Source organism: Scyliorhinus canicula, chromosome 20 (assembly GCF_902713615.1).
Source record: "Scyliorhinus canicula chromosome 20, sScyCan1.1, whole genome shotgun sequence".
Classification (NCBI taxonomy): domain Eukaryota; kingdom Metazoa; phylum Chordata; class Chondrichthyes; order Carcharhiniformes; family Scyliorhinidae; genus Scyliorhinus; species Scyliorhinus canicula.
The window spans coordinates 93,287,861-93,359,105 of record NC_052165.1 but is presented as its reverse complement, the minus strand read 5'-3'; the positions used below and the strand labels follow the sequence as shown (position 1 = coordinate 93,359,105).

At 54.4% G+C, this 71,245-nt stretch overlaps 1 protein-coding gene across 1 annotated transcript; it reads right to left on the bottom strand.

Moving 5' to 3' along the window:
- Positions 1 to 14,560: 14,560 nt before the first annotated feature.
- LOC119954935 (sulfotransferase 1C2-like) lies at positions 14,561 to 50,007 on the bottom strand. Its single transcript, XM_038780669.1, has 8 exons — positions 49,809 to 50,007; positions 37,270 to 37,454; positions 31,306 to 31,431; positions 27,260 to 27,357; positions 20,763 to 20,889; positions 19,586 to 19,680; positions 17,295 to 17,475; positions 14,561 to 14,718 (listed from the first exon to the last, which is right to left on the bottom strand). The coding sequence occupies exons 2-8, from the start codon at positions 37,436 to 37,438 to the stop codon at positions 14,606 to 14,608; spliced, it is 909 nt and encodes a 302-aa protein (XP_038636597.1). The 5' UTR covers positions 37,439 to 37,454; positions 49,809 to 50,007; the 3' UTR covers positions 14,561 to 14,605.
- Between the last annotated feature and the right edge of the window lie 21,238 nt (positions 50,008 to 71,245).

Below are 71,245 nucleotides of genomic sequence, written 5' to 3'. Positions count from 1 at the left end.
TTCATTAAACGTTCATGATGGTGAAATTTGGAGAGAAGTTCAAACTTGTAAACCAGTTGCACCACAATCACTGATGCCCCTTTTTAGCTCAACAAATTCATTCATGGGGCCACATATCGCCTCAACAAATGATGTTGGATTCACGCATCGCGCGTGGAGCGGGCGTACAAGTAGAATGTTTGCCGCAATTTTAATTTTCAGTTATTTGATTGGCTTTGTAAACGTTGCACCAGGACTGAATGAGAACACATTCTTTACACATCTAAGATATATGCCGAAAACTTTAATATTTCCAATTGTTGGGTATGCATTGCAAACCTTACTAACTCAGGAGAGGGTATTCCCTTTCTAACTATCCCCTTCAATGCTGCAGAAACAGAAGAATGGTACACCGATCAAAGTGTCCCTCGCTCTGTGGTGGTTCGTTCTGGAGCATATTCATGTGGAAAAGGAAGATTCACATCCAAAAATGTATTAACTTATGGAAATCTGCAAGCTATCCATTAAACACCTTTTCAGAATGGCACCAACGTAAATATAACCCTGACCAAAAACCTCAACATCTTTTTTTAAATTTTTAAACCATTTTTATTCAAATTTTTCAACAAGTTTTCTCCCAACAGTAAAGTAAACAAGGTGTAGAAATAAACAGAAAGAGAAATCCCCTCCCCCAATACAAAGCAATAAATTAATAACTTAATAACAATACAAAAAAGAAGAAAATAGCAATCACACCGCCGCAAAAACAAACCCCCTTAACAGACCCCCCCCCCCTCCCTCCCGGGTTGCCGCTGAGACTGACCCCCCCGGGTTGCTGCTGAGACTGACCCCCCCCCCCCCCCCCCCACCCCCGGGTTGCTGCTGAGACTGACCACCCTCTAACCCTCCACCAGGAAATCGAGAAAGGGCTGCCACTGCCGTTAGAACCCTTGTACCGACCCCCTCAGGGCAAACTTAACCTTCTCCAGCCTGATGAACCCGGCCATGTCATTGATCCAGGCCTCCAGGCTCGGGGGCTTCGCGTCCCTCCACTGTAAGAGAATCCTACGCCGGGCTACTAGAGACACAAAGGCCAGGGTACCGGCCTCTCTCGCTTCCTGCACTCCCGGCTCCGATGCCACCCCAAAGATCGCGAGCCCCCAGCCCGGCTCCACCCTGGGACCGACCACCTTGGACAAAGTCCCCGCCACCCCCTTCCAAAACCCCTCCAACGCCGGACATGCCCAGAACATGTGGGTGTGGTTCGCCGGGTCTCCCGAACACCTCCCACATCTGTCCTCTCCCCCCAAAGAACCGGCTCAGCCTGGCCCCAGTCATGTGCGCCCTGTGCAGCACCTTCAGCTGAATTAAGCTGAGCCGTGCGCAAGAAGAGGACGAGTTCACCCTCCCCAGGGCATCCGCCCACGTCCCATCGTCGATCTCCTCCCCAGCTCCTCCTCCCACTTCGCTTTCAGATCTTCCACCGAGGCCTCCTCCTCTTCCTGCATCACCTGATAAATTGCCGAGATCCTCCCCTCACCGACCCACATCCCCGAGAGCACCCTATCCTGCTCCCCGCTAGGCGGCAGCAACGGGAACTCCGCCACCTGCTGCCTAACAAACGCCCTAATCTGCATATACCTGAAAGCATTCCCGGGGGGGAGGCCCCACATCCCCTCCAACTCCTCTAAAGTCGCAAACTTCCCATCGAGGAAAAGGTCCCCCATCCGCCTGTTGCCTGCCCTGTGCCAACTCAAAAACCCACCATCTATTCTCCCTGGTGCAAACCGGTGATTGCCCCGTATCGGGTCCCACACTGTGGGATGCCACCACTACCGGACTCGTAGAGTATCTTGCCGGGGGGAGTGGGAGCGGGGCCATCACCAGCACCTCTAACCTCTTCCATACGGCACCCTCCCCCTCCATCACCCACCTACGAATCATTGCCACGTTCGCAGCCCAGTAATACCCACACAAGTTGGGCAACGCCAAGCCGCCTACCTCCCTCCCTCGCTCCAGGAATACCCTCCTCACTCTCGGGGTCTTCTGCACCCACACGAACCCCAGAATACTCTTATTAACCCTCTTAAAAAAAGCCTTCGGAATCAATATGGGGAGGCACTGGAAAAGAAACAAAAACCTCGGGAGCACCGACATCTTAACTGACTGGACCCTGCCCGCCAAAGAGAGTGGCAGCGCGTCCCACCTCCTGAACTCCTCCTCCATCTGCCCCACCAGCCTCGAAAAGTTTAGCCTGTGCAGGGCCCCCCAGCTCCTAGCTATCTGGACCCCAAGATACCTAAAGCTCCTCTCCGCCCTCTTCAACGGGAACTCTCCTATCTCCCTCTCCTGGTCCCCCAGGTGCAGCACAAACAGCTCACTCTTCCCCACGTTAAGCGTATAGCCCGAAAAATCCCCAAACTCCCCAAGTATCTTCAACACCTCTGGCATCCCCCCCCCCCCCCCCCCCCCCGCCCCCCCCCCCCCGCCCGCCGGATCCGCGATGTACAACAGTTAATTATCTGCGTACAACGACAACCGGTGCTCCTCCCCCCCCCCCCCACCTCCCCCCCCCCCCCCCCCCCCCCGCCGCACAACCCCCCTCCAGTTCTTCGAATCCCTCAGCGCCATGGCCAGGGGCTCAATCGCTAACGCAAAGAGCAGGGGAGACAAGGGGCACCCCTGCCTCATCCCCCGGGACAGCCGAAAGTCCTCCGACCTCCTCCCATTCGTCACCACACTCGCCACCGGGGAGCTGTACAGCAACCTCACCCAGCTGATGAACCCCTCACCAAACCCAAACCTCCTCAGCACTTCCCACAGGTAGCTCCACTCCACCCTGTCAAAAGCTTTCTCCGCATCCATCGATGCTACTATTTCCGCCTCCCCACCACCGACACCATCATCATAACATTAATAAGCCGCCGTACATTGACATTCAGCTGCCTCCCCTTCACAAACCCCGTTTGGTCCTCGTGTATAACCATCGGAACCACATCTTCCACCCTCCTGGACAGTACCTTAGCCAACAACTTTGCGTCCACGTTGAGGAGCGAAATCAGATTGTAAGACCCACACTGGAGGGGGTCCTTATCCCGCTTCAGGATCAGTGAGGTTATTGCTCTGGACATTGCTCTGGGCAGCACGGTAGCATGGTGGTTAGCATAAATGCTTCACAGCTCCAGGTTCCCAGGTTCGATTCCCGGCTGGGTCACTGTCTGTGTGGAGTCTGCACGTCCTCCCCGTGTGTGCGTGGGTTTCCTCCGGGTGCTCCGGTTTCCTCCCACAGTCCAAAGATGTGCGGGTTAGGTGGATTGGCCATGCTAAATTGCCCATAGTGTCCTAATAGTAAGGTTAAGGGGGGGGAGTTGTTGGGTTACGGGTATAGGGTGGATACGTGGGTTTGAGTGGGGTGATCATTGCTCGGCACAACATTGAGGGCCGAAGGGCCTGTTCTGTGCTGTACTGTTCTATGTTCTATGTTCTACATCGTCGGGGGCAGGGCCCCCCCTCCCTGGCCTCATTCAGGGTCCTCACAAGCAGCGGGCCCAGCAGATCTGAAAACTTCTTATAGAACTCCACTGGGAACCTGTCAGGTCCCGGTGCTTTCCCTGTCTGCATGCTCCCCAGCGCCTCCATTAGCTCCTCCAACTCGATTGGGGCCCCCAGACCCTCCATCCGCTCATCCTCTACTCTTGGGAACTCCAGCCTATCCAGAAAGCGGTCCATCCCGCCCACCTCCCTAGGGGGCACCGCCCGGTACAGCCCCTCGTAAAAGGATCTGAACACCCCATTAATGTCCCTGCCACTCCGCACCAGGTTCCCTCCTGCGTCTGTGACTCCCCCTATCTCTCTCACTGCCTCCCGCTTCCGGAGCTGGTGGGCCAGCATCCGACTTGCCTTCTCCCGTACTCATATACCGCCCCCTGCGCCCTCCTCCACTGCGCCTCCGCCTTCCGGGTGGTCAGTATATCGAACTCCGCTTGGAGACTGTGACGCTTCCTCAAAAGCTCCTCCTCCGGAACATCCACATACCTCCTGTCCACCCTTACCATTTCTTCCACCAACCTCTCCCTCTCAACCCTCTCCCCCCCTCTCCCTGTGCGCCCGAATGGATATCAGCTCCCCTCTAACCACTGCCTTCAGCGCTTCCCAAACCACCCCAACTTGCACCTCCCCATTATCGTTGGCTTCCAAATATCCCTCTATACCCCTACGGACCCGCCCACATACTTCCTCCTCTGCCAGCAGCCCCACATCCAACCTCCATAGCGGGCGCTGATCCTTCCCCTCCCCCAGCTCCAGGTCCATCGAATGCGGAGCATGGTCAGATATGGCTATCGCCGAATACTCCGCCCCCACCACTCTCGGGATTAGTGCCCTGCTGAGAACAAAAAAGTCAATCCGGGAATAAGCCTTGTGGACATGGGAGAAAAAGGAGAACTCCCTACCCCCCGGCTTCAAAAACCTCCAAGGCTCTACCCCTCCCATCTGATCCATGAACCCCTTCAGCACCGAGGCCGCCACCGGCCTCCTGCCCGTCCTAGACTTCGAACGATCCAGAGCCGGATCCAGCACCGTATTAAATTCCCCTCCCAGGATCAAACCCCCCCCGTCTCCAGGTCCGGGATCCGGCTCAGCATTCGCCGCATGAAGCTCGCATCGTCCCAGTTGGGGGGCGTACACATTGACCAGAACCACCCGCTCCCCCTGGAGTCTCCCACTCACCATTCCGTACCTACCTGCGCTGTCCGCCACCACACTCGACCCAACAAACAACAAGCTCTTGCCAACTAAGATCGCCAACCCTCGATTCTTCGCATCTAGCCCCGAGTGAAACACCTGCCCCACCCAGCCTCTTCTCAGCCTCACCTGATCCGGCACCTTAAGGTGCGTCTCCTGGAGCATATCCACGTCCGCTCCCAGCCCCTTCAGGTGCGCCAAGACCCGGGACTGCTTCACCGGTCCATTCGGCCCCCTCAAGTTCCATGTGACCAGCCAAATCTGGGGGGTCTTCCCCCTCCCTCTGCGCCGGTCAGCCATAGCTCTCCCTCGACTCACCACGTGCCCGGAGAACCCCCCAGGCGCGTTCCCCACGGTGGCACCCCCCCCCCCCCCAACCTCCCTCTTCACCAGCCGTTTCCCTACGGCCCCTGCAGCAGCAACCCAGTACCCCCCCCACTTCCCCCCCCGAACCCCCCCCCCCCCCCCAAGCTAGGGCCCCCCCTAGCTGCGTAACCCCTTCCATTGTACTTCCGTAAGTCAGCTGACACCTGCTGACCCAGGCTGCTCCTGCCATCCTGACAACCCCCCCCCCCCCCCCCCCCCCCCGATGCAACACAACCACCATCCCCCCACCCAGTGCCGGCCCCGCCCACTGCTCCTCCAGTGCGGGAAGAAAGCCCGCGCTTCCATCCCAAACCCCGCCCCCCCCGACCCAACACGCGGGAAGAAGACGGTCACCTGACCCAGCGGGACCGCGAACAGCTCCCCAACCCTCCACCAGTGAAAAAACTAAAAGCACCCAAATAAATAAATAACAGGCCCAAAAAGCGAAAAAGCAGAACAGCAGAAAGGCAACATCAAACACAGCCAATAAAAACGAAAGGATACCAAGGAGGACAGAGCCTCCGGACTATGTACATCATTCCCCAGCCCCCCAGTCCTCAGTTCGAGTCCAGCTTCTCTGCCTGGACAAAGGCCCAGGCCTCCACCGGAGAATCAAAGTAGAGCTGGCGGTCCTTGTAAGTGACCCAGAGGCGAGCCGGCTGTAACAGGCCAAACTTCACCCCCTTCCTGTGAAGCACTCCCTTCGCCCGATTGAAACCAGCCCTTCTCTTCGCCACCTCCGTGCTCCAGTCCTGATAGATCCTGATCTCTGCGTTCTCCCACCTGCTGCTCCTTTCCTTCTTCGCCCATCTCAGCACGCACTCACGGTCAACGAAGCGGTGAAAACGGACCAGCACCGCCCAAGGCGGCTCGTTCGGCCTGGGCTTCCTCAACAGCACTCGATGGGCCCCCTCCAGCTCCAAGGGTCCTTGGAACGACCCCGCGCCCATTAACGAGTTCAGCATCACAACCACATAGGCCCCTAAATCCAAACCTTCCAGTCCCTCCGGGAGGCCCAGAATCCGCAGATTCTTCCGACGGGAGTGGTTCTCCATCTCCTCCATCCTAGCTAGCCATTTCTTGTGAAGCACCTCGTGCGACTCCACCTTCACTGCCAGGCCCAGTTCGACCCCCAGCAGGGTCGGAGAATCGCCTGGGGCCGCCGAAAATCCCGCCCCCGCCATGGCAGAAATTCTCCGCCACCCGGGAAGTGGTGGCGGGAATCACGGCACTCCGATCGGCGAGGCCCCTGCAGTGATTCTCCGGCCCGGATGGGCCGAAGTCCCGCCGCTGGGAGGCCTCTCCCGCCGCCGAGGTTTGAACCACCTCTGGTGGCAGCGGGATCAGCGGCGCGAGCGGTCCCCCGGGGTCCTGGGGGGGGGCGCGGGGCGATCGAACTCCGGGGGGGGGGTTGCGCCCACGGTTGCCTGGCCCGCGATCGGGGCCCCCGCTCAGACTCCGGGCCAGTGCCCTGGGTGCACTCTTTCTCCTCCGCGGCCGCCACGGCCTCCGGCATGCGCTGGTGGTGACGTCACTGCTGCGCCGACCGGCGAAAGCCTTTCGGCCAGCCCCGCTGCCGCTGGCGCTGGTTTTTTGCGCCAGTCTTCTGGTGCCAACCGCTCCGGGGCGGGGCTAGCACCCCAGAGTGGTTGGCACCATTCCCCTACGCCGGGACCCTCCGTCACGCCGGGTAGGGGAGAATCCCGCCCAGTGTTTGTACTAATTATTTAGATGTTAACACAGCTTATAAATGTGCAAACGATCGCTTACAAAGAGTTAAACGGTGCTCAAGGATAACAGGCATACCTAACCTCAAAAATAATAAAACATTCGAAGACCAATGGTTCTTAGAATATATATACTTATATTCTGCTTATAATGGAACTTATTTTATTTGTGATGATAGAGCATATCCCTGGCTCCCAAGATCCTGGTCAGAATCTTGTTATTTAGGATACAACCATTCGTCATGCGCCTAATCTCCCTCATGTTTCAGAAGCGGCTGCTTGAAGAAATAAATGTTGCATTACCTTATGCTAGAATCATTCCTTTCTATTGGGAAATAAGGATGGAGAATGAGTTAAATGAAACAACACCCATCATATAAAATGTAGCTGATTACACCGCCGCTGCCCTAGATAAAATCTCTGACGAAGAGCGAGCAATTCGAACCGTGGTATTACAAAATTGAATGACGCTTGACTATGTGCTAGCCGAAAAATGTGGCACCTACTCCCTGATTGGTGCAGAGTGTTGCAATTTCATTCCCGATAACTCAAAAGAAGTTAAAGATTTGGCATTACATATCCAAAAAGCAATCAAGAAACTTGATCCACCCCAAGTTATCTCTCTCTGGGATAAAATTTGCGGGTGGCTGGGACACACTGGAATGTCCACAATAAGAATAATCCTATTCTCCTGTGTAGCTGTATTCATCATTTACATAACATACCAATGCGCTAAGTGCATCAAAGAACTATTCGCTAAACGGAGGGGATCTAATATCAGAATAATTCAAAGGAACCCACCATTGGATGAGTTTGAAATGAAATATTATTGTTCAAATGTTACTGATCAATCAATTATTTGACTATTATTAATGTATTAATACTGAATCAGTAGCATCAAATGTGGTTAATTAATCATTGCGATGCTTACCCACTCTATGCAATGACAATATGAATGAGTTACTCTTTGCGCTTTGGCTTATCCTATCGCATCAATGATATCTTTTATCTTATTGGGGCAGCACGGTAGCATGGTGGTTAGCATAAATGTTTCACAGCTCCAGGGTCCCAGGTTCGATTCCCAGCTGGGTCACTGTCCGTGCGGAGTCTGCACGTCTGCCCCGTGTGTGCGTGGGTTTCCTCCGGGTGCTCCGGTTTCCTCCCACAGTCCAAAGATGTGCGGGTTAGGTGGATTGGCCATGCTAAATTGCCCGTAATGTCCTAAAAAGTAAGGTTAAAGGGAGGGGGGGGGGTTGTTGGGTTATGGGTAGAGGGTGGATACTTGGGGTTTGAGTAGGGTGATCATTGCTCGGCACAACATCGAGGGCCGAAGGGCCTGTACTGTTCTATGTTCTATGTTCTATGCAATAATATCTCACTTATTCTTTTGATTGATCAAAAGGGCCGAGAGTGGAAGCCCGTTGTTTCCTAATGCATCTAATAGGTAAAAGTGATAGTTCGGAGGAGAGCTATTTAGTATTGAGCCCCTGGTCTATTGAATCACTCACAACATCAGGTCATTTAAAAACACAAAGTCAGCATTTCAAAAATAAACAGAGCAGTGAACAGAAATTCCTACTCAGCGAAAAAATACATTTGCAAGATAAAGTGACCAAGGACAGGGCAGTCTCCATGGCAACACCACAGGAGCTGAAAGGCGCTATTGCATTCAGTAACAAACCAGTTCTATGACAGCATTCCGTAACTCATACAGGAATTCATTTCACGTTCATGATGCATATTAAAGATGGACGGCTTGCCGTCAAATCAGATGTGTTTGAGTCAAACCCAAACCAATGAGCATTATATTGGGGTGTGATCAGATGGTTAAAGACAGATATGCTACAGTATAACTGTGAACTTGTGCTTGGCCATTTTGAGCTGGATTTCTCTTCTTCCTGAATCAACCTATACTTTGAACTATTCGCTGTCTCCCTCTCTTCATATTTCATTTTTCAGACTTTGACTTTGAAAGTTATTGCGAGCTGTTTGCCTGAGCAAGAAAATAATTTCTGTGATTCTTCTAAAGTTTTCAATTGTCTACGAAGTGCCTTTTAAATGACTTTCAATTGTAATCAATAGAAGACAAATTAAACACTTATTTGCACCTGAGAAGTTTTAACAAATTTCTACTGAGATTTAGCCATTCGCAAAGTGCAGCACTGAATCCGGATCTATCACCCAGTCAGTCGGTTCGGTTACCTTGGAAATTATGCCCTGTTGCTGCAGATCCTTGAGCTGTGCCTTCAGGCGCTCCCTCAGCGGTCCCGGGACCCATCGTGGTGCGTGGACCATTGGCTTGGCATCAGGTCGTAGCAGAATCTTGTATCGATATGGCAGCGTGCCCATCCCGTCAAACACATCCGGATACTGAGCGAGGATGTCGTCAAGCCGGCCTGAAGACCTACTTTGGAGGATGTCGTTGTGTAAACTCGCTGTACAAGGTTTAGCTGGTTGAATAAACCCGCTGTGCCAGGTTTAGCTGGTTGAATAAACCCGCTGTGCCAGGTTTAGCTGGTTGAATAAACCCGCTGTGCCAGGTTTAGCTGGTTGAATAAACCCGCTGTGCCAGGTTTAGCTGGTTGAATAAACCCGCTGTGCCAGGTTTAGCTGGTTGAATAAACCCGCTGTGCCAGGTTTAGCTGGTTGAATAAACCCGCTGTGCCAGGTTTAGCTGGTTGCAGGCCTGCGTGCCCAGTAGGGATGCCCTGTCTGGCTTGACAATTTCAAAACATTCCCGTGCATGGTTGGAGACGGGTAGATGGCAGGATCCCAGTGCCGTGATGGTATATCCGTTGTAGTCCAGGAGCCTGCAGGCTGCTGGAAGGACCTTGGGGGGGGGGGGGGGGGGGGGGCTTCTTGATGCGTTTGAAATCTGCCTGTGAGAGGAGGTTGGCAGAAGCACCTGTGTCCTGCTTAAACTGGATGGAGCAGTGTTTGACCTGCATCACCGCATGCTACTCGTCCGCAGAATCCACAGCGAGGATGGATTGAATTTGGGATGAGTTGGATGTGACATATTCACATTTGGGAATGATGCCCACACAGTGGGTGGAGTCCAGGCAGTCTACTTCTGGAGCTATTGTGCTGCCAGGATCAGAATCCTGTAATCGTTGTTGCACACTCTGAACCCGCCATCGTCGGGATTGGGAGCACTGGCCCCTGACTGGTGGTGCAGATCTGCACAAGGCTGGATAGTGGCCGGGATTCCCGCAGTTTGAACATCGCCTGCCTCTTGCACGGCAGTGTTTCTTTAAGTGGGCGTTGCCCAGGGTGATCTCGGGGGTATGCGTTGGAGAGGGCAAGGTCTCGGCGATTTACCAAGAGCTGCAAGAGGAGGAAGAGGCCTCGGTGGAGGAGCTGAAGGGCAAGTGGGAGGAGGAGCTTGGGGAGGAGATCGATGTGGGTCTGTGGGCGGATGCCCAAAGTAGGGTTAATTCCTTCTCCTCTTGCGCCAGGCTCAGTCTGATACAGTTCAAAGTTGTTCACAGGGCGCATATGACAGGGGCGGGGTTGAGTAGGTTCTTTGGGGTGGAGGACAGGTGTGTGAGGTGCTCAGGGAGCCCAGCAAATCACGGCCATATGTTCTGGACGTGCCCGGCACTGGAGGGGTTCTGGAGGGGCTTTGTGACGACTATGTCCAAAGTGGTGAACATCCGGGTCAAGCCGAGCTGGGGGATAGCATTATTCGTGGTATCGGACGAGCCGGGAGTGCAGGAGGCAAAAGAGGCCGATATTCTGGCCTTTGCGTCCTCTTGGGGTGGCATTGGGGTTAGGGTGAGGTGGGTGTTTCCCGATCTGTGTCCTTATTGTTATATGGGGGCTATTGTATTTTGGGAAATCCTATGTATAATTGTTGTGCGTTGTGTAATTGTTTCTTTTTTCTGTAAGTTTGTTAAAAAAATCTGTTGAAAACTTGATTAAATATATTTTTTTTTAAAAGTGGGCGTTGCTGCAGTTCGGGCACGTCATGACACTGCCGTCCTGACGCTCCGCGCGTCGTTGCGCATGCGCAGTGCGGTCAGCAGACATCTGCACCTGCGCAGTGTAGGTGTCGGCCGCTTTGTTATCCCGTTCGCATCGCGCATGCGTGGGGCTCCGGGAAAAGCACGCAAAATGGCCGCTTTCATCAATGCTGAGGCGCTGCATCCGGGAGGTGGCCTGCACACTCTCTGCCTCGTGGGAGACAGGTTTCTCATTTTCAGCCGATTTGTGCTGGGCATAGCGATTTTTGGCGTGCACATGCACTGTGCATGTTTCCATCGCGACTGACCTGGTCATATGCTTGGTTTTCAGTAGCTGCTCTCTCAGAGGATCAGAGTGAACTCCAAACACGATTTGGTCTCTGATCATGGAGTCAGCAATATCACCAAAGTAGCAGGACTGCGCGAGCAGGCGGAGGTTAGTTAAGGAGGAGTTGAAAGATTCATCTTTACCTTGTAGACGCTCTTTGAATACATAGAGCTTTCATTGGTGTCCACTTCACAGTGACTATCAAACGTGTCCAGGATGGTCTGAAACTTTGTCTTGACCTGGCCTTCGGTGAAGTTAAATGAGTTGAAGAGTTCGATGGCTTGATCACCCGCAGTTGAGAGGAGAAGCGCGATCTTCCTCGCACCAGACGCACCCTCGAGGTCTGAGGCTTCGATGTACAGCAGAAACTTTTGCTTGAATGTCCGCCAGTTGGCACTGAGATTGCCGGAGGTCCGGAGCTGGTGAGGAGCCTGGATCTTCTCCATGGTGCCGGGATACACTCGCTGGTCGCCACGGAACTGACTGAGATAAACCACCTAGATTCAGCAGTCTCCTGGTAGCATCTTGTGTTATCTACTCTGGGATAACACAGGCTGCAACTGGATGCAGCTATAACCAAAAGATACTCCAGACCTTGAAGTTAGTTCAATCTGATTTATTGAACCTGTCACACAGTTAGCACAGTTCTCTGTGAGTTCGACTCTCTGCTAACCTAAGTGTGGTTACTCTGTCTGACTGAACCAGACTAGCTCTTAGCCACGTGCTGGAGGTGTGATAGCGTACATGCACCCCGACTCACTCTGTAGATGTTCATCAGTGGAAAAAGTCGGAGTGTGAGTCCCTCATTCCTTTTATAGTGGGAACCACCTCTGAGTGTCCTGCCTGCTCATTGGTCATGTCCTGTTCTCTGTGTTCATTAGCTGCCTGTCTGTGCCTGTCTGCATATCATGACAATGTCCACAACATGCACGTGTGATTGTCCGCCATTTATCCTCCACCTCTGGGAAGAACCTGCTCATTGGGATTCTGATTCGGTGGGCTCTGTGCAATACTTTCAGCTGCATTAGACAGGCTTGTGCACATGGAGGTGGAGGTGACCCTGCTCAGTGCTTCACTCCAGAGTCCCCACTCTCTTTCTGACCATCGGTCCTCCTCCCATTTTTCCCGTGTCTCATCCAATGGCCTGGAAGGGTTCTGTCTGAGGAACCTTGGTGAGTTACTGCAGTGTATCTTGCAGCCGGTACACACGGCTGCCGCTGTGCGTCGGTGGGGGAGGGAGCGGATGTGGAAGGTGGGGGTTAGCGTGTCGATCGAGCGGGAGCTGCTTTGTCCTGGATGGTGTGGAGCTTCTCGAGTGTTGTTGGGAGCCGCACCCATCCAGGCAAGTGGAGAGGGTCCCATCACACTCCTGACTTGTGTCCTTGTAGATGGTGGACAGGCTTTGGGGGGGAGTCAGGAGGTGAGTTACTCTCCGCAGGATTCCCAGCCTCTGACCTGCTCTGGGAGCCGCAGTGTTTATATGGCTGGGTCCAGTTCAGTTTCTGATCAATGGGAACCCCCAGGATGTTGAGTGTGGGGGATTCAGCGATGGGAATGCCATTGAATGTCAAAGGGCGATGGTTAGATTCTCTCTTGTAGGAGATGGCCATTCCCTGGGGCTTGTGTGGTGTGAATGTAACTTGCCACTTGTCAGCCCCAAGCCTGGATATTGTCCAGGTTTTGCTGCATTCGGACACGGACGGCTTCATTATCTGAGGAGTTGTGAATGGGGCTGAACATTGTGCAGTCAGCAGCGAACATCCCCACTTCGGACCTTACGATGGAGGGAAGGTCATTGATGAAGCAGCTGAAGATGGTTGGACCTCGGACTCTACCCTGAGGAACTGCAGTGATGGTGTCACTCAGTCCCCTCTCTCTCTCTCTCAGGGTGATATCTGTACACTGACTGGTGTCTCTCAGTCCCCCCTCTCTCTCTCAGGGAGATATCTGTACACTGACTGGTGTCTCTCAGTCCTCCCTCTCTCTCAGGGAGATATCTGTACACTGACTGGTGTCTCTCAGTCCCCTCTCTCTCAGGGAGATATCTGTACACTGACTGGTGTCTCTCAGTCTCTCTCTCTCAGGGAGATATCTGTACACTGACTGGTGTCTCTCAGTCTCTCTCTCTCAGGGAGATATCTGTACACTGACTGGTGTCTCTCAGTCTCTCTCTCTCAGGGAGATATCTGTACACTGACTGGTGTCTCTCAGTCCTCTCTCTCTCTCAGGGAGATATCTGTACACTGACTGGTGTCTCTCAGTCCCCTCTCTCTCAGGGAGATATCTGTACACTGACTGGTGTCTCTCAGTCCTCTCTCTCTCTCAGGGAGATATCTGTACACTGACTGGTGTCTCTCAGTCCCCTCTCTCTCAGGGAGATATCTGTACACTGACTGGTGTCTCTCAGTCCCCCCTCTCTCTCAGGGAGATATCTGTACACTGACTGGTGTCTCTCAGTCTCTCTCTCTCAGGGAGATATCTGTACACTGACTGGTGTCTCTCAGTCCCCTCTCTCTCTCAGGGAGATATCTGTACACTGACTGGTGTCTCTCAGTCCCCTCACTCTCTCAGGGAGATATCTGTACACTGACTGGTGTCTCTCAGTCCCCTCTCTCTCTCAGGGAGATATCTGTACACTGACTGGTGTCTCTCAGTCCCTCTCTCTCAGGGTGATATCTGTACACTGACTGGTGTCTCTCAGTCCCCTCTCTCTCTCAGGGAGGTATCTGTACACTGACTGGTGTCTCTCAGTCCCTCTCTCTCAGGGTGATATCTGTACACTGACTGGTGTCTCTCAGTCCCCTCTCTCTCTCAGGGAGATATCTGTACACTGACTGGTGTCTCTCAGGGAGATATCTGTACACTGACTGGTGTCATTCAGTCCCCTCTCTCTCTCAGGGAGATATCTGTACACTGACTGGTGTCTCTCAGTCCTCCCTCTCTCTCAGGGAGATATCTGTGCACTGGCTCGTGTCTCTCAGTCCCCTCTCTCTCTCAGGGAGATATCTGTACACTGACTGGTGTCTCTCAGTCCCCCCTCTCTCTCAGGGATATATCTGTACACTGACTGGTGTCTCTCAGTCCCCTCTCTCTCTCAGGGAGATATCTGTGCACTGGCTCGTGTCTCTCAGTCCCCTCTCTCGCAGGGAGATATCTGTACAGTGACTGGTGTCTCTCAGTCCCCTCTCTCTCAGGGAGATATCTGTACACTGACTGGTGTCTCTCAGTCCCCTCTTTCCCAGGGAGATATCTGTACAGTGACTGGTGTCTCTCTGTCCCCTCTCTCTCTCAGAGTGATATCTGTACACTGACTGGTGTCTCTCAGTCCCCTCTTTCCCAGGGAGATATCTGTACAGTGACTGGTGGCTCTCAGACCCCCCTCTCTCTCAGGGAGATATCTGTAATCTGTTCAATGATGGATCAGAGTAAATGTGAAATAATCCGAGTTTGTGTTTTTGGTGATTGGAGAAGTTTATTTGCTTTACCGCTCAGAGTGGTTACAGGACGTTGCGGAACTTCAATGAGCTGTGACCCATCTGTCTCTCATAGTGTTCATCAAAATCTTCATTCTGAGACACTGTGAAGTGATTCTTCCAGTCCCCAACCTCACCTGTCAGAGAGAGAGAGAGAGTGAGAGTGAGTGAGAGAGAGAGTAGAGAGAGATAGGAAGGTGGCATGGTGTTGCAGTGGGTTAGCAGTGCTTCCTGCAGCACTGAGGATCCAGGTTCGATCCCGGCTCTGGGTCACTGTCCGTGTGGAGTTTGCACATTCTCCCCGTGTCTGCGTGGGTTTCACCCCCACAACCCAAAGATGTCCTGGTTTGACGGATTGGTGACGCTAAATTGCCCCCTACATGGAAAAAAATAATTCGGTACTCTAAATTTTTCTTTCAGAAAAGAGAGCGAAAGAGGGATAGAGAGCGAGTGAGAGAAAGGGATAGAGAGAGTGAGAGTGAAAGAGAGATGGAGAGAGAGAGAGTGAGAGAGCGAGATTGTGAGGGACAGAGAGAGAGAAAGAGACAGAGACAGAGAAAGTGAGTGAGAGAGGGAGAGAGAAAGAGAGAGGATGTGAGTCGGAGAGCGAAAAAGTGTGAGTGTCAGTGTGGTGAATCACAATCTTGTAATTCACACTGTGTTATATTGTATGTGTTGTGTCTTTGTAAGCTCGGTATACGAGCAGTTGCGCGGCTCTGCCCATAGGGGGAGATGAGGAGTTTGTACTGGGCTCCATCCTTGGCTCCTCCCACGGTTTCGCCCATGGCTCCTCCCACTAACCGGAAGTATAAAGCTTTGCAGTCGTGAGCCTGCCTGCCAGTTCATCTCGTCGCAGGCAGGCTCTGTTGTAAGACTATTAAAACCACTTTTCACTTCTGCCCACGTGTCGTGTGGATTGATGGTCACATCAGTGAGCGAGAGAGAGAGAGAGACAGAGAGAAAGAGGCAGAGATCGCGTGACAGAGAGGGTGAGACAGAGAGAGAGAATCAGAGAGAAAGGAGAGACCGAGGGAAGGAGGCAGTGACAGAGACAGAGATTAAGTCAGAGGGAGTGTGAGAGATTGAGCCAGAGGGAGTGTGAGAGATTGAGCCAGAGGGAGTGTGAGAGATTGAGCCAGAGGGAGTGTGAGAGATTGAGCCAGAGGGAGTGTGAGAGATTGAGCCAGACGGAGTGTGAGAGATTGAGCCAGAGGGAGTGTGAGAGATTGAGCCAGAGGGAGTGTGAGAGATTGAGCCAGAGGGAGTGTGAGAGATTGAGCCAGAGGGAGTGTGAGAGATTGAGCCAGAGGAAGTGTGAGAGATTGAGCCAGAGGGTGAGAAATTGAGCCAGAGGGAGTATGAGAGATTGCCAGAGACGAAACAGGAAACCCAAATTCAGAGTGTCAGCGAGCGGAGAGAGGAGGAGGGGAATGAAGAGGGATGGCAGAGAAACAGAAAGGTTGAAAGTGGGCGAGAGAGGGAAAGTGTGGGTGTGAGACAGGGAAAGAGAAAAAGTGAGGCGGCGAGAGAGTGTGTTGAAATACAATATTGGGGTAATTCCCATGTTTTTTTTTAAATTTAGTGTACCCAATTAATTTTTTTTTCCAATTAAGGGGCCATTTATCGTGTTCAATCCACCTACCCTGAACATCTTTGGGTTGTGGGGGCGAAACCTACGCAGACACGGGGAGAATGTGCAAACTCCACACGGACAGTGACCCAGAGCCGGGATCGAACCTGGGACCTCGGCGCCGTGAGGCAGCAGTGCTAACCACTGCGCCACCGTGCTGCCCATGGGTAATTCCCATGTTAATGATGTTATTTAGCCCTTTTCCTTCAAACCCCTTCCGAGTAAACCTATCTCCTCGCCCTGTGTCGAAGGAGCCTCGGCGAGTGGCTGCCGTGCATCTTGTAGACGGGACACACGGCTGCCGCTGTGCGTCGGTGGGGGAGGGAGCGGATGTGGTAGGTGGGGGTTAGCGCGTCGATCGAGCGGGAGCTGCTTTGTCCTGGATGGTGTGGAGCTTCTCGAGTGTTGTTGGGAGCCGCACCCATCCAGGCAAGTGGAGAGGGTCCCATCACACTCTTGACTTGTGTCCTTGTAGATGGTGGACAGGCTTTGGGGGGGAGTCAGGAGGTGAGTTTCTCTCCGCAGGATTCCCAGCCTCTGACCTGCTCTGGGAGCCGCAGTATTTATATGGCTGGGTCCAGTTCAGTTTCTGATCAATGGTAACCCCCAGGATGTCGATAGTGGGGCCGAATCAGCAATGGGAATACCATTGAATGTCAAGGAGAGATTCTCTCTTATTAGTGTTGCCACTGTCCAGTTCTTCCCCTTCCTTGGGGGGGGTGGGGAGGCTTGAGGAAAATGTGACCCCCCCCTTCCACAGCCACACCCCCAACCGCCCACAAACCCTCATCTCCATGGGAATGGCTGAATGAGGAACATGCTGAGATTGCAGCTTGAGTCTGTCCTGGTCTGTGTGTGCGAGGTTGGGGAGAATGAGGTTCAGTAACCCCCCCCGCCCTCAAAACTACCTGCACCACATTGACCCTTTTTAATCGCTGGATTACTCTGCGGTTTGGCAATGGTGCCATTTAGGGGTCCGGTTCAGCACAGACCAGATTCAGGGCACAGGGGAGGTCAAGGCACAGGTCCCAGATGGTAACATTTCACCCCCAAGCTCTCCCCAACTTGACCCCTGGAACCTACCCTTGCGCATGAACCGGGAGATGTTCTGATCCATGAAGGTCATTGGGATGGTGGTGTAATTGACCATCGGATTGCCCTTCATGACCTCGAAGGAGGAATGGTGAACAATCTTCTCAATGGCGTCCTCTTCCAGAACCTTCTCCATGAACTCGGCCACCTTCAGGATCTCCCGTCTGGGATTCTATAGGGTGGGAATGGGCCGGAGTTAGAGACCTCATGGGTCAGTGAGATAGCGGGGACTGAGAAACCAGAACCGGGGTCAGGGGTCAGAGAGACAGGAGGACCGAGAAACCAGAACCAGGGTCAGGGGTCAGTGAGACAGGGGGACTGAGAAACCAGAACCGGGGTCAGGGGTCAGTGGGACAGAGGGACCGAGCAACCAGAACTGGGGTCAGGGGTAAGTTAAAGAGGAACTGACCAACTGGTCAATGAATTAGGGACTCACCACCTGGACCAGGATTGAGATCAATGAGAGAGCAACTGGCCATCCAGACCCGGGGTCAAGGATCAGTGAGAGAGCGACTGACCATTCAAATTCAGGGACAAGGATCAGTGAGAGAGGGACTGACCATTCATATGCAGGGTCAAGGATCAGTGAGAGAGCAACTGGCCATCCTGATCCAGGGTCAAGGATCAGTGAGAGAGCGACTGGCCATCCAGACTCGGGGTCAAGGGTCAGTGAGAGAGCGACTGGCCATCCAGACTCGGGGTCAAGGGTCAGTGAGAGTACGACTGGCCATCCAGACCCAGGGTCAAGTGTCAGTGAGAGAGTGACTGGCTATCCAGACCCGGGATCAAGGGTACATGAGAGGGCGACTGGCCATCCAGACCCGGGGACAAGGGTAAGTGAGAGGGCGACGGGCCATCCAGACCCAGGTCAAAGGTCAGTGAGAGAGGGACTGGCCATCCAGACCCAGGGTCAAGGGTCAGTGAGAGAATGACTGGCCATCCAGACCCGGGGTCAAGGGTACGTGAGAGGGCGACTGGCCATCCAGACCTGGGGTCAAGGGTCAGTGAGAGAGTGACTGGCCATCCAGACCCGGGGTCAAGGGTACATGAGAGGGCGACTGGCCACCCAGACCCGGGGACAAGGGTACGTGAGAGGGCGACTGGCCATCCAGACCCAGGTCAAAGGTCAGTGAGAGAGGGACTGGCCATCCAGACCCAGGGTCAAGGGTCAGTGAGAGAGCGACTGGCCATCCAGACTAGGGGTCAAGGATCAGTGAGAGAGCGACTGGCCATCCAGACCCGGGGTCAAGGGTCAGTAAGAGAGCGACTGGCCATCCAGACTAGGGGTCAAGGATCAGTGAGAGAGCGACTGGCCATCCAGACCCGGGGTCAAGGGGAGGTGAGAGGGCGACTGACCATCCAGACGTGGGGTCAAGGATCAGTGAGAGAGTATTTGGCCATCCAGACTAGGGGTCAGGAGTCCCAACAAGAACAGATTGCTGTCCCACTCTCTGTCTCTCTCTCTCTGTCTCTCCTCTGTCTGTCTCTCTCTCTGTCTCTCCCTCGCTCTGTCTCTCCCTCGCTCTGTCTCTCCCTCGCTCTGTCTCTCCCTCTCTGTGTCTCTCCCTGTCTCTCTCTCTGACTCTCTGTCTGTCTCTCGCTGTCTCCCTCTCTCTCACTCTGCCCCTCTCTCTCTGTCTATCTCTCTCTGTCTCTCTCGCTCTCTCTTTCTCTCTCTGTCTCTCTGTCTCTCTCTCTGTCTCTGACTCTCTCTCTCCCTCTCCCTCTCTCTCTCTCTGTCTCTCTCTCTCCCTCACTCTCTCCCTCTGTCTCTCTCTCTTTCTCTCTGTCTCTGTCTCTCTGTCTCCCCTCTGTCTCTTTCTCTCTCTCTCTCTCACTCTGCCTCTCTCCCTGTCTCTCTCTCCCTCTCTCTCTCTCTCTCTCTCTTTCTCTCTCTGTCTGTCTCTCTCTCTCTGTCTCTGACTCTCTCTCCCTCTCCCTCTCTCTCTCTCTGTCTCTCTCTCCCTCACTCTGTCTCTCTTTCTCTCTGTCTCTGTCTCTCTCTCTGTCTCCCTGTCTCTGTCTCTCTCTCTCTCTCACTCTGCCTCTCTCTCCCTGTCTCTCTCTCTCCCTGTCTCTCTCTCTCTCTCCCTGTCTCTCTCTCTCTCCCTCTCTCTCTCTGTCTGCCTCTCTCTCCCTGTCTCTCTCCCTGTCTCTCCCTCGTTCTGTCTCTCGCTCTCTCCGTCTCTCCCTCTCTCCGTCTCTCCCTCTCTCTCTCAAACTCTATCCCATACCCCGGACACTCATCCTCCTCCACACTCGGTCCCTCCCACTGCCGTTACCTCCTTTACATCCTCATAGAAGAGGAAAAGAATCCGATGTTTGTTCTTCGCTTCCCACCATCCCTTCACATGGTCGTACCAGGAACCCCAGCTCACTGAAATAGAGCAAGAACAGGCACAGTAAGATCCCAATGAGTTTCTCTCTGTTCCCAAACACAACACCAGGGACAGTGTAGAGGGAGCTTTACTCTGTATCTAACCCCGTGCTGTACTAGTCCTGGGAGTGTTTGATGAGGACAGTGTAGAGGGAGCTTTACTCTGTATCTAACCCCGTGCTGTACTAGTCCTGGGAGTGTTTGATGAGGACAGTGTAGAGGGAGCTTTACTCTGTATCTAACCCCGTGCTGTACCTGTCCTGGGAGTGTTTGATGGGAACAATGTAGAGGGAGCTTTACTCTGTATCTAACCCCGCGCTGTACCTGTCCTGGGAGTGTTTGATGGGGACAGTGTAGAGGGAGCTTTACTCGGTATCTAACCCTGTGCTGTACCTGTCCTGGGAGTGCTTGATGGGGACAGTGTAGAGGGAGCTTTACTCTGTGTCTAACCCCGTGCTGTACCTGTCCTTGGAGTGTTTGATGGGGACAGTGTAGAGGGAGCTTTACTCTGTATCTAACCCCGTGCTGTACCTGTCCTGGGAGTGTTTGATGGGGACAGTGTAGAGGGAGCTTTACTCTGTATCTAACACCATGCTGTACCTGTCCTGGGAGTGTTTGATGGGGACAGTGTAGAGGGAGCTTTACTCTGTATCTAACCCCGTGCTGTACCTGTCCTGGGAGTGTTTGATGGGGACAGTGTAGAGGGAGCTTTACTCTGTATCTAACCCCGTGCTGTACCTGTCCTGGGAGTGTTTGATGGGAACAATGTAGAGGGAGCTTTACTCTGTATCTAACCCCGTGCTATACCTGTCCTGGGAGTGTTTGATGGGGACAGTGTAGAGGGAGCTTTACTCTGTATCTAACCCCGTGCTGTACCTGTCCTGGGAGTGTTTGATGGGGACAGTGTAGAGGGAGCTTTACTCTGTATCTAACCCCCTGCTGTACCTGTCCGGAGTGTTTGATGGGGACAGTGTAGAGGGAGCTTTTCTCTATATCTAACCCCGTGCTGTACCTGTCCTAGGGGTGCTCATTGAGGGTTGGGTGGCTCCTTTAAGGGTGAGTGACGTGCGGATAAATCTCACCTCGTCCTTCCATGAATTTCTGGATGAATTCCGACCAGGTTCCTGGCTCTGGCATTGATTCAGTCATCCGATTGAAATGGAAATATGACACAAGACAATCTTTGGCGTTCCGAGCGACTAGTATTATCTGTCAGGTGTAAATATAAACCCATTAGGGAATCCTCACACTGCCCTGTAACCTGTCTGTGCGGGCGAGGGGAGGGTGGCTGTGAGGGAGTCCTGCGTTTTGGAGACTGAGTGAGGGGAGAATGAGGGATGTGGTATTATCATTACTATCAGCATTGCAAGGGTTAATGTAGTTTCATGAGCAGCCACAAGAGGGAGATGCAGACACAACTATATCAGGCAGTGATGCTGATTTATGGTGAGGAATGAATGCAAGAGATAGCTAGAGAAGGCCATAAAGGCAGATAGTATAAGTAAGGTTAGATTGTAGTTTATACCAGTTGTGAGATCAGCAGTAGATGAGTGTAGCTTGCTGTTCTTGGTCATTTGTGTATTTTTAAGGACTAAGTGTCGAATCCCAGGCCAGCAGTGTAAATAAAACCATAGCTTTATTTAAGTTAAAAGCTACAGTGTGGTCTTTGTCAGCACTTCACCAACCATCCTGAAATGAGCAACACAAAGAACACCACATGGTACCAGGACTGCAAATCCTTAAATAGTAAAGGTCCCAAATGGTACCAGGAGTGTATTTCTTATAAGAAAGAACAATTAAATTAGGTTAGAACTGCATTGGAGATTGAAGAAGTAATCCAATCAGAAGCCACAACTCGGAAGAAAATCTACAGTAAAGATTGATCAGAAGGTGGAAGAGTCAAGAAGCCGGACCATTTCAAGACAGACGGTAAACTGTTCCAGAACTGATCTTTCTACAAGCAACAGTTTGAAGATTTTATTTCTGTCTCCACGCTTGAAAAGGTCTCAGACCAACGGAAGATAGCTCTCCTACTAAATTTGCCTGGACCGCAAGTATTAGAACACAGCATGGTGTTCCAAAACTTCGCTAGACACTGTAAGGAACAGGTGAATGAGACCGATGAGCGATGTGTGTTACGGAAAAGGCTGCAGCTTCGTGGGGGGAGTCAGTGAATTCCTTTGGCATAGCTCTCAAGCTCCGAGCGCAGTCCTGGAATTTAGCCTCAGCCCGTCCGGATCTATGCTGCGGGATCAAGTTGTGTTCGGGATAAAGGATGTGCGGTTACGCGAGAAAATCTTCTAAAGACCGGTTTTATCGATTGAAGACGTTATAAATATGTGCAAGGGCAGCGAACAGGCATCGAGCGAATATGCCGAATTCATGGCAAAGGAAAAGAGCGTGAAATCGGGAAACGTGGCTGATGCCATCAATGCTGTGTCACAGCAAAGAAAACTGCGTACAACGGCTGTCGGCCATTTTGAGTGCGATGCGATGGGCGTAATGATGTGCAAGCACTGTGGACACGCCCACAGTAAATAACATTGTCCGGCGAGAGGGAAATATTGTTCCAATTAGTACAGAAGTGGGCCATTCGGCCCTTTGAGTCTGCACCGACCCACTCAAGCCCTCACTTCCACCTTATCCCCATAGCTCAATAATCCCTCCTGACTCTTTTTTGGACACGAAGGGCAATTTATCATGGCCAATCCACCTGACCTGCACGTCTTTGGACTATGGGAGGAAACCGGAGCACTCGGAGGAAACCCACGCAGATTGCAACCCAGCAACAATACGAAACCACACCACATAATGTTGGTAAGCAAGTCAGAGGGATTGGCTCATGTTGGGGCAGAAGATCCCTTTCATCCAGAAAGTTGTGGATTCAAGCGCCTTGATTGCTTCGCTTACTGGCCTTTCAATTAATCACAGACAGTGGCCCAGCGGGGAATCGAACCTGGGACCTTGGTGCTGTGAAGCCACAGTGCTAGCCACTTGTGCTACCGTGCTATTCAATTGTGGTAGACTGAACCATTGCGCAGCACAGTGTCGTTTATCAGCAACTGTTCCAGGAACCAAATTTCAAAAGTCCTGTTGCGATTTCAGACGGATCCAAAATGTGCAGAGAAAAAAATACAACAACATAGCGAATAGTGAGGATTGCTCACCATATTCACTTTCGGATACCTTGATGTTTGAAGCTGTCACGAGGATTGACCTACTGGATCAGAAGGAAAGACCAGTAAACACACTCTCAAAGATAATTCAGGCGTGGACTGTCTCACTGGAAATAAATGGAGAATTGATCCCATTTAAGATTGACACAGGACCGCATGCAAATATTATCATGTACCGATCTTTAACGCAAGCAATTGCAAAGCGACCATGAGATTCTGGATCAATAACGGCACTTTCCAAATTGAGTAACGGCTCCATGGGCCTGAGTTGGAGAGTCAGCATTCATTCCCCGAACTAGCATGGTAGCATGGTGGTTAGCATAAATGCTTCACAGCTCCAGGGTCCCAGGTTCGATTCCCGGCTGGGTCACTGTCTGTGTGGAGTCTGCACGTCCTCCCCGTGTGTGCGTGGGTTTCCTCCGGGTGCTCCGGTTTCCTCCCACAGTCCAAAGATGTGCGGGTTAGGTGGATTGGCCATGCTAAATTGCCCGTAGTGTCCTAAAAAGTAAGGTTAAGGGGGGGGTTGTTGGGTTACGGGTATAGGGTGGATACGTGGGTTTGAGTAGGGTGATCATTGCTCGGCACAACATCGAGGGCCGAAGGGCCTGTTCTGTGCTGTACTGTTCTATGTCTATGTCTAATGGAAGCTCAATTTCATTTAACGTCCGAGATACTGCCAGTATCTGACCACAAACTACAGACCATTGTGGTGATATCCATCACAGTAAATACATAAGGGGTTAATGTAAATACACTACGACTAAGTGAACACTAGAGGGAGCACCAGAGACGTCATGACATGCAGACATACAGCTAATGAACACATAGAGTAGGACACGGCCAATGGGCCATCAAGACACCCAGAGGTGACACTACCACAAGGGGGCATTACACAACCCATATATAAGGACAGGGCACACATGCTCTGTCTCTTTCCACAGGTGACACTGAGAGAGTAGGACAGGGGCAGATCAGAAGCATCACACCCACCACGTGGCTTAGAGCAGACTGGTTAGTTCGACTGAGTTACTATGGCAAGATTAGCAGGAGAGTCAAACTCATAGAGAACTGTGCTAATGGTTCAATAAATCACTTGAACTTACTGCAAAGTCTGGAGTATCTTTTGGTCAAAGCTGCATCGAGTTGCAGCCTGTGTTATCCCGGAGTACATAACACAACAACCATAAAAGCCGAAATCGAAAAGGACCTGATGCTTCAGACGATGTAACAATATCTTGGGGAAGGATGGTCTGCTGGATGCAAATCAGCCTTAGAGACATAAGAGATGATCGGACTACAATTGATAGTGTCCTGCTCAAGGGAGACAGGATAGTGATTGCTGCCAGTTCATGTTTCGGGATTCTGCACCAGATTCGTGAGGGTCATCGAGGCATCGAAAAGGCATCGGAGGAGAGCCAGCCGGTTGGTGCATTGGCCGGGAATAAACAGAGATATCAACATCAATATGTTCATGGGCAATTTGTCAGATGCATCAACCTCCACGGAGCAAAGAAACGGTGTAACAGATGGAAATTGTTACTCGTTCATGGAACAAAGTGGTCATGGATCTATTCTAGCTCCAGGATCATGAATACTTGTTGTCACAGACTTTCAACTTTCCAGAGGTGATGATGCTGAAAGATTTACTCCAACTTTCCAGAGGTGATGATGCTGAAAGATTCGACTGCCAGATCATTGATCAAGGCAACAAAATAAATTTTTGCACACCATGGGATACCTCTTAACGTCTCTGACAATGTGTTTCTCGAGTTGGGAGTGGACACAGTTTGCAGAGCAATATAATTTCTGCTTTTTAAATGTTAGAGTATCTGTGGTGAATGTGATTCACACCTGATTATAATCTGTATATACATGTGTCTATATTGTAAGTGCAGTTGCACTACCTGACCACCAGGGGAGTAACTCTGGGAATGCTCGAGAATTGTACTGGGCTTCGCCCTTGGCTCTGCCCAGGACTCCTCCCCCTGGAGCTGCTGGATAAAGATCAGTGCCACATGGTCAGCCGGCCAGTTCACCGAAAGTTCAATGGCTAACAGGCTGGCTCTGTTGTGAGTATATTAAAACCGCTATTCTAATCCTACAAGCACGTGTCCGTAGAATTGTTGGTTCCAACAGTATCCAATTCTTTTTTTTTTCCAATTAAGGGGCAATTTTGCATGGCCAATCCACCCACTCTGCACAACTTTGGGTTGTGGGGGGCGAAACCCACGCAAACACGGGGAGAATGTGCAAACTCCATATGGACAGTGACCCAGAGCCGGGATCGAACCTGGGACCTCGGTGCGGTGAGGCAGCAGTGCTAACCACTACGCCACTGTGCTGCCCGAGAGCAATATAATTTCAACCATGTCTAGCCTGTGTTGTCCACAGTTTAATGGGGAAGCTGAGCGATGAGTTGGGATAATTAAGAAGTTATTGCACAAAGTGAGTGAAGATGGTCAAGACGTATGGTCAGTGCTGTTTGCATATCGAGCAACACCGTTATCGCCGGGTCTCTCACCTGCTCAAATGAAATGAAAATCGCTTATTGTCACGAGTAGGCTTCAATGAAGTTACTGTGAAAAGCCCCTAGTCGCCACATTCCGGCGCCTGTCCGGGGAGGCTGGGACGGGAATCGAACCGTGCTGCTGGCCTGCTTGGTCGGCTTTAAAAGCCAGCGATTTAGCTCAGTGAGCTAAACCAGCCCCTGGTTTATGGGTTGATGGGTCGACAACGGAGAACCACTTACCCAGAGATCACCAGTCAAGAAACTGATAATAAAGAGATACGTGAAAGGGTCACGACCGCCAGAAAGAAGCAATCGATATACCAAACCTCTGACTGAACTCCAGGAAGGTGGCTTTGTGAGAATTCAGAATCCAGAAGGTGGGCTGGCAAACGTTCTGAAACAGGGCGCACCGAGGCCCGAATTAGTACAAAGAGAACAGGGATCGCTGTTGAGGAGAAACAGACGGACATTGCTGCGTGTCAAGCAAAAGGTGCAACCTCACCGTGCGAATGTTGTACCGCGTGATGACATATTCAGGGACATTGCCCCCCGAGATCCTGACTCAACACAGACACAGCGAGAGGATGTGACAGAGCAACCCAACACCTTGAACATTCCACGGAGACAATCGACGAGATGAAGACGACCGCCAGAGAGATTTTATTTATGATTGTATACCGAACCTAGAATCATCCAAGTGATTTAGCAGTTATTATGAATTACTGTATTGTATGATAACGGGTTAGTGATAGTTACGAGCTATTCGTCAGAATTATACCTGTAAGGTCGGGGTTAAAGAAGATATCACAACCAATGTTGTAATAATTTTCTTTTACAAAAACGTGGGGGGGGGGGGGTGTGTTGTATTATAACTATCGGCATTGCGAGGGTCAATGTAGTGTTGAGAGTGGCCACTAGAGGGATCTACAGATACAACTATATAAGGCAGTGGTACTAAACCTTGGGAGAGGAGTGTATGCAGGAGATAGCTAGTGAAGGTTACAAGAGCAGTTAATGTGGGAAGGTTAGATTATAGTTTATACCAATGGTGAGGTTAGCAGTAGATGAGTGTAGTTAGATGTTATTGATCAGTTGTCCATTCTTAAGGACTAAGTATTGAATCATATTTCAGTAGTGAAAATAAAATCATAGCTTTGTTTAAGTTAAAGCTGTTTTGTGGTCTTTGTGGATACGACGCGAACCATCCTGAAATAAGGAGCACAAAGACAGCCACAAGAGGTTGCCATAGTTTGGAGACTGAGGGAGGGGGGAGTGAGGGAGTCCCACAGTTTGGAGGCTGAGGGAGGGGGGAGTGAGGGAGTCCCACAGTTTGGAGACTGAGGGAGGGGGGAGTGAGGGAGTCCCACAGTTTGGAGACTGAGGGGGAGTGAGGGAGTCCCACAGTTTGGAGACTGAGGGAGTGGGGGGAGAGGGAGTCCCACTGTTTGGAGACTGAGGGAGGGGGGAGTGAGGGAGACCCACAGTTTGGAGACTTAGGGAGGGGGGAGTGAGGGAGTCCCACAGTTTGGAGACTGAGGGAGGGGGGAGTGAGGGAGTCCCACAGTTTGGAGGCTGAGGGAGGGGGGAGTGAGGGAGTCCCACAGTTTGGGGACTGAGGGAGGGGGGAGTGAGGGAGTCCCACAGTTTGGAGACTGAGGGAGGGGGGTGTGAGGGAGTCCCACAGTTTGGAGACTGAGGGAGGGGGGAGTGAGGGAGTCCCACAGTTTGGAGACTGAGGGAGGGGGGAGTGAGGGAGTCCCACAGTTTGGAGACTGAGGGAGGGGGGAGGGAGTGGTGAACAGGGTGAGGGATGAAGGGCTTACAGGGACAATGTGGGTAATTGGGTGGGGTGGAGGGGGAGGGAGGGGTGAGCTGTTTGTCCCGCGTCCCCTACCTTACAGTCCTGCTCCCAGAAGGATTTGGGAACCAGTTGGATCGGGAGGTGAGTTTTCATCACCCTCGGAGACGCCATTTTCTCAATCAGTTCAATACCTGCAAAATGGAGATGTTACAGCCTTCTGATAAAACTCTAACAGGACTGGACAGGGTAGATGCAGGAAGGATGTTCCCGATGGTGGGGGGTGTCCAGAACCAGGGGTCACAGTCTGAGGATACGGGGTAGACCATTTTGGACAGAGATGACGACAAATGCCTTCACCCAGAGAGAGGTCGGCCTGTGGAATCCATGACCACAGGAAGTAGTTGAGGCCAAAACGTTGTGGGTGGGATTCTCCGTTCCGGAGACTAAGTGTTGACGCTGGGACAGGATTCGCGGAGTTCCACAACAGCAAAACCGGCGCCGCGCCTGGACCAATCCAGCGACTGCGGAGGGTCTAGCACTGACGCCACGAGGAACACGATCGATTCCAATGGGAAACGGTGCCGGATTGACACTCGGGAGGCTGACAAGCTGCAGCCTCAGAAACACGCTCCACCCCATCCCCCTCCCGCCACACACCATCCCAGACAACGGGCACTGGTTGTTTGAGCACTCATACAGCTGATGGGTCGGCTGGGGTCAGAGGGCACCCAGGTGGGTGCCCTGGGGGGGAGACCCATACGACCCATGGCCCGATGTTCACAGTGGGTTGTTAGCGCCATGCGCAGCTGCATGGCTGCCTTGCCGGCTGGGGTAATGGAGTTCCGTATCTGTCTACCCCAACCCCACAGCCCACCTCCTGTCCACCCCCCAATTGTCAGCACACTGTGGCCATGTTGGACACCTTCCGTACCCCCCCCCCTCCCTCGGCAGCCCCCACTCCAGTTTCACGATGTTTAAACGCACAGGTGAACCGCGCCATCGGGAACTCGGCCTATCGGAGGCGGAGCATCGCGAAGGTTCAGGAGAAAGCCGGGTCGGGCCCACTAATGATATGCAAACGGCGTTTACTGTCCGTGTGTTCTGGTACGCACCGACACCGCTGTACAGGTGACGGAGAACTGCCATTTGATGTCAAATTGACCCCAGCCATGATTTCGGCATCAAAACAGATTCCCTGTCCCATCGTCTTTCCCGATTTTGGCTGATGGAAAATTGCGCTCTGAATGTTTTCAAGGAGCAGTTTGATATGGCATTTAGGGCAAAGTGGATCAAGGGATATGTCGGGGGGGGGAGGGCGGGGTCAGTCTATTGTGTTGGATGACCAACCCATGATCATAATGAATGGTGGGGCAGGCTGGAAGGGCCAATGGCCTCCTTCTCCTTGTTGCTAAGACTGTCCCCAGGGTAGGGCTCCCACATGGGCACCGACTTTCTCTGGGTTACAGGACCCCCAAAGGGCATCAGGTCTCCCCAGGGTACGGGTGCCGCCCCACGGGCACCGATTTGCCCCGGTTTCCCCCTCAGGCGCCGACTCTCCCCAGGGTAGGGGTCAACCCCACAAGGGCACCGATTCTCCCTGGGGAAGAGGTTCCCCCACAGGCACCAACTCTCCCCAGTGTACGGAACCCGGCCCCAATCGCACTGACTCTCCCCTGAGGTAACTTCATACTTGTGACAATAAAAGGTTATTATTATTATTATTATTATTATTACTGGTCCCGGCCATAATGGCCCCAAGTCTCCCCGGGGTACGGTACCCCCCCCCCCCCAATAGGCATCAACCCTCCCTTGGGTAGGGTCCCAGCTCCAGTAGCACTTAATCTTTCTAAGGTAAAGTCCCTCCCGTGGGCACTGACTCTCCCGGGTACGGGTCCCGCTCCCACGGGTCGACTCTCCCTGGGTTACTGGTCCCCTCACGGGCACTGACTCTCCCCGGGGTTTGGGTACAGTCGGTGCCTGAGGGGAGGAAGTGTACCCCGGGGAGTGTCAGTGCCATGGGGGGGTCCCATATCCCGGGCAGAGCCCCCCCCCTCCACCCCCCCACGGGCACAGACTCTCCCCGGGGTATGGGGAGAGCCCCCCCCCTCCACCCAGGAAAATCTGCCCCAGAACATTTCAAACTAGCTATTGTAACCCTCACGCAGGTCAGAGGGTGAGGACTATGATGTTCCCCGTGACCTCGGTGGAATACAAACTTCCCCATTAAGGGGGTGGGGCTTCCCCTTAATAAGAAAAGCCAGGTGGATGTGAGAACCCCGACCCGGATGTGGGTTGGGGCAGGAGTAGTCTTGGGGGAGTGGAATTTGTATCACTTCCTGGTGGTCGCTCCGTCTGCATCCAACACCAGGATTCTTCAAAAACGTGACCGCGGCAGTCACACACACACCCACTAACCCAGGTTTGTAACCCTTATTTCCCCAAATATCTATCATATAAAATATCTGAAATACCGGCAGTCATCATAGCGGCTTCCTGGGCGGATGCTCAATGCTGCAAGAGTGGCAGAATGGACGAGCCCGGTGTCTGGAGAATGAAGATGCTCCTGAGGAGTAATGGGGTGGTGGGTCTGGGCCCAAGGGCGACATTGAGCACCTGGTGAAACAATGATCGGCCTGGCCAGGAGAGCCTCGAGCTCCCAGGGCCGGCCTCCCTGCACCCCGGGGAACGGTCCCGAGGAGGGTGTGGGGGTGGGAGGCCGAGCTGTTCTCCCATGGCCGACGTTCCGGTTCCTCACGGACGCCCTTTCCAAGTGGTTGGGAATGTCCCAGGCGGCCTTGGTCAGCTCCAGGAGCCACCATGGAAAACCCTGCGCCGGACGTCCAATAACCCGCAGGACAACGGACCCCCATCTACCGGTGAGGGGCTCCAGCCATTCCTGCCAACCTTGGGGCGAAACATACCCAGCCCGGCCCCTCCAAAGCCTCCGACCTCAAACGCTGAGTCGCAGCTTCAGGAAGCAGGACAGAGGCGCCCTCGAGGGGAAGGCAGTGAGTGGGTATCATCGCTGCCTCACGGTGCCAGGGACCCAGGTTCAAACCGGCCTCTGGTGACTGACTGTGTGGAATCTGCACGTTCTCCCCGTGTCTGCGTGGGTTTCCTCCGGGTGCTCCGGTTTCCTCCCACAGTCCAAAGATGTGCAGGTTCGGTGGATTGGCTACGATCAATTGTCCCTTAGTGTCCAGGGATGGACAGGTTAGATGGATTGGCCATGGTCAATTGTCCCTTAGTGTCCAGGGATGTACAGGTTAGATGGATTGGCCATGATCAATTGTCCCTTAGTGTCCAGGGATGTACAGGTTAGGTGGATTGGCCATGGTCAATTGTTCCTTAGTGTCCAGGGTTGTACAGGTTAGATAGATAGATAGAAATACAGCACAGAACAGGCCCTTCGGCCCACGATGTTGTGCCGAACTTTTGTCCTAGGTTAATCATAGAATTTTGGACACTAAGGGCAATTTATCATGGCCAATCCACCCAACCTGCACTTCTTTGGACTGTGGGAGGAAACCGGAGTACCCGGAGGAAACCCACGCAGTCACGGGGAAGATGTGCAGACTCCACACAGACAGTGACCCAAGTCGAAATCGAACCTGGGATCCTGGAGCTGTGAAGCAATTGTGCTATCCACAATGCTACCGTGCTGCCCTTAAATGGACGAGGTTAGATGGGGTTACAGGGATCGGGCATGGAGGATCGGGCCTAGGTGGGATGCTCTTTCGGGGTCAGTACAGACTCAGTGGGCCCAATGGCCTCCTTGTGCACTGTGGCGATTCTCGGGTTCTACGGAAGCTGGCACCATTCTTGTTCAGCTGCTGGATCCCAGGGGTCGCAGTGGAGAGGAAACAGCTCCGGCCTGGTAAAAGGTCAAGCCCAGGGTAAAGAAACCCTCTGGAAACACGCGGACCACCTCCCGCAAGGGCGGGAAGGCGAGGAAACTTCCAGGGGACATCTCTGCCCGAGACAAGGTCCTCAGAGCCGGCCTGCGTGGGAGTGGCCTTCACCTTTAATGAGCCCGAAACAGTACGCAGTACTCTAGCTGCGGAAACACTAACACCCAGTACAGTTGTAGTTCCCGACTTTTACACGCCATCCCCCACCCTCTCGATAAAGGGTCTCACCCGTTGGAAAAGGAGACATAAAGAATTCGAGGAAGGGGATTCGTTCGTAGACGGCAGCTCGTTTACACATCTTCACATCACCGTTCTGATTAATCAGGTCCACAATTTCCTGGATCCACGTTGTCCCTGTGGAGAGAGAGAGAGACAGAGAGACAGAGAGAAAGAGAGTGAGACAGACAGAGGGACAGAGAGAGAGAAAGAAACAGAGATAGAGAGATGAAGACAGAGAGAGAGAGACAGAGAGACAGAGGGAGAGAGACAGACAGTGAGAGAGTTGAGACAGACAGAGAGACAGAGAGAGAGAGAGAGAAACAGAGAGACGGAGAGAGAGTGAGACAGAGAGAGAGACAGACAGAGAGAGAGACAAGAGTCAGACAGAGAGAGACAGAGAGAGAGATAGAGAGAGAGAGAGATAGAAATAGAGAGAGAGAGAAAGAAACAGAGATAGAGAGACGAAGAGAGAGAGAGAGAGAGACATAGAGAGGGAGAGAGACAAACAGAGAGAGAGAGAGTGAGACAGACAGAGACAGAGTGAAAGAGAGAGAAATAGAGAGATAGAGAGCCAAAGAGAAACAGAGAGAAAGAGAGCGAGAGAGACAGAGAGAAAGAGAGAGAATGAGAAAGAGAGAGAGAGGGAGAGAGTGAGACAGAGACAGAGAGAGAGAGAGAGAGAGAGAGAGAGTTATATATAGAGAAAGACAGACAGAGAGAGAGACCGTGGAGAGAGTCGCAGAGGGAAAGAGAGAATGAGAATGAGTGAGGGAAATAGATGGAGAGAGAGCAAGAGATCCGTTAGGTTTAAAACACCTGAAGGCCATGAAAAAAACTGACCAATGCCCCCACCCCACCGTGATACCTGGGCCCTCCCTCCACCGTGAGGCCTGGACCCCTCGCCCCGCACCGTGAAGCCTGGGCCCTACCTCCACCGTGTGGCCTGGGTCCCTCGCGCCGCACCGTGAAGCCTGGGCCCTCCACCGTGAGGCCTGGGCCCCTCGCCCCGCACCGTGAAGCCTGGGCCCTCCACCGTGAGGCCTGGGCCCCTCGCCCCGCACCGTGAAGCCTGGGCCCTCCACCGTGAGGCCAGGGCCTCTCCCCTCCACCGTGAGGCCTGGGCCAACCACATCCACCGTGAGGCCTGGGCCCCTCCCCTCCACCATGAGGCCTGTGTGGTGAATGTGTAACCATTATAATTCACATTGTACATTACTGTGTCCCTGTGGGCTCCATCTGTGAGCCGTTGCGCGGCTCTGCCCACGGGGAGATGAGGAGCATGTACAGGGCTCCACCCTCGGCTCCACACCCTTCAGGAAGTATAAGTGCTGCGGTCCTGCGATTCCACCTTCAGTTCAGCATAGTCGCAGGCAGGCTTAGTTGTAAGCCGATTAAAGCCACAGTTTACTCCAACTCGTGTCTCTGGTTGAATTGATGGTTGCATCAATTTAATCGGCTTAAAGAACTACTGTGGAATCAGCCCTCAAACCTGACCGATTGGAACTCGATCCACAGGCCGCAGAAGCAAAGGAAATTTTTCTGCATTGGCTTCGGTGCTTCAAGGCCTACCTGGCTGCGTTGATGACCTTCTCTGTTACAGATGAACAGAAACTCAGTCTTCTACACGCACGGGTGAGCCATCGTATTTCTACTCAACTTGATGTAACTGACTCTTATACTGAGGCCCTCGCGATGCGCGACTGCCTGTACGTGCGGCCCGTGAATGAAGTCTACATGCGACACATCTTTATGACCCATCGCCAGCGCCCTGCAGAGTCGCTAGACGACTATCTACGCGACCTCAAAGCCCTAGCATGCGACTGTAATTTGCAGGCCGTGACAGCCTCCCAGCACATGGAATTCGCCGTCCGAGATGTGCACGTTGCGGGGGTCCGATCGAATTATGTGCGGCAGCGTCTTCTTGAGAAAGGTGCCCAAGAGCTGGAGGACACGGTAAAACAAGGTCGCTTTCCAAAGCCTAACTGCGTTCCCGGCCGATCACGCGACCCCATCGTGGACTCCCGAACAAAGACTGCCCCAGGCCTGCGCCGCGCGGCCCCCCGCCCATCACGGAGGGCTATCGTGCCATTTTTGCGGCCAGCCCCAACACCCCCGACAGCAGTGCCCGGCCCGCAACGAGACCTGCAGCAGCTGCGGGCGAAAAGGGCACTTCGCTAAGGTGTGCCTGGCCAAATCGAAAAACTCGAACCCCTACTCGAACACTCGCTCCTCCGACTCTCAGGCTCGCAGACCCCGTAACGTGGCAGCATGTCTGCCGACTCCGCCTCCAGACAACATGTGCGACTCACAAGGTCCGCCATCTTGACGTCCTCCCCCACACGGCTGGCCACGTGCGATCCATGGGCGGCCATATTGGATGCTATCTTCCTCGCCGCCCGCGACGTGCGATCCATGGGCGGCCATCTTGGACGCCATCTTCCTCGCTGCCCGCCACGTGCGATCCATGGGGGCGGCCATCTTGGACGCCATCTTCCTCGCCGCCCGCCACCTGCGATCAATGGGGGCGGCCATCTTGGCCATCACCCGCTAGCCAACTCGAACAGTCATCGCAGGGCCACTCCAGCATTGCCGACCACACCGCCGTCTACCCTCAACTCAACGCCGTCACCTTGGACCAGTCGCGGCCCAAGCACCTCAACAGCTCCATGATGGCCGTCCGGATCAACGGTCACTAGACACCGTGCCTCTCCGACTCCGGGAGCACCGACTGCTTCGTTCACCCGGACCTGGTAAGGCGCTGCTCGCTCCTGGTATTCCCAACGCGGCAAACAATCTCTCTCACCTCGGGGTCGCACTCAGTCCAAATACAAGGGCGTACCTCAGCGACTCTAACGATACAAGGCGCCAGTTTCACGCCCCGCTCCTCCAAGGACTGGATTTCCAGTGTAACCTCAGGAGCCTCACACTCAGCTTGGGCGGGCCCCTGCCCCCACTCACTATAGGCAGCCTAACAACCCTGAAAGACGACCCCCCCTCACTCTTCGCTAATCTCACCGCCAACTGCAAACCAATGGCCACTCGCAGCAGGCGGTACAGCCTGCAGGACAGGGCCACTCGCAGCAGGCGGTACAGCCTGCAGGACAGGGCCACCCGCAGCAGGCGGTACAGCCTGCAGGACAGGGCCACTCGCAGCAGGCGGTACAGCCTGCAGGACAGGGCCACTCGCAGCAGGCGGTATAGCCTGCAGGACAGGGCCACTCGCAGCAGGCGGTACAGCCTGCAGGACAGGGCCACCCGCAGCAGGCGGTATAGCCTGCAGGACAGGGCCACTCGCAGCAGGCGGTACAGCCTGCAGGACAGGGTGTTCATCAGATCCGAAGTCCAGCGGCTCCTACGTGAGGGAGTCATAGAGGCCAGTAACAGCCCCTGGAGAGCTCAGGTAGTGGTCGTCAAGACCGGGGAAAATCTCCGGATGGTGGTTGATTACAGCCGGACCATTAACTGGTTCACGCTCCTCGATGCGTAGCCCCTCCCCAGAATTGCGGATATAGTAAACCAGATCGCACAGTACCGCATATTCTCCACGATGGATCTGAAGTCTGCTTACCACCAGCTCCCAATCCGCCCGGAGGACCGCCACTACACGGTGTTCGAGGCCGATGGCCACCTCTTCCACTTCCTCTGGGTTCCCTTTGGCGTCACGAATGGGGTCTCGGTGTTCCAACGAGCAATGGACCGAATGGTGGACCATTACGGGCTGCGGGCCACGTTTCCGTACTTGGACAATGCCGCCATCTGCGGCTATGACCAGCAGGACCACGACGCCAACCTCCACCGATTTCTCCAAACTGCCCAGAAACTCAATCTCACCTACAATACGGAGAAATGTGTTTTCCGCACAACCAGACTAGCCCTCCTCGGCTATGACATGGCCCCGACCCAGACTGTATGCAACTCCTTACAACTCCGTCTTACAACCGTCTTACAACTCCCTCTCCCTCACTGTCCCAAGGCCCTCAAGAGGTGCCTCGGAATTTTTTCGTAGTATGCCCAGTGGGTCCCCCAGTATGCGGACAAAGCCCACCCACTATTTAAGGCCACCCTCTTCCCACTGTCAGCCGAAGCTCGCCAGGCCTTCAACTGTATCAAGGTGGACATCGCTAAGGCCGCCATGAGTGCAATAGACGAGTCCGTCCTGTTTCAGGTGGAGAGCGACGCCTCAGAGGTTGCTCTCGCTGCCACTCTGAATCAGGCAGGGAGACCAGTCGCCTTCTTCTCCCGAACCCTCTCCGCTTCCGAACTTCGACACTCCTCAGCCGAAAAAGAAGCCCAAGCCATTGTGGAAGCCGTACGGCACTGGAGGCACTACCTCGTAGGTAGGAGGTTCACCCTCATCACCGACCAAAGATCGGTTGCCTTCATGTTTGGCAATTCCTAGCGGGGCAAGATAAAAAATGACAAGATCTTGAGGTGGAGGATCGAACTCTCCATCTACAATTACGATATCGTATATCATCCTGGGAAGCTCAACGAGCCCCCGGATGCCCTGACCTGCGGCACATGCGCCAGCGCGCAAGTCGACTATCTTCAGGCGATCCACAATGGCCTCTGCCATCTGGGGGTCATCCGGCTCGCCCACTACATCAAGGCCCGAAATCTGCCCTTCTCGACGGAAGAGGTTAAAGCCGTCACCAGGAACTGCTCGATCTGCGCGGAGTGTGAACCGCACTTCTATAGACCAGACAAGGCCCACCTGGTAAAGGCTTCCCGGCCCTTTGAACGCCTGAGCATCGATTTCAAAGGGCCCCTCCCTTCAACTAATCACAACATTTATTTCCTCAACGTCATAGATGAATTCTCCCGCTTCCCGTTTGCCATCCCGTGCCCTGATATGACCTCCCACACAGTCATCAGAACTCTGCACAGTGTCTTCACCCTGTTCGGTTTCCCCAGCTACGTGCACAGCGACCGGGGTTCGTCCTTTATGAGCGACGAGCTGCATCAGTACCTGCTCGACAAGGGCATCGCCTTGAGCAGGACTACCAGCTACAACCCCAGGGGGAACGGGCAGGTGGAGAGGGAGAATGCGACGGTCTGGAAGACCGTCCTACTGACCCTCCGGTCCAGGAATCTCCCGACCTCCCACTGGCAGGAGGTCCTCCCCGACGCGCTTCATGCAATTAGGTCCCTCCTTTGTACGGCCATGAATCAGACCCCTCATGATTGCCTATTTGCCTTCCCTAGGGGCACTACCACGGGGGTTTCGCTTCCGCCCCGGTTGACGACACCGGGCCCTGTACTCCTCCGAAAACTCGTTCGGACACATAAGACCGACCCACTTGTCGAGAGTGTCCAACTCCTGCACTCGAACCCCCACTACGCGTTCGTTGAACACCCCGATGGCCGACAGGACACCGTTTTCCTCCGGGACCTGGCACTCGCAGGCTCTACTACCACTACCACCGATGTACCTCCCACACTACACCCCACCCAACCTCCCATGCCCTGCGCCCCTGCGCCTATTTGCTTCCCGCACTCCCTTCAGCCCTACACACCGGTTCGCAGGAACGAAGCTCAGGAAGAACCATCCCCGGAGTCCACCCCCGGACCCGCACTGAACATCCTTCCACAGCCCTCTGAAACGGCTGCAACACCAGTGCTTCGTCGGTCTCAACGCACGATTCGGGCGCCGGACCGACTGAACTTGTAGACCCGTCACCCCCGCCGGACTTGCTTTTTTTTAACAGGGGGTGAATGTGGTGAATGTGCAACCACTATAATTCACACTGTACTTTACTCTGTCCCTATGGGCTCCATCTGTGAGCCGTTGCATGGCTCTGCCCACAGGGGGAGATGAGGAGCTTGTACAGGGCTCCGCCGCGGTCCTGCGAGTCCGCCTTCAGTTCAGCATAGTCGCAGGCAGGCTCAGTTGTAAGCCGATTAAAGCCACAGTTTACTCCAACTCGTGTCTCTGGCTGAATTGATGGTCGCATCAGCCTGTTCCCCTCTCACCTGATTTGGGGTAGGTGGCGATGAGCAGGTCATCGGGCTTGGCCTGGAAGTTTTTCACTGTCTCCCAGTTATCAGCCACCCAGGCGGGAAAGGAGACACCTTCCTGCAGTTTAAGCTGCGGCCTCCTGATTGTGACGTCTTGCACCTCCGGATGATAGTCCAGCTCCATCTCCAGGATCCTGAAACTGGGCAGCACCATGGTCAATTCATTCAGGACCCAGAGGCTCCCGCCCTCCTCAATTGCCTCCCCCAGAGAGAGAGAGAGAGACAGAAAGAGAGAGAGAGAGACAGAAAGTGAGAGAGAGAGACAGAAAGAGAGAGAGAGAGTCAGACAGAACGAGAGAGAGTCGGAGAGAGAGAGAGAGACAGAGAGAGTGGGAGAGAGTGATTGTGAGAGAGAGAGTGTAGGACAGAGAGATGTGGGAGAGAGTGTGTGGGAGAGAGAGTGAGCGTGGCACCTCTCTGGAAAGGTTTCTCAGTGTGGTGATGAGTGGGGATTGACACGAGCTTCCCGGCTGTCAGTCCAGCAATTCAGCATTAATTGGTCCACTTAACGAGGCCCCAGGGGCTTCTAGTTGCAAATGCCAGCTCACCAGCTGATTGGCCGGGACCGCGCTCGCCAGCCCCCTGCTAGCCAAGGTCGAGCAGCACTTAAACCGCAACTTGCTCAGCTCACCCCAGCCAGCTCGCAACAATGGTGCCCAGGAACAGCTGTCCCATAATCTCCGGGAGAGGTCCCAGACTGCCGGAAGGGCGCCAGACCTGAGAATCCTCAGCTCGTTCAAGGAGCTGGGCCCTGGGGGTTGTGGGTGTGGCCGAGGACAGGGCGGTCGCCCACGAGGAGGCTGGCCGTAGAGTTAGGGGACCACCCGCTCCCACTCAGATGGACTGTTACACGTGGGTTGTTGTTGTCTCACTGACTGACCATCCCTCCCACTGACCACACGTCCATTCTCCCGCAGGTCCTCCAGCCGACAGTGCCGGACCCTCCTGGGCGGCCTCCCGGGGCGGCCTCCTGGCTCCCATCCCGGGGCGGCCTCCTGATTCCCATCCCGGGGCGGCCTCCTGACTCCCATCCCGGGGCGGCCTCCTGACTCCCATCCCGGGGCAGCTTCCGGACTCCCATCCCGGGGCTGCCTCCTGACTCCCATCCCGGGGCAGCCTCCTGACTCCCATCCCGGGGCGGCCTCCTGACTCCCATCCCGGGGCGGCCTCCTGACTCCCATCCCGGAGCGGCCTCCTGACTCCCATCCCGGGGCAGCTTCCTGACTCCCATCCCGGGGCGTCCTGATTCCCATCCCGGGGCAGCCTCCTGACTCCCATCCCGGGGCGGCCTCCTGATTCCCATCCCGGGGCGGCCTCCTGACTCCCATCCCGGGGCGGCCTCCTGACTCCCATCCCGGGGCGGCCTCCTGACTCCCATCCCGGGGCAGCCTCCTGACTCCCATCCCGGGGCGGCCTCCTGACTCCCATCACGGGGCAGCCTCCTGACTCCCATCCCGGGACGGCCTCCTCTCCAGACTCCCATCCCGGGGCGGCCTCCTGACTCCCATCCCGGGGCGGCCTACTGACTCCCAACCCGGGGCGGCCTCCTGACTCCCATCCCGGGGCGGCCTGACTCCCATCCCGGGGCGGCCTCCTGACTCCCATTCCGGGGCTGCCTCCTGACTCCCATCCCGGGGCGGCCTCCTGACTCCCATCCCGGGGCAGCTTCCGGACTCCCATCCCGAGGCTGCCTCCTGACTCCCATCCCGGGGCAGCCTCCTGACTCCCATCCCGGGGCAGCCTCCTGACTCCCATCCCGGGGCGGCCTCCTGACTCCCATCCCGGGGCGGCCTCCTGACTCCCATCCCGGGGCGGCCTCCTGATTCCCTTCCCGGGGGCAGCCTCCAGACTCCCATCCCGGGGGCAGCCTCCTGACTCCCATCCCGGGGCGGCCTCCTGACTCCCATCCCGGGGCGGCCTCCTGAACCATCCCGGGGCAGCCTCCTGACTCCCATCCCGGGGCGGCCTCCTGACTCCCATCCCGGGGCGGCCTCCTCTACTGACCCATCCCGGGGCGGCCTCCTGACTCCCATCCCGGGGCAGCCTCCCGACTCCCATCCCGGGGCAGCCTCCTGACTCCCATCCCGGGGCGGCCTCCTAACTCCCATCCCGGGGCAGCCTCCTGACTCCCATCCCGGGGCGGCCTCCTGACTCCCATCCCGGGGCGGCCTCCTAACTCCCATCCTGGGGCAGCCTCCTGATTCCCATCCCGGGGAAGCCTCCTGACTCCCATCCCGGGGCGGCTTCCTGACTCCCATCCCGGGGCGGCCTCCTGATTCCCATCCCGGGGGCAGCCTCCTGACTCCCATCCCGGGGCGGCCTCCTGACTCCCATCCCGGGGCAGCCTCCTGACTCCCATCCCGGGGCGGCCTCCTGACTCCCATCCCGGGGTAGACTCCTGATTCCCATCCCGGGGCAGCCTCCTGATTCCCATCCCTGGGCGGCCTCCTGATTCCCATCCCGGGGCAGCCTCCTGACTCCCATCCCAGGGCGGCCTCCTGATTCCCATCCCGGGGCAGCCTCCTGATTCCCATCCCGGGGCGGCCTCCTGATTCCCATCCCGGGGCAGCCTCCTGATTCCCATCCCGGGGCGGCCTCCTGATTCCCATCCCGGGGCGGCCTCCCGACTCACATCCCGGGGCGGCCCCCTGACTCCCATCCCGGGGCGGCCTCCTGACTCCCATCCCGGGGCAGCCTCCTGACTCCCATCCCGGGGCGGCCTCCTGACTCCCATCCCGGGGCAGCCTCCTGACTCCCATCCCAGGGCGGCCTCCTGACTCCCATCCCGGGGCGGCCTCCTGACTCCCATCCCGGGGCGGCCTCCTGACTCCCATCCCGGGGCAGCTTCCTGACTCCCATCCCGGGGCGTCCTGATTCCCATCCCGGGGCAGCCTCCTGACTCCCATCCCGGGGCGGCCTCCTGATTCCCATCCCGGGGCGGCCTCCTGACTCCCATCCCGGGGCGGCCTCCTGACTCCCATCCCGGGGCGGCCTCCTGACTCCCATCCCGGGGCAGCCTCCTGACTCCCATCCCGGGGCGGCCTCCTGACTCCCATCACGGGGCAGCCTCCTGACTCCCATCCCGGGACGGCCTCCTCTCCAGACTCCCATCCCGGGGCGGCCTCCTGACTCCCATCCCGGGGCGGCCTACTGACTCCCAACCCGGGGCGGCCTCCTGACTCCCATCCCGGGGCGGCCTGACTCCCATCCCGGGGCAGCCTCCTGACTCCCATCCCGGGGCAGCTTCCGGACTCCCATCCCGAGGCTGCCTCCTGGACCATCCCGGGGCGGCCTCCTGACTCCCATCCCGTGGCGGCCTCCTGACTCCCATCCCGGGGCAGCTTCCGGACTCCCATCCCGAGGCTGCCTCCTGACTCCCATCCCGGGGCAGCCTCCTGACTCCCATCCCGGGGCAGCCTCCTGACTCCCATCCCGGGGCGGCCTCCTGACTCCCATCCCGGGGCGGCCTCCTGACTCCCATCCCGGGGCGGCCTCCTGACTCCCATCCCGGGGCGGCCTCCTCTCCTGACTCCCATCCCGGGGCGGCCTCCTGACTCCCTTCCCGGGGTCGACTCCTGATTCCCATCCCGGGGCAGCCTCCTGATTCCCATCGCCGTGCGGCCTCCTGATTCCCATCCCGGGGCAGCCTCCTGACTCCCATCCCGGGGCGGCCTCCTGACTCCCATCCCGGGGCGGCCTCCTGACTCCCATCCTGGGGCAGCCTCCTGATTCCCATCCCGGGGCGGCCTCCTGACTCCCATCCCGGGGCGGCCTCCTGACTCCCATCCCGGGGCGGCCTCCTGACTCCCATCCCGGGGCTGCCTCCTCTCCTGACCCATCCCGGGGCGGCCTCCTGACTCCCATCCCGGGGCTGCCTCCTGATTCCCATCCCGGGGCAGCCTCCTGATTCCCATCCCGGGGCAGCCTCCTGACTCCCATCCCGGGGCAGCCTCCTGACTCCCATCCCGCGGCGGCCTCCTGACTCCCATCCCGGGGCAGCCTCCTGGCTCCCATCCCGGGGAGGCCTCCTGACTCCCATCCCGGGGCTGCCTCCTGACTCCCATCCCGGGGCGGCCTCCTGACTCCCATCCCGGGGCGGCCTCCTGATTCCCATCCCGGGGCGGCCTCCTGACTCCCATCCCGGGGCAGCCTCCTGATTCCCATCCCGGGGCGGCCTCCTGGCTCCCATCCCGGGGCAGCCTCCTGGCTCCCATCCCGGGGCGGCCTCCTGACTCCCATCCCGGGGCGGCCTCCTGACTCCCATCCCGGGGGCTGCCTCCTGACTCCCATCCCGGGGCGGCCTCCTGACTCCCATCCCGGGGCGGCCTCCTGAATCCCATCCCGGGGCAGCCTCCTGACTCCCGTCCCGGGGCGGCCTCCTCTCCTGACTCCCATCCCGGGGCGGCCTCCTGACTCCCATCCCGGGGCAGCCTCCTGAACCATCCCGGGGCGGCCTCCTGACTCCCATCCCGGGGCGGCCTCCTGACTCCCATCCCGGGGCGGCCTCCTGACACCCATCCCGGGGCAGCCTCCTGATTCCCATCCCGGGGCGGCCTCCTGACTCCCATCCCGGGGCGGCCTCCTGACTCCCATCACGGGGCGGCCTCCTGACTCCCATCCCGGGGCAGCCTCCTGACTCCCATCCCGGGGCGGCCTCCTGACTCCCATCTTCGAGCGGCCTCCTGGCTCCCATCCCGGGGCGGCCTCCTGGCTCCCATCCCGGGGCGGCCTCCTGACTCCCATCCCAGGGCAGCCTCCTGACTCCCATCCCGGGGCGGCCTCCTGACTCCCATCCCGGGGCAGCCTCCTGACTCCCATCCCAGGGCAGCCTCCTGACTCCCATCCCGGGGCGGCCTCCTGGCTCCCATCCCGGGGCGGCCTCCTGACTCCCATCCCAGGGCAGCCTCCTGACTCCCATCCCGGGGCAGCCTCCTGATTCCCATCCCGGGGCAGCCTCCTGACTCCCATCCCGGGGCGGCCTCCTGAACCACCCCGGGGCAGCCTCCTGACTCCCATCCCAGGGCAGCCTCCTGACTCCCATCCCGGGGCGGCCTCCTGACTCCCATCCCGGGGCTGCCTCCTGACTCCCATCACGGGGCGGCCTCCTGACTCCCATCACGGGGCGGCCTCCTGACTCCCATCCCGGGGCAGCCTCCTGACTCCCATCCCGGGGCGGCCTCCTGACTCCCATCTCCGAGCGGCCTCCTGACTCCCATCCCGGGGCGGCCTCCTGACTCCCATCCCGGGGCAGCCTCCTGACTCCCATCCCGGGGCGGCCTCCTGACTCCCATCTCCGAGCGGCCTCCTGACTCCCATCCCGGGGCGGCCTCCTGACTCCCATCCCGGGGCAGCCTCCTGACTCCCATCCCGGGGCAGCATCCTGACTCCCATCCCGGGGCGGCCTCCTGACTCCCATCCCGGGGCAGCCTCCTGACTCCCATCCCGGGGCGGCCTACTGATTCCCATCCCGGGGCGGCCTCCTGACTCCCATTCCGGGGCAGCCTCCTGACTCCTATCCCGGGGCGGCCCTCCTGACTCCCATCCCGGGGCGGCCTCCTGACTCCCATCCCGGGGCGGCCTCCTGACTCCCATCCCGGGGCAGCCTCCTGACTCCTATCCCGGGGCGGCCTCCTGACTCCCATCCCGGGGCGGCCTCCTCTCCTGACTCCCTGGAGACCACCTCGGAGGAGAGCTCCGAGGCGGACACCATTATAATGGTGGCACAGCTCCCCCCCCCCCCCCCCCCCCCCCGTCCCCCCCCCAGCACAGAGACACACCCCTCGGTGGCACATGTTAGAGGACAGGCTTCTAGGCCACAATCTGGTCAGCACCACACGGCTTCTGATGTACATCAGGTGGAGGCAGGAACCCCCCCCCCCCAGGCCAGACAGCGGTCAGAGGGCTGCTGGATCCCAGGGCCCGGCTGGGCCAGAGCCTGACGCTGAGCCTCCGGAGCAGGGTTACCCGGAGCTGATGGAGACGATAGGGAGCGGCCGGGACGTTCAGGGGGAGATGTCAACAACACTCCCTCGGAGGAGTCCCAGATGAGGCCGGGTCTCGGGGTCAGCACACAGGACAGGGCGGCACGGCAGTGCATGTACTGTTGACAGGTGAACCGGGACCCTCTGGCCTCAGAGCCCCCTCAGAGGAGGCCCCCCAGAGGAGGCCACGGGACGAGGTGAGCAGCTGACTGCCTCCACCTCACAGGGGAATCCTGGGAACACACCTGGACACAGGAGGGTGACTGAGGGCACCGGGGGTGGGGGAGGGGTGGGGGTGGGGAGGAGGCAGTGGGTCGGTAGGTAGGTGGTGAGGCGGATTGGGGGTAAGGGGGGCAACACCATTGGGAGAATGGGGAATTGTACAGCACAGTCAACGCCCTTGAGCACAACCAGCGTGACGCCTCTGTCACTTTCTTCCACAATGCGGCCTGACCTCTGAACCCTCGGCCCATCTCTCCAGGCATCTCCCCCTCCCCATGACACCAACCCACCCTCCAGCCCTGGACAAGTCCCGGGAGCTGTGTCCCATCCCCTGGGTGTTGGGGTGTTGGCTGCTGCGTGTGAGTTGTTGCCTCCCGCAGTGTTCGGGCATCAAGGTGTGATCGGGATGCTGGGCAATGACTCCCACATGCTACACGGCCCACCCTGCCCCTCACGGGGGGGGCCCCACTCGCGTTGTGTGAAGTGCTCACTTAACCACGATTGACCCCTGTTAGCGATAACCTCAGCCGGGGAGAGTGGGAGAGCGCGAGTGGGAGAGAGGGAGCGAGAGTGGGAGAGAGAGTGGGAGAGAGAGAGAGGGAGAGGGGGAGAGAGAGCGAGAGTGGTGGAGAGAGGGAGTGGGAGAGAGAGAGAGCGAGAGTGGTGGAGAGAGAATGGGAGAGGGTGAGAGAGAATGAGAGTGGTGGAGAGAGAGTGGGAGAGAGAGAGAGTGAGAGTAGGAGAGAGAGAGTGAGAGTGGTGGAGAGAGTGAGAGTGGTGGAGAGAGAGTGAGAGTGGTGGAGAGAGAGTGAGAGTGGGAGAGAGAGAGTGTGGGAGAGAGAGAGTGAGAGTGGTGGAGAGAGAGTGTGGGAGAGAGACAGTTGGAGTGTAGGTGAGAGTGAGAATGGGAGGGAGAGAGTGAGAGTGGGAAAGAGAGAATGAGAATTGAAGACAGAGTGAGAGTAGGAGAGACAGAGAGAGAAGCAGTGACCGTGACAGACAGAGAGAGACAGAGAGAGGCAGATAGAGAGAGGGAGAGAGAAAGAGGCAGATAGAGAGAGAAAGAGGCAGATAGAGAGAGAGAGGCAGAGAGACAGATAGAGAGAAAGAGACAGCGACGCAGAGAGAGAGAGACAGAGACAAAGAGAGACTGAGAGAGAGAGACAGATAGATAGAGACAGAGAGAGAGAGAGACAGAGAGAGAGACAGAGACACAGAGAAAGAGCGACAGAGGGAGAGACAGATAGAGTTAGATGGAGAGAGACAGTTAGAGAGGGTTAGATAGAGAGAGAGAGAGACAGAGAGAGAGATAAAGAGACAAAACATCGAACTTAGAGCACTACAGCACAGTACAGGCCCACGATGCTGTGCCGACCATGTATCCTAATCTAAGATCAACCTAACCTACACCCCTTCAATTCACTGCTGTCCATGTGCCTGTCTAAGAATCGCTTAAATGTCCCTAATGACTCTGACTCCACCACCTCTGCTGGCAGTGCATTCCACACACCCACCACTCTCTGTGTAAAGAACCTCCCTCTGACATCTCCCATATATCTTCCTCCAATCACCTTAAAGTTATGTCCCCTCATGACAGCCATTTGAACCCTGGGGAAAAGTCTCTGGTTATCCACTCTATCCATGTCTCTCATCACCTTGTACACCTCTATCAAGTCACCTCTGCCTTCTTCGCTCCAGTGAGAAAAGCCCTAGCTCCCTCAACCTTTCTCCATAAGACATGCCCTCCAGTCCAGGCAGCATCCTGGTAAATCTCCTCTATACCCTCTCCAAAGCATCCACATCCTTCCTATAATGAGGCGACCAGAACTGGACAAGATATTCCAAGTGTGGTCTGACTAGAGTTTTATAAAGCTGCAGCAAAACCTCGCGGCTCTTAAACTCAATCCCCCTATTAATGAAAGCCAACACACTGTACGCCTTCTTAACAACCCTATCAATCTGGGTGGCATCTTTGAGGGATGTACTTGGACCCTAAGATCCCTCTGTTCTACACTTCCAAGAATCCTGCCTTTAACCTGTATTCAGCATTCAAATACGACCTTCCGAAATGAATCACATCACATTTATCAAGGTTGAACTCCATCTGCCACTTCTCAGCCCAGCTCTGCATCCTGTCAATGTCCTGTTGTAACCTGCAACAACCCTCAACACTATCTACAACTCCCCCAACCTTTCTGTCATCGGCAAACTTACTAACCCACCCTTCCACTTCCTCATCCAAGTCATTTATAAAACCACAAAGAGCAGAGGTCCAGGAACAGATCCTTGCGGGACACCACTGGTCACCGATCTCCAGCCGGAATCCTTTCCATCCACTACCACTCGCTGTCTTCTTTCGGCCAGCCAATTCTGTATCCAAATAGCCAAATTTCCCCATGCCCCCTAACTTTCTGAATGAGCTTACCGTGGGGAACCTTGTCAAATGCCTTACTGAAATTCATATACACCACATCCACTGCCCGACCTTCATCAATGTGTCTCGTCACATCCTCAAAGAATTCAGTGAGGCTTGTGAGGTATGACCTGCCCCTCACAAAGCCATGATGACTATCTTTAATCAAATTATATTTTTCTAAATAATCATAAATCCTATCTCTCAGAATCCTTTCCAATGTTTTGCTCACCACAGATGTAAGACTGAGGGGTCTGTAATTCCCAGGGATTTCTTATTCCCTTTCTTGAACAGGGGAACAACATTCGCCTCCCTCCAATCATCCGGTACTTTTCCAGTGGGGAGTGAGGACCCAAAGATCATTGCCAACGGTGCAGCAATCTCTTCCCTCAATTCCCGTATTAAACTTGGGTATATTCCGTCAGGCCCAGGGGAACTTATCTATCCTGATGCTTTTCAAAATTTCCAGCACATCCTCCTTCTTAATATCAACCTGTTCGAGTCTATTAACCTGGTTCGCACTGTTCTCATGGGCAACACGATCCCTCTCTCTAGTGAATACTGAAGATAATTATTCATTTAGGGCCTCCCCCATCTCTTCAGACTCTAGGCACAAGTTCCCTCCACTATCCCTGATCGGCCCTACTCTCACTCTTATCATCCTCTTATTTCTCGCACAAGTGTAGAATGCCTTGGGGTTTTCCCTAATCCTTCCCGCCAGGGCTTTTTCATGCCCCCTTCTAGCTCTCCTAAGTCCATTTTTGAGTTCCTTCCTGGCTACCTTGTAACCCTCTAGAGCCGTGCCAGGTCCTTGCTTCCTCAACCTCACGCAAGCTTCCTTCTTCCTCCTGACTAGAAGCTCCACTTCTCTTGCCATCCAAGGGTCCTTCACCTTACCATTCCTTCCTCGTCTCAGTGGGACCAAAACTATCCAGCACTCGCAGCAAGTGCTCCTTAAACAATCGCAACATTACTCTTGCGCATTTCCCCAAGAACAATTGTTCCCACTTTATGCTCCTGAGCTCCTGTCCAACAGCAGTATAATTTCCCCTCCCCCAATTAAAAACCTTCCCATATGTGTGTTCCTCTCCCTCTTCATAACGATGGTAAAGGTCAAGGAGTTGTGGTCACTGTCACCGAAATGCTCTCCCACTGAGACATCTGATACATGGCCTGGTTCGTTGCCGAGCACCAAATCCAATATGGCCTACCCCCTAGTCTGCCTATCTACATATTGAGTCAGGAATCCTTCCTGGATGCACCTGACAAAATCTGCTCCATCCAAACCATTTTCACTCAGTAGGTTCCAGTCAATATTAGGGAAGTTGAAGTTACCATGCCAACAACTCCGTTACTTCTGCACCTTTCCAAGAGCTGCCGCCCAATCTGTTCCTCTAACTCTCTGCTGCTATTGGGGGGTCTATAGACAACTCACAATAAAGTGACTGCTCCTTTCCTGTTTCTGATGTCCACCCATACTGACTCAGTAGACAAACCCTCCTCAACTACCTCCTTGTCTGCAGCTGTGGTTCACTCCCTAACTAACAGCGCCACTCCCCCTCCTCTTTTACCTCCCTCCCTATTCTTCTGAAAACAGCTAAACCCCAGAACACCGAACAACCATTCCTGCCCCTGTGAAATCCATGTCTCCGTAATGGCCACAACATCGTAGTTCCAAGTACTGATCCATGCTCGAAGTTCATCTCCCTTATTCCTGACACTCCTTGCTTTGAAACAGACACACTTTAACCCATTCCACTGAGTGTAACTTTGCCCTATCAACTGTCTATCCTTCCTCACAGACGTGCTGCATACTATTTCTGGCTGTTCAACAGCTACCCTATCCTCTGATCCCCTGGTTCCGCTGGTTCCTCTGGTTCCCAACTCCTGCCAAACTAGTTTAAACCCTGCCGAATAGCTCTAGCAAACCTCCACCCAGGATATTGGCGCCCCTCCAGTTTAGGTGCAATCCGCCCTTCATGTACAGGTCCCACCTTCCCCAGATATCCCAATGATCCACATATCTGAAGCCTTTCCTCCTGCACCAACCCTGTAGCCACTTGTTCAGCTGCACTCGCTCTCTGTTCCTTGCCTCACTTGCACGTGGCACCGGTAGCAACCCTGAGATCACTAATCTGCTTGTCCTGCTCTTTAGCTTCCAACCTAACTCCCTAAAATCACTTTTTAGATCCTCATCCCTTTTCTTAGCTATGTCGTTGGTGCCCATGTGCACCATGACTTCTGGTTGCTCCCCCTCCCCCTTAAGATTCCTATAGATTCGATCCGAGATATCCCGGGAGGCAATATACCTTCCGGGAGTCTCATTCGTGACCACAGAATCTCCTATCCATTCCCCTAATCATTGAGTTTCCTATCACTATCACTTTTCTATTATCCCTCTTCCCTTCTCAGCCACAGAGCCAGGCTCATTGCCAGAGACCTGGCTGCTAGGGCCTCCCCCCGGTAGGTCAACCCCCCCAACAGCATCCAAGATGGTATACTTGTTTTGAAGGGGAATGGCCACGAGGGATCCCTGCACTGTCTGCCCGTTCGTTTTCTTTCCCCTGGCTGTAATCCAGCTACTTTTGTCCTGTACCTTGGGTGTGGCTATCTCCCTGTAACTCTTCTCTATTACCCCCCTCTGCCTCCTGGATGATCTGAAGTTCATCGAGCTCCAGCTCCAGTTCCCTAACACGGTCTCTGAGGAGCTGGAGTTGGGTGCACTTCCCGCAGGTATAGTCAGCGGGGACACCGGTGATATCCCTCACCACCCACATCCTACAGGAGGAGCATGCAACTGCCCTAGCCTCCATCCCCTCTGATCTTACAGAATATAGCTGCCCCGTGAACCAAGTGGAACTCTCGCACTCTGCTCCCAGTCAGCTGTACTCTCTGTAAACTGCCAGCTCCCTTCACGCTCTTTGAGGAAGTGTAGGAAATGAAATGAAAGGAGCTCCTTCCTCCTCACCGAACTCCCTCAGTCACCAAACTCTCACTATAGCACTCAAATGCGCCCAAATGCAGCACTCCCTCAGTCACCAAACTCTCACTATAACACTCAAATGCACCCAAATTCAGCACTCCCTCAGTCACCAAACTCTCACTATAACACTCAAATGCGCCCAAATTCAGCACTCCCTCAGTCACCAAACTCTCACTATAACACTCAAATGCACCCAAATTCAGCACTCAGTGCAAGAGACACAGAGAGAGAGACAGATAGAGTAAGGCAGAGACCGAGACAGCGACAGAGAGAGACAGGGACACAGAGAGAGACAGTCAGATAGAGAGATGCAGAGACACACAGAGGGAGCGACAGAGGGGGAGAGAGAGATATAGCGAGATCGATACAGAGAAAGAGACACAGAGAGAGAAACAGAGGCGGAGAGACGGAGAGGCAGGGACACAGAGAGAGTGACTAGAGAGAGGGACAGTGAGACACGCAGATAGAGAGAAAGAGACACAGAGAGAGAAACAGAGGCAGAGAGACAGTGAGAGACAGAAAGATAGAGAGAACGAGACAGACAGATTGAGAGAGAGAAACAGACATGATCGAGAGAGAGACAGAGACACAGAGAGAGCGACAGAGAGAGAAAGCTTGATAGAGACAGAGAGTGAGAGAGACAGAGAGACAAATGGAGAGAAAGAGACAGTGATGCAGATAAAGAACCAGAGAGATTGACAGAGACAGATAGAGGGAGAGAGAGAGAGACAGATAGAGAGAATGAGACAGTGACGCAGGCAGAGAGAGACAGAGAGAGAGGGGGACAGAAACAGAGAGAGTGTGACTGACAGAGAGGCAGGCAGGCTGACAGAGAGATGGTCAGAGAGACGGAAAGAGAAGCGGACAGAGACAGGCAGACAGATAGCGAGGTTACCTTGCTGAATCTTTGAGCTGCGAATGGGGAGTTAACTTTCGGGCGTTTTCCACTGATCGAGGAGGAAGAGTGGAATGGATGACGTAACTGGAACAGGTTTGATTTAATTCCCTCTCATTATCTTTGGATAAGAGGCAAGGCTCAGAAATATATATATAGAGAGAGGCGTGGGGTTGTGGAGAGGAACCCCAGATGCACGTCTGAGATTTCCTCTGGGAGACTGAGAGAGAGAGAGAGAGAGAGGAGAGAATGTGGAGAGAGAGAGTGTATGAGTGAGAGAAAGAGAGCGGGGGAGAGTGAGAGTGTAGCAGAGAGAGTGACAGTGTGGGAGAGAGAGCGAGAGTGGGAGAGTGAGACTGAGTGGAGAGAGAGAGTGAAAATGAGAATGTGGGAGAGAGAGAGTGAGAGTGGGAGAGAGAGAGTGAAAGTGTGGGAGAGAGAGAACGAGGGTAGGATAGAGGGCGAAATTGGGATAGAGAGTGTGGGAGAGGGAGAGCGAGAGAGAGTGTTAGAGAGAGTGGGAGAGCGAGAGAGTGTGAGAGAGAGTGGGAGGGAGAGGGAGAAAGAGAGAGAGTGTGAGAGAGAGTGGGAGAGGGAGAGCGAGAGAGAGTGTTAGAGAGAGTGGGAGAGCGAGAGAGTGTGAGAGAGAGTGGGAGGGAGAGGGAGAAAGAGAGAGAGTGTGAGAGAGAGTGGGAGAGGGAGAGTGGGAGAGATAGTGGGAGAGGGAGAGTGGGAGCGAGAGTGGGAGTGAGAGTGGGGGAGAGAGAGAGTGTGAGAGAGTGGGAGGGAGAGGGAGAAAGGGAGAGAGAGTGTGAGAGAGAGAGTGGGAGAGGGAGAGTGGGAGCGAGAGTGGGAGTGAGAGTGGGGGAGAGAGAGAGTGGGAGAGTGAGTGGGAGAGTGAGAGTGGGAAAGCGTTAGTGGGAGAGAGAGAGTGGGAGCGAGAGTGGGAGAGAGAGAGTGGGAAAGCGTTAGTGGGAGAGTGGGAGAGAGAGTGGGAGAGGGAGTGGGAGAGAGAGAGTGGGAGAGAGAGAGTGGGAAAGCGTTAGTGGGAGAGAGAGAGTGGGAGAGAGAGAGTGGGAGCGGAAGTTTGAGTGAGAGTGGGAGAGAGAGAGTGAGGGAGAGAGAGAGTGGGAGAGGGAGAGCGAGAGAGAGTGTTAGAGAGAGTGGGAGAGCGAGAGAGTGTGAGAGAGAGTGGGAGGGAGAGGGAGAAAGAGAGAGAGTGTGAGAGAGAGTGGGAGAGGGAGAGTGGGAGAGATAGTGGGAGAGGGAGAGTGGGAGCGAGAGTGGGAGTGAGAGTGGGGGAGAGAGAGAGTGTGAGAGAGTGGGAGGGAGAGGGAGAAAGGGAGAGAGAGTGTGAGAGAGAGAGTGGGAGAGGGAGAGTGGGAGCGAGAGTGGGAGTGAGAGTGGGGGAGAGAGAGAGTGGGAGAGAGAGTGGGAGAGGTGAGAGTGGGAAGCGTTAGTGGGAGAGAAAGAGGGGAGCGAGAGTGGGAGAGAGAGAGTGGGAAAGCGTTAGTGGGAGAGAGTGGGAGAGAGAGGGGAGAGGGAGTGGGAGAGAGAGAGTGGGAGAGAGAGAGTGGGAAAGCGTTAGTGGGAGAGAGAGAGTGGGAGAGAGAGAGTGGGAGCGGAAGTTTGAGTGAGAGTGGGAGAGAGAGAGTGAGGGAGAGAGAGAGTGGGAGAGCGAGAGCGAGAGAGAGTGTTAGAGAGAGTGGGAGTGGGAGAGCGAGAGAGTGTGAGAGAGTGGGAGGGAGAGGGAAAAAGAGAGAGTGAGAGAAAGAGTGGGAGAGGGAGAGTGGGAGAGGGAGAGTGGGAGCGAGAGTGGGAGTGAGAGTGGGAGAGAGAGAGTGGGAGAGAGAGAGTGGGAGAGAGAGAGTGGGAGAGAGAGTGGGAGAGAGAGTGGGGGAGGGAGAGTGGGAGAGAGAGTGGGAGAGAGAGAGTGGGAGAGGGAGAGTGGGAGCGAGAGTGGGAGCGAGAGTGGGAGAGAGAGAGTGGGGGAGAGAGAGAGAGTGGGAGAGATTGGAAGAGAGATGTTCCATTCTAGCGCGTTGTAATGATTAAGTCAGTGCATCAAAGAACGTCTGGGTTCATGACTAGTGAAGATTTATTAAATGACAATAATGTGGGTAGAAAACAATATTAATACTACTAACAAACTGTAAACTGTTAACAACTACATTACGAGAGTTAATACTAAACACGACTATCCAAGACAACTCTTCACTCAGACCTCCCCCCCCCCCCCCGCCCCCCCCGGAGGCTGCAGTGCCATGTGATGTAGCTCTACTGCCACCTGCTGGTTCTCCTCCCCAAGGGACATGAGTGAACCAGATGGGTTTTTACGATACTCGACAATAAATTTCACCAGATTCTTGGTGGGATTCAAACCCGTGTCCCCAGATCTTTATCCGGGGTCTCTGGATGACTAGTCCAGCGACAATACCGCTGTGCCACCCCCCCCCCCCCCCCCCCCACCAGGTTCCTGGACCAGGTTTTCCATGGGGTTCCTGCCCTCGGTTCCCTCCGGTAGGCCCACTATCCGGATGGTTCTGGCGCCTCGACCGATTCTTCTGTCCTCCGTTTTCCCTTTCCGGGTCCTCTGTGCTCCCCCCCCCCACCCCCCCAACCCCCCCCCACCCACCTTGCCACCTCTCATTCCAGTGCGACAATCCGGTTGCTCTGGTCCGTTGAGCTCCTTTCTGGGCCTCCAACTGTCTCTCTGCCTTGCCCAGGGCCACCTGCATGGCGATCGGTGCCACCGCCACCTTGCCAGTTGCCCTCGTGTCGGCCTTCATGGCCTCTTTGAGTTCTTATAGTTCCTCTGTGAGGAACTCCCTCCACAGGCGAGGGAGAGTCCTGTGCGGGGTCAGGTGGCCCCTCTCTGTCGGGTCCTTTACGCCTCGTGCATTCGCCGTTTCCCTTGCTCGCTTCTCCAGGCTGTTCTTGCCTTTCGCCTCTTTTTGGAGCTGCTACTGTTTGGCTTGGCTGGTTGTTGGAAGAAGGGGGAAGGGATGTCTTTTCCCGATTCCTGCGGACTATTTTTGGGTAAAAGTGCCAAAATCCAAATTCTCACGATGAGAGCCACCTTTTGTGCCTCCGCTCAGCACATCCCCGTCACCGGAAGTCCAGGAGTATTTATATTTCGGGGATTTCAACTTCCCCAGCAGTAATTGGAGCAGTCACGTTGTAAAGACTTTAGAGGCGCTGGGATTCTTCAACTGTGTTCAGGAGAGCTTTTTACATCAACATGTCTGAGGTCCAATCAGAATGGTGCAGTGCTGGACCTAATTCTGGGGAACGTACCTGGGCAGGTGTTCAACGAAGCAGTGGGGGAGCATTTTAGTGATAGCGATCACAACACAGTCCGGTTTACCTTTGCTACGGAAAAGCATGGTCTGTAAAAGAGGGTTTTGGATTGGGGGAAGACAGATCAAAACAAAGAACAAAGAACAAAGAAACGTACAGCACAGGAACAGGCCCTTCGGCCCTCCAAGCCTGCGCCGACCAAGCTACCTGTCTAAACTAAAATCTTCTACACTCCCTGGGTCCGTATCCCTCTATTCCCATCCTATTCATGTATTTGTCAAGATGCCCCTTAAACGTCATTATCGTCCCTGCTTCCACCACCTCCTCCGGCAGCGAGTTCCAGGCACCCACTACCCTCTGTGTAAAAAACTTGCCTCGTACATCTCCTCTAAACCTAGCCCCTCGCACCTTAAACCTATGTATCTTGGTAACTGACCCCTCTACCCTGGGAAAAATTCTCTGGCTATCCACTCTGTCTATGTCCCTCATAATTTTGTAGACCTCTTTCAGGTTTCCCCTCAACCTCCTTCATTCCAAGTTTATTCAACCTCTCCTCATAGCTAATGCCCTCCATACCAGGCAACATCCTGGTAAATCTCTTCTGCACCCTCTCTAAAGCCTCCACATCCTTCTGGTAGTGTGGTGACCAGAACTGAACACTATACTCCAAGTGTGGCCGAACTCAGGTTCTATACAGCTGCAACATGACTTGCCAATTCTTATACTCAATGCCGGCCAATGAAGGCAAGCATGCCGTATGCCTTCTTGACCACCTTCTCCACCTGTGTTGCCCCTTTCAGTGACCTGTGGACCTGTACACCTAGATTTCTCTGACTGTCAACACTCTTGAGAGTTCTACCATTCACTTATAAGATGTTATTGGGAATAGGATCTGGCCAACGTAAATTGGGAACATCTTCTCTTGGGAAAATCTACAGCAGAACAGTGAGGGAGTGGAGGGGCGCATTCAAAATGGGATTGGCAAGAGTACAGATTCCCTTGAGGGTGAAATGCGGACTTCCGGTGGAGGCCAGGGAGTGAGTGGTCGCACGTTTGGCAGCTCCCATTCAAGGTCCTTTTCTCCACTTGCCGGGCGGATGTTTTGAAGGAAAAGGATGCAGGAGTGGTGGAGGAAGACTGTACTCCAACGGTGAATGGATTCATGGACCAGAAGTTGAGAAGAAAGGATCTGCAAGAGCTAGGAACACTTTGTGCGACACAGGGGGAGATGGTGGAGAGCTTGGGGTCGGCCCCACCAGCCCGATGGCCGATGGAGCAGTTGGTGGACTTTCTGAATGAAAGGTTCAGCCAGCAGCGGAGGGAGTCTCAGGGGGACCTGGAGAAGGTGGTAGACCAGCTGAAAGTAGGGATTGACCGCGTGGAGCTCTGGCTGGAGACCCAGGTGATCCAGAAGGTGGAGGGGACGGTGGGGGAGCATGAGGATCCGCTTACCTCATTGGCGGCCGAAATTGGGATGTTGAGGAGTGCTTTTGAGGAGAAGGTGGAGGATCTGCAGAACCGCTCCTGGAGGCAGAACTTGAGGACAGTGGGGATGCCGGAGGGCACCGAGGGAGCGGCCGCAGGCTCGTATGTGGCCGAAATGTCAGAGCTGCTGCTGGGGGATGGGTCCTTCGAACGGCCCCCGGGGGTGGATGGGGTGCATTGGGCGCTGATGAGGAAGGTGGAGGCGAACGAGCCGCCACCGGCGATGGTGGTGGGATGACATCGATTCACGGCTCAGGAAAGAATTTTGAGGTGGGCCAGGCAGACGAGGAGATGTACCTGGGAGGGTAACGCTCTGCGGGTATATCAGGACCTTTGGGAGCTGAACTGGCCAAGACGAGAGCGGGTCATGACTGCCCTCTATAAGAAGGGGGTGGTGTTTGGGGTGCTGCACCCGGCCCGCCTCTGGGTGACCTACAACGGCCGCGAGTATTATTTGGAGCGCCGCAGGAGATGAGAGACAAGGGACTTGCAGGAATGGGAGGACATTGAACTGCGGAGGAGGCGTGAGGGGGTAGTGCTTCTCTCTGACCCCCTTGTTGAGGTTTGTTTTTGCTAATATTAGTTTTGGAGTGCGCAGAGGAGAACCTTTTTTCACTCGGGGTGATTTTTCTTTCTTGCTGGGTTCTTTGGTGGGGCTTTGCAGGGTCGAGCGAGGTGAGGGACCTTTCTTCTCACTGTTACTGTTGTAGGCACCATTGGAAGTCCGCGAGTCGGGGGGGAGGTTCAGTAGGCCGGTCCAAGAGGGGCTATGGCTGATCAGTAGGGGGTGGGGTCCCCCCCTCCCCCCAGACCAGGCTGATCACATGCAATGTGAGAGGACCGATTTGGCCGGTCAAGTGGTCGCGCTCTTGGGCGCCTTTGGGGAGCTGAAAAGCAGGATGTGGCGTTTTTACAGGAAAAGCACCTGAAGATTAGGGATCAGGCTAGGCTCAGGAAAAGGCGGGTAGAGCAAGGATTTCACTCAGGATTAGACAGGAAGACGCGGTGGGCATGGGGTGGGGGGGGGGGGGGGGGTGGGTAGAGGGGATGGGTAGTGGTCTTGATAAACAAGCGGGTAGCGTTTGAGGTGGAGAATATAGTAACGGATTCGGTGGGGGGGGGGGGGGGAAGGTTTGTGATGGTGAGTGGGAAGCTGGAGGAGATGTCAGTGGTCCTGGAGAGCGTCTGTGCCCGAAATTGGGATGGCGTCTAATTCATGAAATGGGTGCTGGGGAAGATCCCAGGACCTGGACTCGCACCGGCTGATAATGGGGGGGGGGGGGGATTTAAATACGTTTATTGGGCCGCTCGAGGTCCGCAGATGGGGAGGCGAAAGAGCGAAAGGGGTTTATGGAGCGCCCGGGGGGAGTGGACCTGTGGAGATTCAGCAGGCTGAGGGGGAAGGAACTTCCAAACTTCTCCCCTGGATATAGGGTGTACGCCCGGATTGATTACTCCGTGATGGACAAGGCATTGTTGGCGAGGGCGGTCACCGATTGTGGTCTCGGACCACACACCACAGTGGGTGGGCTTGCAAGTGGACCGGGGGGGGGGGGGGGGGGGGGGGTGTGGCCCCAGCCATGGAGGTTTGATGTGGGGTTGTTAGCAGATGAGGGAGTGTGTGAGCGCGCGAGGGCCGCTATTCGGGGGTATGTGGAGCTGACTGATACAGTGAGGTTTCGGCCATGGTATGGGAGTCATTAAAGGCAGTGGTGAGGGGGGGGGGGGTGCAGTTTATATCGATACAGACACACAAGGACAAGACGGAGCGGGCAGAGAGGAAGAGACTGGTGGAGAGGATCCTTCAGCTGGATAGGAGATACTCGTAGGCCCCGGAGGCAGGGTTGTTGAAGGAGATGCAGAAACTCCAGATGGAGTTCGGCCTGATGTCTATGGGTCAGGCAGTGGGGCACTTACTGGGGGCTGGGGGTGGGGGGGGGGGCGGTCTATGAGTACGGGGAGAAGGCGAGCTGGATGTGGGCACATCAACTGAGGGAGCAGGAGGCGGCGAGGGAGATCGGAAAGGTGACGGATACGAGGGGGAAAAGTGGTCTTAGACTCGGGGACGGTGAATGGGGTTTTCGAGGACTTTTATAAAAGAGGGAATAAGAGTCGGAGCCCCCAGTCGGGGAGGAGGGGATGAGGTGATTTTTGGAGCGGTTGGAGTTCCCTCGGGTGGAGCAGGACCTGGTGGAGAGGCTGGGAGACCCCGTTGCACTGGTGGGGGTGATGGAGGGTATGGGGGCGAAGCAGGCTGGGCAGGCCCCAGGCCTGCATGGCTTCACAGTAGAATGTTATTGAAGGTTTTTGGGAGACCTGGGTCCCCTGCTGGAAAGGCGGTGAGGGAGAAGGGGGAACCGCCCCCCCCCCCCCCCCCCCCCCCCCACCCCCCACCCCCACGTTATCGCAGGCCTCAATATCCTTAATTATCCAGAAGGATATGGACTCGGAGCCGTGTGGGTCCCACCGCCCAATATCACTGCTGAATGTAGACGCCAAGTTGCTGGCAAAGATCTTGGCCTTACGGATTAAGGACAGTGTGCCGTGGCTGATAGGGGAAGACCAGATGGGGTTCGTAAAGGGGAGACATCTATCTTAAGAACGTTAGGTAAAGGAACCCTGAGGGGGCAGTGATCGCAATCTGATAGAATGCTCCGCCATTTAATCATGGCTGATATTTTCTCATCCCTATTCTCCCCATAACCCCTATCCCCTTATTAATCAATAACCTATCTATCTCTGTCTTAAAGACACTCAGTGAATTGGTCTCCCCAGCCTTCTGCGGCAAAGAGTTCCACAGATTCACCACCCTCTGGCTGAAGAAATTCCTCCTCATGTCTGTTTTAAAGGATCGTCCCTTTAGTCTGAGATGGTGTCCTCTGCTTCTAGTTTTTCCTACAAGTGAAAACATCATCTCCACGTCCACTCTATCCAGGCCTCGCAGTATCCTGTAAGTTTCAATAAGATCCCCCCTCATCCTTCTAAACTCCAACGAGACCCAATGTCCTCAACCGTTCCTCATACAACAAGCTCCTCATTCCAGGGATCATTCTTGTGAACCTCCTCTGGACCCTTTCCAAGGCCGGCACATCCTTCCTTAGATACAGGGCCGAAAACTGCTCACAATACTCCAAATGGGGTCTGACCAGAGCCTTATACAGCCTCAGAAGTACATCCCTGCTGGGGGTCGGAGAATCGCCCAGGGCCGCCGAAAATCTTGCCCCCACCGTGGCAGAAATTCTCCGCCACCCGGGAATTGGCGGGGACGGGAATCGCGCCACGTCGAGCAGCGATCCCCCTGCGGCGATACTCCGGCACGCGATGGGCCGAAGTCTCGCCGCTGGGAGGCCTCTCCCGCCGCCGAGGTTTGAACCACCTCTGGTGGCGGCGGGATCGGCGGTGCGACCGGGCCCCGGGGTCCTGGAGGGGGGGGGGGCGGGGCAATCAGACCCCGGGGGATGCCCCCACGGTGGCCAGGCCCGCGATCGGAACCCACCGAGCAGCGGGCAGGCCAGTGCCGTGGGGGCCACTCTTTCTCATCCGCCGCCGCCACGGCCTCCACCATGGCGGAGGCAGAAGAGACCCCCTCCACCGCGCATGTGCCGGTGGTGATGTCAGTGTCTCTCGCTGAAGTCACCCCCGGCGCATGCGCGAACCGGCGAAGGCCTGTTGGCTAGCCGCGGCTGAAAGGCCTGAAAGGCCGCTGGTGCCGGCTTTGGTGCCAGTCGGCGTGGTGCCAACCGCTCCGGCGCAGGCCTAGCGCCCAAAGGTGTGGAGAATTCCGCACAATTGGGGAGGCCAGACGCCGGGGTGTTTGGCGCCACTCCACTACGCCGGGAACCACCGTCCCGCCGGGTAGGGGAGAATCCCGCCCCTGGTCTTGTATTCCAGCTCTCTCGACATTAATGCTAACATTGCATTTGCCTTCCTAACTGCCAACTGACATTCTCTCTCAGGGAGATATCTGTACACTGACTGGTGTCTCTCAGTCCCCTCTCTCTCAGGGAGATATCTGTACACTGACTGGTGTCTCTCAGTCCCCCCCTCTCTCTCAGGGAGATATCTGTACACTGACTGGTGTCTCTCAGTCCCCTCTCTCTCAGGGAGATATCTGTACACTGACTGGTGTCTCTCAGTCCCCTCTCTCTCAGGGAGATATCTGTACACTGACTGGTGTCACTCAGTCCCCTCTCTCTCTCAGGGAGATATCTGTACACTGACTGGTGTCTCAGTCCCCTCTCTCAGGGAGATATCTGTACACTGACTGGTGTCACTCAGTCCCCTCTCTCTCTCAGGGAGATATCTGTACACTGACTGGTGTCTCAGTCCCCTCTCTCAGGGAGATATCTGTACACTGACTGGTGTCACTCAGTCCCCTCTCTCTCTCAGGGAGATATCTGTACACTGACTGGTGTCTCTCAGTCCCCTCTCTCTCTCAGGGAGATATCTGTACACTGACTGGTGTCTCTCAGTCCCCTCTCTCTCAGGGAGATATCTGTACACTGACTGGTGTCTCTCAGTCCCCTCTCTCTCAGGGAGATATCTGTACACTGACTGGTGTCACTCAGTCCCCTCTCTCTCTCAGGGAGATATCTGTACACTGACTGGTGTCTCAGTCCCCCTCTCTCAGGGAGATATCTGTACACTGACTGGTGTCACTCAGTCCCCTCTCTCTCTCAGGGAGATATCTGTACACTGACTGGTGTCTCAGTCCCCTCTCTCAGGGAGATATCTGTACACTGACTGGTGTCTCTCAGTCCCCTCTCTCTCTCAGGGAGATATCTGTACACTGACTGGTGTCCTCAGTCCCCCTCTCTCAGGGAGATATCTGTACACTGACTGGTGTCTCTCAGTCCCCTCTCTCTCAGGGAGATATCTGTACACTGACTGGTGTCTCTCAGTCCCCCCTCTCTCAGGGAGATATCTGTACACTGACTGGTGTCTCAGTCCCCTTTCTCAGGGAGATATCTGTACAGTGACTGGTGTCACTCAGTCCCCTCTCTCTCTCAGGGAGATATCTGTACACTGACTGGTGTCTCTTAGTCCCCTCTCTCTCTCAGGGAGATATCTGTACACTGACTGGTGTCTCTCAGTCCCCCTCTCTCAGGGGGATATCTGTACACTGACTGGTGTCTCTCAGTCCCCCCTCTCTCAGGGAGATATCTGTACACTGACTGGTGTCTCTCAGTCCCCTCTCTCTCAGGGAGATATCTGTACACTGACTGGTGTCTCTCGGTCCCCTCTCTCTCAGGGAGATATCTGTACACTGACTGGTGTCTCTTAGTCCCCTCTCTCTCTCAGGGAGATATCTGTACACTGACTGGTGTCTCTCAGTCCCCCTCTCTCAGGGGGATATCTGTACACTGACTGGTGTCTCTCAGTCCCCCCTCTCTCAGGGAGATATCTGTACACTGACTGGTGTCTCTCAGTCCCCTCTCTCTCAGGGAGATATCTGTACACTGACTGGTGTCTCTCGGTCCCCTCTCTCTCCGAGGGAGATATCTGTACACTGACTGGTGTCATTCAGTCCCCCCTCTCTCTCAGGGAGATATCTGTACACCGACTGGTGTCTCTCAGTCCCCCCTCTCTCAGGGGGATATCTGTACACTGACTGGTGTCTCTCAGTCCCCTCTCTCTCTCAGGGAGGTATCTGTACACTGGCTGGTGTCTCTCTGTCCCCCCTCTCTCAGGGAGATATTGGTACACTGCGTGGTGTCTCTCAGTCCCCTCTCTCTCAGGGGGATATCTGTACACTGACTGGTGTCTCTCAGTCCCCTCTCTCTCTCAGGGAGATATCTGTACACTGGCTGGTGTCTCTCTGTCCCCTCTCTCTCTCAGGGAGATATCTGTACACTGACTGGTGTCTCTTAGTCCCCTCTCTCTCAGGGAGATATCTGTACACTGACTGGTGTCTCTCAGTACCCCCTCTCTCTCAGGGGGATATCTGTACACTGACTGGTGTCTCTCAGTCCCCCCTCTCTCAGGGAGATATCTGTACACTGACTGGTGTCTCTCAGTCCCCTCTTTCTCAGGGAGATATCTGTACACTGACTGGTGTCTCTCAGTCCCCTCTCTCTCTCAGGGAGATATCTGTACACTGACTGGTGTCTCTCAGTCCCCTCTCTCTCAGGGAGATATCTGTACACTGACTGGTGTCTCTCAGTCCCCTCTCTCTCTCAGGGAGATATATCTGTACACTGACTGCTGTCTCTCAGTCCCCTCTCTCTCAGGGAGATATCTGTACACTGACTGGTGTCTCTCAGTCCCCTCTCTCTCTCAGGTAGATATCTGTACACTGACTGGCGTCTCTCAGTCCCCTCTCTCTCTGGGGTTATCTGTACGCTGACTGGTGTCTCTCCGTCCCCTCTCACTCTCAGGGAGATATCTGTACACTGACTGGTGTCTCTCAGTCCCCTCTCTCTCTCTCAGGGAGGTATCTGTACACTGACTGGTGTCTCTCAGTCCCTCTCTCTTTCTCAGGGAGATATCTGTACACTGACTGGTGTCTCTCAGTCCCCTCTCTCTCTCAGGGAGATATCTGTACACTGACTGGTGTCTCTCAGTCCCCCTCTCTCTCAGGGTGATATCTGTACAGTGACTGGTGTCTCTCAGTCCTCTCTCTCTCAGCGAGATATCTGTACACTGACTGGTGTCACTCAGTCCCCTCTCTCTGTCAGGGAGATATCTGTACACTACTGGTGTCTCTGTCCCCCCTCTCTCTACTGGAGATATCTTTACACTGACTGGTGTCTCTCAGTCCCCCCTCTCTCTCAGGGGGATATCTGTACACTGACTGGTGTCTCTGAGTCCCCCCTCTCTCAGGGAGATATCTGTACACTGACTGGTGTCTCTCAGTCCCCTCGCTCTCTCAGGGAGATATCTGTACACTGACTGGTGTCTCTCAGTCCCCTCTCTCTCAGGGAAATATCTGTACACTGACTGGTGTCTCTCAGTCCCGCCTCTCTCAGGGAGATATCTGTACACTGACTGGTGTCTCTCAGTCCCCTCTCTCTCTCAGGGAGATATCTGTACACTGACTGGTGTCTCTCAGTCCCCCCTCTCTCAGGGAGATATCTGTACACTGACTGGTGTATCTCAGTCCCCTCTCTCTCAGGGAGATATCTGTACACTGACTGGTGTCTCTCAGTCCCCTCTCTCTCTCAGGGAGATATCTGTACACTAACTGGTGTCTCTCAGTCCTCTCTCTCTCAGGGAGATATCTGTGCACTGACTTGTGTCTCTCAGTCCCCTCTCCTCCCGGGAGATATCTGTATACTGACATGTGTCTCTCAGTCCCCTCTCTCTCTCAGGGAGACATCTGTACACTGACTGGTGTCTCTCAGTCCCCTCTCTCTCTCAGTGAGATATCTGTACACTGACTTCTGTCTCTCAGTCCCCTCTCTCTCAGGGAGATATCTGTACACTGACTGGTGTTTCTCATTCCCCTCTCTCTCAGGGTGATATCTGTACAGTGACTGGTGTCTCTCAGTCCTCTCTCTCTCAGCGAGATATCTGTACACTGACTGGTGTCACTCAGTCCCCTCTCTCTGTCAGGGAGATATCTGTACACTGACTGGTGTCACTCAGTCCCCTCTCTCTGTCAGGGAGATATCTGTACACTGACTGGTGTCTCTGTCCCCCCTCTCTCTAATGGAGATATCTTTACACTGACTGGTGTCTCTCAGTCCCCTCTCTCTCAGGGATATATCTGTACACTGACTGGTGTCTCTCAGTCCCCTCTCTCTCAGGGAGATATCTGTACACTGACTGGTGTCTCTCAGTCCCCTCTCCCTCAAGGAGATGTCTATACATTGACTGGTGTCTCTCAGTCCCCTCTCTCGCAGATATATATCTGTACACTGACTGGTGTCTCTCAGTCCCCTCTCTCTCTCTGGGAGATATCTGTACACTGACTGGTGTCTCTCAGTCCTCGCTCTCTCAGGGATTAATCTGTACACTGTCTGTTGTCTCTTAGTCCTCTCTCAGGGAGATATCTGTACACTGACTGGTGTCTCTCAGTCCCCTCCCTCGCTTTCTGGTAGATATATGTGCCATGATTTGCAGACATGCAGATAATGATATACAGACAGGCACAGACAGGGAGCCAATGAACACAGAGAACTTGACATGACCAATGAGCAGGCAGGACACTCCGGGGTGGTATCACATTATAAATGGCACGAGGGACTCACACTCCGACTCTTTCCACTGATGAACATCTGCAGAGTGAGTCGGGGTGTATGTACACTATCACACCTCCAGCACGTGGCTAAGTGCTAGTCTGGTTCAGTCAGACAGAGTAACCACACTTAGGGTGAGCAGAAAGTCAAACCTACAGAAAACGGAGCTATCTGTGCCACTGGTTGAATAAATCAGATTGAACTAACTTCAAGGTCTGGAGCATCTTTTGTTTAAAGCTGCATCCAGTTGCAGCCTGTGTTATTCCAGAGTAGATAACACAACAGTGCCTTGGGTGCCGGAAGAGATACTGGGTACGGTGGGGGATTAGATAGACACAGAGAGGGACAGATAGAGGGGAAGATAAAAAGAGATAGGTAAGCACAGAAAGAGAGACAGAGAGAAACAGGGAGAGTAAGAGAGAGAGACAGAGGGAGAAAGAGGGAGAGAAAGAGCGCGGCAGAGAAAGAGAAAGATAGACGGAGAGAGACAGAGAGACAGAGACTGAGAGAGACAGAATGACATAGAGAGAGAAAGGGAGAGAGGGAGGGAGAGACAGAGAGAGACAGAGATAGAGACAGAGTGAAAAACAGTCAGAGAGATAGAGTCAGAGGGACATATATAGAGTCACAGAGATACACACAGAGTCAGAAAGAGGGAGAGACAGATAAAAAACACGGTGACGGAGAGCGAGACAGAGACGAGCACGGGGTTAGATACAGAGTAAAGCTCCCTCTACACTGTCCCCATCAAACACTCCCAGGACAGGTACAGCACGGGGTTAGATACAGAGTAAAGCTCCCCCCACAATGTCCCCATCGAACACTCCCAGGACAGGTACAGCACGGGGTTAGATACAGAGTAAAGCTCCCTCTACACTGTCCCCATCAAACACTCACAGGACGGGTACAGCACGGGGTTAGATACAGAGTAAAGCTCCCTCTACACTGTCCCCATCGAACACTCCCAGGACAGGTACAGCACAGGGTTAGATACAGAGTAAAGCTCCCTCAACACTGTCCCCATCAAACACTCCCAGGACAGGTACAGCACGGGGTTTGATACAGAGTAAAGCTCCCTCCGCACTGTCTCCATCAAACACTCCCAGGACAGGTACAGGTTTAGATACAGAGTAAAGCTCCCTCCACACTGTCCCCATCAAACATTCCCGTGGCAGGTGCAGCACGGTGTTAGATACAGAGTAAAGCTTTCTCTACACTGTCCCCATCAAACACTCCCAGGACAGTTACAGCACAGGGTTAGATACAGAGTAAAGCTCCCTCTACACTGTCCCCATCAAACACTCCCTGGACAGGTACAGCATGGGGTTAGATACAGAGTAAAGCTCCCTCCACACTGTCCCCATCAAACACTCCCAGGACAGGGACAGCATGGGGTTAGATACAGAGTAAAGCTCCCTCCACACTGTCTCCATCAAACACTCCCAGGACAGGGACAGCACGGGGTTAGATACAGAGTAAAGCTCCCTCCACACTGTCCTCATCAAACACTCCCAGGACAGGTACAGTACGGGGTTAGATACAGAGTAAAGCTCCCTCTACACTGTCCCCATCAAACACTCCCAGGACAGGTACAGCACGTGGTTAGATACAGAGTAAAGCTTCCTCTACACTGTCCCCATCAAACACCCCCAGGACAGGTACAGCATGGGGTTAGATACAGAGTAAAGCTCCTTCTACACTGTCCCCATCGAACACTCCCAGGACAGGTACAGCACGGGGTTAGCTACAGAGTAAAGCTCCCTCTACACTGTCCCCATCAAACACCCCCAGGACAGGTACAGCACGGGGTTAGATACAGAGTAAACCTCCCTCTACACTGTCCCCATCGAACACTCCCAGGACAGGTACAGCATGGGGTTAGAAACAGAGTAAAGCTCCTTCTACACTGTCCCCATCAAAAACACCCAACACAGGTACAACACGGGGTTAGATACAGAGTAAAGCTCCTTCTACACAGTCCCCATCAAACACACACAGGACAGGTACAACACGGCATTAGATACAGAGTAAAGCTCCTTCTACAGTGTCCCCATCAAACACTTCCAGGACAGGTACAGCACGGGGTTAGATACAGAGTAAAGCTCCCTCCATGGTCTCCATCAAACCCTCACAGGACAGGTACAGCACGGGGTTAGATACAGAGTAAAGCTCCCTCTACACTGTCCCCATCAAACACTCCCAGGACGGGTACAGCACGGGGTTAGATACAGAGTAAAGCTCCCTCTACACTGTCCCCATTGAACACTCCCAGAACAGGTACAGCACGGGGTTAGATACAGAGTAAAGCTCCCTCTACACAGTCCCCATCAAACACTCCCAGGACAGGTACAGCACGGGGTTTGATACAGAGTAAAGCTCCCTCCGCACTGTCTCCATCAAACACTCCCAGGACAGGTACAGCCCGGGTTTAGATACAGTGTAAAGCTCCCTCCACACTGTCCCCATCAAACACTCCCAGGACAGGTACAGCATGGGGTTAGATACAGAGTAAAGCTCCCTCCACACTGTCCCCATCAAACACTCCCAGGACAGGGACAGCATGGGGTTAGATACAGAGTAAAGCTCCCTCCACACTGTCTCCATCAAACACTCCCAGGACAGGGACAGCACGGGGTTAGATACAGAGTAAAGCTCCCTCCACACTGTCCCCATCAAACACTCCCAGTACAGGTACAGTACGGGGTTAGATACAGAGTAAAGCTCCCTCTACACTGTCCCCATCAAACACTCCCAGGACAGGTACAGCACGGGGTTAGATACAGAGTAAAGCTTCCTCTACACTGTCCCCATCAAACACCCCCAGGACAGGAACAGCACGGGGTTAGATACAGAGTAAACCTCCCTCTACACTGTCCCCATCGAACACTCCCAGGACAGGTACAGCATGGGGTTAGATACAGAGTAAAGCTCCTTCTACACTGTCCCCATCGAACACTCCCAGGACAGGTACAGCACGGGGTTAGATACAGAGTAAAGCTCCCTCTACACTGTCCCCATCAAACACTCTCAGGACAGGTACAGCACGGGGTTTGATACAGAGTAAAGCTCCCTCTGCACTGTCTCGATCAAACACTCCCAGGACAGATACAGCCCGGGTTTAGATACAGAGTAGAGCTCCCTCCACACTGTCCCCATCAAACACTCCCAGGACAGGTACAGTACGGGGTTAGATACAGAGTAAAACTCCCTCTACACTGTCCCCATGAAACACTCTCAGGACAGGTACAACACGGGGTTAGATACAGAGTAAAGCTCCTTCTAAACATTCCCCATGAAACACACACAGGACAGGTACAACACAGCGTTAGATACAGAGTAAAGGTCCTTCTACAGTGTCCCCGTCAAACACTCCCAGGACAGGTACAGCATGGGGTTAGATACAGAGTAAAGCTCCCTCCACACTGTCCCCATCAAACACTCCCAGGACAGGTACAGCACGGGGATAGATACAGAGTAAAGCTCCCTCTACACTGTCCCCATCAAACACTCCCAGGACAGGTACAGCATGGGGTTAGATACAGAGTAAAGCTCCCTCCACACTGTCCCCATCAAACACTCCCAGGACAGGGACAGCACGGGGTTAGATACAGAGTAAAGCTCCCTCCACACTGTCCCCATCAAACACTCCCAGTACAGGTACAGTACGGGGTTAGATACAGAGTAAAGCTCCCTCTACACTGTCCCCATCAAACACTCCCAGGACAGGTACAGCACGGGGTTAGATACAGAGTAAAGCTTCCTCTACACTGTCCCCATCAAACACCCCCAGGACAGGAACAGCACGGGGTTAGATACAGAGTAAACCTCCCTCTACACTGTCCCCATCGAACACTCCCAGGACAGGTACAGCATGGGGTTAGATACAGAGTAAAGCTCCTTCTACACTGTCCCCATCGAACACTCCCAGGACAGGTACAGCACGGGGTTAGATACAGAGTAAAGCTCCCTCTACACTGTCCCCATCAAACACTCTCAGGACAGGTACAGCACGGGGTTTGATACAGAGTAAAGCTCCCTCTGCACTGTCTCGATCAAACACTCCCAGGACAGATACAGCCCGGGTTTAGATACAGAATAGAGCTCCCTCCACACTGTCCCCATCAAACACTCCCAGGACAGGTACAGTACGGGGTTAGATACAGAGTAAAACTCCCTCTACACTGTCCCCATGAAACACTCCCAGGACAGGTACAACACGGGGTTAGATACAGAGTAAAACTCCTTCTAAACATTCCCCATGAAACACACACAGGACAGGTACAACACAGCGTTAGATACAGAGTAAAGGTCCTTCTACAGTGTCCCCGTCAAACACTTCCAGGACAGGTACAGCACGGGGTTAGATACAGCGTAAAGCTCCCTCCACAGTCTCCATCAAACCCTCACAGGACAGGTACAGCACGGGGTTAGATACAGAGTAAAGCTCCCTCTACACTGTCCCCATCAAACACTCCCAGGTTGGGTATAGCACGGGGTTAGATACAGAGTAAAGCTCCCTCTACACAGTCCCCATCGAACACTCCCAGGACAGGTACAGCACGGGGTTAGATACAGAGTAAAGCTCCCTCTACACTGTCCCCAACAAACAATCCCAGGACAGGTACAGCACGGGGTTTGATACAGAGTAAAGCTCCCTCCGCACTGTCTCCATCAAACACTCCCAGGACAGGTACAGCCCGGGTTTAGATACAGTGTAAAGCTCCCTCCACACTGTCCCCATCAAACACTCCCAGGACAGGTACAGCATGGTGTTAGATACAGAGTAAAGCTTCCTCTACACTGTCCCCATCAAACACTCCCAGGACAGGTACAGCACGGGGTTAGATACAGAGTAAAGCTCCCTCTACACTGTCCCCATCAAACACTCCCAGGACAGGTACAGCATGGGGTTAGATACAGAGTAAAGCTCCCTCCACACTGTCCCCATCAAACACTCCCAGGACAGGGACAGCATGGGGTTAGATACAGAGTAAAGCTCCCTCCACACTGTCTCCATCAAACACTCCCAGGACAGGGACAGCATGGGGTTAGATACAGAGTAAATCTCCATCTACACTGTCCCCATCGAACACTCCCAGGACAGGTACAGCACGGGATTGGATACAGAGTATAGCTCCCTCTACACTGTCCCCATCAAACACTCTCAGGACAGGTACAGCACGGGGTTTGATACAGAGTAAAGCTCTCTCTGCACTGTCTCCATCAAACACTCCCAGGACAGATACAGCCCGGGTATAGATACAGAGTAAAGCTCCCTCCACACTGTCCCCATCAAACACTCCCAGGACAGGTACAGTACGGGGTTAGATACAGAGTAAAGCTCCCTCTACACTGTCCCCATGAAACACTCTCAGGACAGGTACAGTACGGGGTTAGATACAGAGTAAAGCTCCCTCTACACAGTCCCCATCAAACACACACAGGACAGGTACAACACGGCGTTAGATACAGAGTAAAGGCTCCTTCTACAGTGTCCCCATCAAACACTTCCAGGACAGGTACAGCACGGGGTTAGATACAGAGTAAAGCTCCCTCCACAGTCTCCATCAAACCCTCACAGGACAGGTACAGCACGGGGTTAGATACAGAGTAAAGCTTCCTCTACACTGTCCCCATCAAACACTCCCACAACAGGTACAGCATGGGGTTAGATACAGATTAAAGCTCCCTCCACACTGTCCCCATCAAACACTCCCAGGACAGGGACAGCATGGGGTTAGATACAGAGTAAAACTCCCTCCACACTGTCCCCATCAAACACTCCGAGGACAGGGACAGCACGGGGTTAGATACAGAGTAAAACTCCCTCCACACTGTCCCCATCAAACACTCCCAGGACAGGTACAGCACGGGGTTAGATACAGAGTAAAGCTCCCTCTACACTGTCCCCATCAAACCCTCCCAGGACAGGTACAGCATGGGGTTAGATACAGAGTAAAGCTCCCTCCACACTGTCCCCATCAAACACTCCCAGGACAGGGACAGCATGGGGTTAGATACAGAGTAAAGCTCCCTCCACACTGTCTCCATCAAACACTCCCAGGACAGGGACAGCACGGGGTTAGATACAGAGTAAACCTCCCTCCACACTGTCCCCATCAAACACTCCCAGTACAGGTACAGTACGGGGTTAGATACAGAGTAAAGCTCCCTCTAAACTGTCCCCATCAAACACTCCCAGGACAGGTACAGCACGGGGTTAGATACAGAGTAAAGCTTCCTCTACACTGTCCCCATCGAACAGTCCCAGGACAGGTACAGCATGGTGTTAGATACAGAGTAAAGCTCCTTCTACACTGTCCCCATCGAACACTCCCTGGACAGGTACAGCACGGGAGTAGATACAGAGTAAAGCTCCCTCTACACTGTCCCCATCAAACACTCTCAGGGCAGGTACAGCACGTGGTTTGATACAGAGTAAAGCTCCCTCTGCACTGTCTCCATCAAACACTCCCAGGACAGATACAGCCTGGGTTTAGATACAGAGTAAAGCTCCCTCCACACTGTCCCCATCAAACACTCCCAGTACAGGTACAGTACGGGGTTAGATACAGAGTAAAGCTCCCTCTACACTGTCCCCATCAAACACTCCCAGGACAGGTACAGCACGGGGTTAGATACAGAGTAAAGCTTCCTCTACACTGTCCCCATCGAACAGTCCCAGGACAGGTACAGCATGGGGTTAGATACAGAGTAAAGCTCCTTCTACACTGTCCCCATCGAACACTCCCAGGACAGGTACAGCACGGGATTAGATACAGAGTAAAGCTCCCTCTACACTGTCCCCATCAAACACTCCCGGGACAGGTACAGTACGGGGTTAGATACAGAGCAAAGCTCCCTCTACACTGTCCCCATCAAACACTCCCAGGACATGTACAACACGGGTTTAGATACAGAGTAAAGCACCTTCTTCACAGTCCCCATCAAACACACACAGGACAGGTACAACACGGCGTTAGATACAGAGTAAAGGCTCCTTCTACAGTGTCCTCATCAAACACTTCCAGGACAGGTACAGCTCGGGGTTAGATACAGAGTAATGCTCCCTCCACAGTCTCCATCAAACCCTCACAGGACAGGTACAGCACGGGGTTAGATACAGAGTAATGCTCCCTCCACAGTCTCCATCAAACCCTCACAGGACAGGTACAGCACGGGGTTAGATGCAGAGTAAAGCTCCCTCTACACTGTCCCCATCAAACACTCCCAGGACAGGTACAGCACGGGGTTAGATACAGAGTAAAGCTCCCTCTACACTGTCCCCATCAAACACTCCCAGGACAGGTACAGCACGGAGTTAGATACAGAGTAAAGCTCCCTCTACACTGTCCCCATCAAACACTCCCAGGACAGGTACAGCACGGGGTTAGATACAGAGTAGAGCTCTCTCTACTCTGCCCCCATGAAATATTTCCATTGCAGTGTTACACTCTTGTACAGAGGGATTACTGAGTCGCTGTTTTAAAGGATATCTAGCTGAAGCCGTGTGCATTGTATTTGAGTATAATAAACTGTGATCGGAAACTAATGTTATCAAACTGGAACTAATACAAACCCGACTGACCACGATGGTTTCTCCTCTAGACTCCCCCAGGCTACAGGGTCACGTTCTATTACTTGCCTGATCCCTACTGGTCGGGGGCTATACATATTCATACATACACTTGGTTTTGGCATATCATTACATCCCCTTTCCTTGAGATTCCGAAGATCAAGTAACACATTATTTCAGTAAATATTACACATGATATGTATAAGTATGTAGTTTACATCATGTCCAGTTGTGTTGTCCATTCACAGATCCAACCGTTCCGTTTTCATTCTGATTCTCGTTGATATTCTGGAGAATGTGTGTGATAGTTCTGAGATTCTGTCGGAACATCTACTGTGATTGTATCATTGTTCTGAACATCATTCTGTGCATCGACATTTAACTTGTTCACTGCTGGTGTCGGCTTCGATGAATGTGACTTTCCTCTGCATCCTATCCTTGCTGTTTACAACAGGTTGTTTCACTGTTGGGAGTGCTCGTCTATTCCTGTTTCAAACCCGTCCTTGCTCAGTTATCACAGTAGAGGACCTTGGACCTGTTTGCTGCAACAACTCAGCCCGTTTTGACCAGTCTTCAGGATCCTCCACTCTCACCAGGTCATTTGATTCGAAAGGTTTCACACTCTGGTAGACTTGTCATAATGTTCCTTTTGTTTCTTCTGCTGAGATTCCATTTGATCTCTTATCTTCTCATTCAGTCTTTGCCTGGTCTGGCCCAGCAGTTACTCTGGCTGGGGCTGCAAACCTGCGAGCTCTGCATGCCACAACCGGGAGTGCACAGCTAACTGTTTAACAAGTAGTTTAATGGCAGCGAGACTTTATATTTGACAGTTTTTTTCTCTCTTTCTTTTAAACAGGTGTTACTATTGTTGTTGATTCTTTTAAAGTAATTTTGTA

Bases quoted from the DNA above. Each gene is read 5' to 3' on its own strand.
- LOC119954935 (XM_038780669.1), bottom strand. From the start codon at position 37,438: ATGGAGCTGGACTATCATCCGGAGGTGCAAGACGTCACAATCAGGAGG. The intron at 17,476-19,585 runs GTAACGGCAGTG...CCCACCCTATAG, and splicing joins TCTATGAGGATGTAAAGGAG to AATCCCAGACGGGAGATCCT. The intron at 14,719-17,294 runs GTAGGTTCCAGG...TCTCTCTGACAG, and splicing joins CTCCCGGTTCATGCGCAAGG to GTGAGGTTGGGGACTGGAAG.